General features: G+C 38.7%; 3 protein-coding genes and 1 long non-coding RNA gene across 8 annotated transcripts in view; 3 read left to right on the top strand and 1 right to left on the bottom strand.

The window, feature by feature from the left end:
* The window catches only part of LOC116181967 (fatty acid synthase-like), an 11,354-nt gene extending 11,148 nt beyond the window's left edge, over nucleotides 1-206 (top strand). Inside the window, exon 23 of the mRNA XM_031502419.1 lies at nucleotides 1-206. This exon is cut by the window's left edge and continues 270 nt beyond it. The gene's annotated coding sequence lies outside the window, so the exon portion shown is untranslated.
* A 119-nt stretch (nucleotides 207-325) lies between these two features.
* LOC116181966 (fatty acid synthase-like) lies at nucleotides 326-11,700 on the top strand. 2 transcript variants are annotated; one of them, XM_031502417.1, is made up of 22 exons: nucleotides 326-1,446; nucleotides 1,498-1,817; nucleotides 2,247-2,384; nucleotides 2,433-2,606; nucleotides 2,657-2,861; nucleotides 2,907-3,110; nucleotides 3,154-3,283; nucleotides 3,332-3,972; nucleotides 4,016-4,192; nucleotides 4,241-4,561; nucleotides 4,608-4,825; nucleotides 4,871-5,058; nucleotides 5,108-5,265; nucleotides 8,313-8,555; nucleotides 8,602-9,532; nucleotides 9,580-9,858; nucleotides 9,904-10,069; nucleotides 10,115-10,520; nucleotides 10,565-10,972; nucleotides 11,018-11,171; nucleotides 11,217-11,415; nucleotides 11,463-11,700. In XM_031502417.1, exons 2-22 carry the CDS (start codon nucleotides 1,727-1,729, stop codon nucleotides 11,657-11,659), a joined length of 5,628 nt encoding a protein of 1,875 aa, XP_031358277.1. In that variant the 5' UTR covers nucleotides 326-1,446; nucleotides 1,498-1,726; the 3' UTR covers nucleotides 11,660-11,700. The 2 variants fall into 2 exon arrangements, with proteins under 2 accessions (XP_031358277.1, XP_031358278.1); XM_031502418.1 differs by lacking the exon at nucleotides 326-1,446 and adding an exon at nucleotides 1,923-2,024 and having other exon boundaries at nucleotides 1,718-1,817; nucleotides 2,079-2,384; nucleotides 3,154-3,972.
* A 9,359-nt stretch (nucleotides 11,701-21,059) lies between these two features.
* On the top strand, nucleotides 21,060-51,167 carry LOC116181982 (segmentation protein paired-like). Its single transcript, XM_031502439.1, has 6 exons — nucleotides 21,060-21,232; nucleotides 33,999-34,171; nucleotides 37,032-37,254; nucleotides 50,051-50,416; nucleotides 50,467-50,670; nucleotides 50,718-51,167. The coding sequence occupies exons 1-6, from the start codon at nucleotides 21,169-21,171 to the stop codon at nucleotides 50,921-50,923; spliced, it is 1,236 nt and encodes a 411-aa protein (XP_031358299.1). The 5' UTR covers nucleotides 21,060-21,168; the 3' UTR covers nucleotides 50,924-51,167.
* A 5,052-nt stretch (nucleotides 51,168-56,219) lies between these two features.
* LOC116181969 lies at nucleotides 56,220-61,833 on the bottom strand. 4 transcript variants are annotated; one of them, XR_004147394.1, is made up of 3 exons: nucleotides 61,761-61,833; nucleotides 61,317-61,694; nucleotides 56,220-57,921 (listed from the first exon to the last, which is right to left on the bottom strand). It is a non-coding gene; the product is annotated as an uncharacterized LOC116181969 (long non-coding RNA). The 4 variants fall into 4 exon arrangements; XR_004147393.1 differs by having other exon boundaries at nucleotides 61,317-61,728; nucleotides 61,791-61,806; XR_004147391.1 differs by lacking the exon at nucleotides 61,761-61,833 and having other exon boundaries at nucleotides 61,317-61,754.
* Between the last annotated feature and the right edge of the window lie 10,256 nt (nucleotides 61,834-72,089).

Below are 72,089 nucleotides of genomic sequence, written 5' to 3'. Positions count from 1 at the left end.
TCCGCCTGTTCTGCGATCCTGCTGAAATACACAAACGCACTTCATTCATCCAGGAGACGCATCCCACCCCGATTTCTTACAATGAGAATCAAAATCCACCCAACCCAGAACATGTAATCTTAAAAAATTCCCCATCCAGAAAAGTACAAAAGTACAGCGAACCTACCCCAAAAATAAAATAGGTAATAAAGAGCTCTGATCTTCGAGCAGGTAATTGTATCTGAAAAAGAAAAGCAAGACCGTCGGACGTCCCCAGCCAACCAACCCGAAAATAAAAAGGGCTCGCTAATCTGGGCAAACTCCTTTGCAAGCCATGTGTCCCTGAACCGACCGTCCATATCTTGCAGTTAGAACATCCACGGGGAAACTTTTTGAAAGATAACAAATGGTCCAACATAATTTGGCGCTAACTTAGCCGAGAATTGTTCCGTTGCATCTGGCTGAGGGAAATTCCTTCGAAAGACCTTGTCACCCACATCTTAAGTAACAGAACGGCGTCTTAGGGTGGAATTCATAGATATTACTTAAGTTAGACTTACACTTTGCTAATTGCATAAATATGCATACTTAGTTTAGTTTAAGTGGAACTTATATTTACTGCTAGTATTCCTACTTAACTGTCCGTATTTGGTGCATTACTATAGCACTAATGTCATGCGTCACTTTAGCAAATATTTCTTTGAATACCAAAATGTTGCTAAGTACCCGTTAAGTATGAGTAAATTGTAACTTAAGTAATATCTATGAATCCATAGATCATATTGACGTTTAGTCCAAAAGTTCGGAATAAACCGACGGTACCACGATGCAGTTCCTATCAAACCTCGGACCTCAGAAACCTTAGTTGGTGTAGATAGATTAAGAATGGCGGAGGTCTTCACCTGATCGACTTGGAGTCCCTATTCATTGACGACGTACCCCAGGTATTTTAGGTCATTCCGACAAAATTGGCACTTCTCCCTATTCAGGATTAGAGTAAGAGCTGTCAACGGTCTAGAATCGTCGGCTAGAGGGATCTGCCAGTAAGTCGACCTTACGTTCAAACAAGTTAGAAATCCGGCATATCGTCGAGGATCTAAAGTGTTCGAAATGAACAGCAAAGGATAGGCGTCGCGCCTAGCAACTTTATTGAGCTGACGAAAGTCGACACAGAATCTTCATGGTCCATCCTTTCTTTTGGTCATTACAATCGGGCTACTCCAAGGACCAGTCGAGGGTTCGACATATTTGACACAATTCCCATGAAGAAATCCACCCCCCTAGTATTAAAGAATGGCCCAAGGTTGGGACAACTAACAAATCGATTATCTTAAACGTCTCCTTCAGTTTAATCTGAACTCGCAGAACCTCCACACGCGCACACGACTGACCAATTGCAACAGTAATATTTGAGAATTCGGACTTTAATAATGACAACCCTGCAATTCTTAAAAATTTCCAGCATGGGTAAAACCCTGTCACGCCACCTGAATCGAGTAACTCAATTTTTTTAACTAGATCGGAAGCGAGAACAGTCACGAAGTGTAACATCAAGATTACCACACTTAAAGCAGTGGTTTGCCGCAGACTCGAGACATCGGGCAATTCCAGCAATTAACCCCATTAGGGTTAGACCCAGTCCTCGAATTCAACGCACTCGCACAGGAACTGCGACGAGATGGCGCTTGATAATTATCGAACCGATATTTGATCAACTGTAATCTACCTCGGTACGATATCCAGTTGAATGTTAGCAGATACGTCCTCATATCGAAAGAATGTATTCATACAAGAGAAATGTTCTATAAACGGATCGTTGGGACCTAGGACCCTAGCAGGTAAAAAATGTTTACACAATAATGATGATAGCCCGGTTCAATTATGACACCTAGTAAATCTAATGCAGATCGAAAAGTAAAAATACAATCCCCTAAACGTTTTAGAAACGCTGGTTTAAGATGACCGTAAATTGCAAGAAAGGTGTGCGGATCCTCGCGCAATTGACAGTGATCCATGACGAAATGTGAGCCTTAAAGATAGATAGGGTGAATAAGTACAGAAATTACCTAGAATCTTCTGACTAGAACGAAAACGTTTAGATCCAAGCGTAATTGAAGTAAAATTTGTGCCTCGTAACGAAAGGTCGGGAATAAACATCAACAACACTGCGAGTGGCGCACCATGTACTGTGAACAGGGCTTTAGTTTTTCAATTAACTTTCCGGTACAATTCTAATATTTGCATACAAAGAACAATTTGCATTTTAGGTATGTCATTGCGCGGATGTTTTTTCTGGCGATATGTAATTTGCATACTATTCGGATTTCAAAAGTTACTTGGAATGGAATACAACACGGAAATTGACCTCGCTCATCCTCCTCTCGGCGAAGAGATTGTCATTACCGGTAAGTGTCTCGGTGCGATCACCCCGCCTGACCTTTAACCACCAAAAGGGATGGCGGGATGCTTTCCGGAATCGAGTAACGTGTACGAGTTTGCCGCTAATCTCTACAACAAGGTCGATATGGTTACCGCCGATGAACGACGCGGACGGCGAACGTGTGCGGACGTCCCCGAACGTCTTGGAAAAATTCCCATCATTAACCAATTTGACGCCGGCTACTTCGGTTTGGCCACACCAATAACGGGGAAGGAGCCTCTGAACGTAATTTTATAGGGGTGTGCCACGAAGAGGCCGATCAGATGGACCCGAAGCTTCGAATAATGTTTGAGAAAACCTACGAGGCGATCGCCGACTCCGGGTACGACGTTCGAGAGTTAGCCCACAAGAGGGTGGCGGTTTTGGTGGCCAACTCCGACTCGGATACTGAGGATAGGGCGCTCTTGTTCCCTTGGAGGCGGCCGAACTTTGCCGTGACAGGGTAAACGCGGGTAAATTGATCGAATGATCGCGGAGTTTTTTTTAGGTGCTGTCGTTCAATGTTTGCGCAACGAATCAGTTATCGTTTTCAGTTTGCGGGGCCCTCGTACAGTCTCGACACAGGGTGCAGTAGCGCGTTGCACGCTTTGGAACACGCGTATCGCGCCATGAGGGAGCAGAGGTGCGACCATGCGATTGTCGTCGGCGGACAGTTGTGCTTAAACGACATCACGACCCTTAGCTTCGTCAGGTAGGGAGGCACCGAGATTGTCACTGGCTCACCAGCGTTTTAGGCTCAAGATGGTCGGTGCGCGGGGTACCTGCAGGGTTTTCGATGAGAAAGCCGACGGATACGTGCGTTCGGAGGCGCTTGCGGCCATTCACGTGCAAAAGGCCAGAGATGCGCGACGAATTTACGCACAAGTTAGTCCATTCGCAGTGGCGACCTTTCCATTAAACCGCCCCTTCCAGGTGGTCCACGTCAAAACCAATTGCGACGGATATAAGGAGCAAGGACTCATCGCGCCTTCAACAGAAATGCAACGGGAACTGTTTGAAGATCTCTACAGTGATTGTAAGATTAATCCAGCTTCCATCGATTTTGTGGAGGCCCACGGTACGGGAACTCAGATTGGAGATGAACTGGAATCGTTAGCCGTCGAGGCAGTGTTTTGCAAGAACCAAAAGAAACCGCTGCTGATTGGTTCGGTTAAGTCAGCTGCTGGTCACACGGAACCGGCCAGTTTTTTAACCTCGCTTGTCAAAGTCCTTTTGGCAATGGAACGCGATCAGATTTCCCCAAATATTCACTTGGAAACTGCGAGGATTTGCATCGAAGCCCTGGCTAGAGGGAGGTTTAAAGTTCCTATTGAGGTGACGTCTTGGCCGGAAAACGGCACGGGACTGGTCGCGATTAATAGCTTCGGATTCGGAGGCTCAAACGCGCATATTCTCCTTAAACGGTTCGAAAAACGCAAGTCAGAGGGGGATAGTCTACCTCGCATAGTGTGCGTGAGCGGTCGCACGGAGCAGGCCGTTGGAGAGGTTCTCCACGATATTAGGAGTCGTAAGCTTGACGCTGAGTTTTGCGGATTAGTCCAGCGCGCGCTTAAGTGAGTGCTCTAATCTGGAGGGCGGTTGTGTAAGTGGTTTTAGGGACGCCCATCACCACCGGGGGTTTATTATTCACTCGCAACTGGGCGAAATCCAAAGCGCCATGGGTGTGCGCCAAAGACGCGAGTACTGCCTGATCTTTTCGGATGCGCCCGCTGAAATCGTGGAGATTGGGAAGAAGTTATACGAACTGAAAGCCTTTGGGGACGCCATACGAAGGTGAAACGACACGCTGGAGGGCGTTTCAAAAATATCGTCGTGTTTCAGGGTGGATGCATCGCTGGAAGAGCTTGTCGCAGGAGGGCGCGTGCCAGGTCCCAAATTGGCGCGTGTAAGCTTAACGATTCAGCTGTCATTCGTAGATTTGCTGAAGGAGGTTCATCTTCCGATCAAGGGACGTGCTGTTGCCTACGCAAACGGGGAGCTCACTTTAGAACAGGCCGTTTCAAATAGAAGCGGAGAAGCCCGTCTTAAAAATCCCCAAGACCTTATCGTGATCTCTTTCGGATCAACAGCAATGACTTTTGCTTCCCAAGTGAATATTTCCGTTGACCGCCCAGTTGTCGCCCTCTTGGAGTTATTGGGAGAGTATGTACGATACATGTCGCTTAAATAAGGACGCTGATGTTCTTAGTGCTTACCTGATGGGGTATACTGTACATCCCGACCGTCTGTACCCTCCTATGAGTTGGCCAGTCGGCAAAGGCACGCCGATGATTTCGCCCTTAATCAAATGGAATCACGACACCGATTGGTATACAGTTTTACAAACCCCGCGACCGTCCGAGCACAAAGTGAGCGTTCAGATTAAAGATACGGTCTGGTCTTGTTTGCCCGGCTACAAAATTGATGGTAAGTGGCATGAAAAGGGCGCTCATTTCCTAATCTCCTGTCCAGGGTTGCCTTCGTTCCCGATGACCGGCTACCTCTACATAATATGGGAGAGGTTCACGAAAATGAGGAACATTCCACTCGAGAACTCGTGCGTCTCCTTTCAAAATGTCAAGTTTCGTAATGCTGCCCATATTTCCAAAACCTTTGGTGACGTCTACGTCCAAATTTCGAAAATAACTCACAAATTTGAGGTGATAAAAATTTAAGGCCCAACGCGCTCATTCACACTCACCGTTACAGCTTTACGACTCGGGTACGCTTAGCGTTACGGGAAGCATCTCCACGGTGGAGAACTGGCGTGGAGGGGTTCCAGGTGATTTTCAATTGGGAAACGTAGACGATCGCTTGTATACACAGGACATTTATAAAAAGCTACGTTTACGTGGCTATAATTACTCGTAAGTATATTAGCAGTATATGAAACACAGGTTCTAGAAGATATAGTATAGAACTAGCAGCCTTGGCTGAAATCCCGCCCACTCAAAAATAAAGGCACAAATATTCGGTCACCTTTTCGCAAAGACTACCATGAGAGTGGTAGGGGTAATAGATGAGACTTTCTTTGCCGAAGGTGCTCTCTCAGCTGGGGGGTATTCCATACCCCCCATACCCCCCGGTCAGAAGTTCGTCCCTAAAAATGTTTAGTGTTAGCACTCACACGCTCATTTTCGAAACCAGACCATGATCCCATGCAAAACGGAATATTCCTCCAGGACTGTCCTTGACCAAAAAGTATCATGAGAGTGTGGAGGCTGAGCGATATTTTGGGAGAACGTAGTACCGGGGGGTCTGGGGGGTATGGAATACCCCCCAGTATACAACTATTCGATCACCTTTTCGCAAATACTACCATGAGAGTGCTAGGGGTAATAGATGAGCCTTTCTTTGCCGAAGGTGCTCTCTCAGCTGGGGGGTATTCCATACCCCCCATACCCCCCGGTCAGAAGTTCGTCCCTAAAAATGTTTAGTGTTAGCACTCACACGCGATCATTTTCGAAACCAGACCATGATCCCATGCAAAACGGAATATTCCTCCAGGACTGTCCTTGACCAAAAAGTATCATGAGAGTGTGGAAGGCTGAGCGATATTTTGGGAGAACGTAGTACCGGGGGGTCTGGGGGGTATGGAATACCCCCCAGTATACAACTATTCGATCACCTTTTCGCAAATACTACCATGAGAGTGCTAGGGGTAATAGATGAGCCTTTCTTTGCCGAAGGTGCTCTCTCAGCTGGGGGGTATTCCATACCCCCCATACCCCCCGGTCAGAAGTTCGTCCCTAAAAATGTTTAGTGTTAGCACTCACACGCTCATTTTCGAAACCAGACCATGATCCCATGCAAAACGGAATATTCCTCCAGGACTGTCCTTTACCAAAAAGTATCATGAGAGTGTGGAAGTCTGAGCGATATTTTGGGAGAACGTAGTACCGGGGGCTAAACGTTTTTAGGGCTCTCCCGAAATGTTGCAACACTTTATTTTTGTTTAACCCCTCAGGAGAATATGTGAAGAGATGTTTCAACTCGTAGAAAATATGTATTCGGACTACCAGGAGCGCATAATTCATGAGAAGGTCATTTTTTATGCTCACGAAACATTTTATATTGGCGTATACTTTCGCATTAGGAGAGTGTAGCGTGCTATGGAGTGAATCTGATCCAAATTCTCTCTGACCACCAGGAAAACATACTGTATAAGGAGGTTATATCATTCTATGCTCACGACAATCGTTCAAACACTTTATTTTCGCTATTTGTGTATGGAGAATATGTTGTGCGAAGCGGTGTTTCTGTTCGTAACTCACTGAATGAATGTTGCAAATTTTCTCAGACCACCAGGAGAATATCATCAATGAGGAAGTAGTTTTTTGAGCTCAAAAGAAATGCTCCATCGTCTTGTTTTCATTTAAACTTTTGTACCAGGAAAATATTAGTGACCGACACAGAGCATCGCTTACGAAAATATGAAAATGTTCTGTGTCTAATAGGGGAACATAATCTATAAAGAGGTCTTCATCTAAACTCCAGAGAAGCGTTCTAACGCTTAATGTTCGTTGCAACTTCAATATCAGGAGAATATGTTATGCGAGGGGTCAATTCTTAATTCACTGACCGATTAGCACGGAAGGAGACCTCCTCATTGATCATGCTCTCTTTGTTTTCGTAATAGATACTCCGTAAGTTAGAAACAGAAACACCACTTCTCACAACATATTCTCCTAATATAAGGTTTAGATGAAAATAAGGTATGGTATTAGAATGGTTTTCTAGTGCTTTCCAGAGTTCATGTTTTCCTGATGAAATTCTGCAACATTTTCCTAACTGACAGTGAGCGATTAGGAGCAGAAACACCTTCTCTCGCGACATTTTCCTGGTACAACCGTTTAAACAAAAAAAGTGCGTTGCCACTTTCTAGATTATGATTTCCTGGTGACCAGAAAAAGTTTCAAACATTTTCCTAATGAGTCAGTGCTGATCTATTAACAAAATGTTTGAAACTTTTTCTGGTCACCAGGATATCATAATCTAGTAGGACGTATTTTTCTAAGCTGAAGAGAACATTTTTAGCACATTATTACTGTTGTACCAGGAGAATATCGTGGGAGGTGTTTCTGCTCCTAATTCACACAGTAACTACTGCAAATTATCTCTGGGTAGCAAGAAAACATGAACTACGAGAAGGTTTTTTCACACATAATTCATATTTTTCAAGAGAAATACTCCAACATTTTGTATTCCTCCAATTTTGTATAAGGAGAATATAAATTAAAGTTATGTATCGAGAGAATGTTCATCCCTAAAAACGTTCAGTGTTAGCATTCACACGATAATTTTCGAAACAAGACCATGATCCTCTTAAATGGAATATTCATCAGGACTATCCGTTACCTAGTGCGAAAATCTGAGCGATGTTGCGAGAGAACGTAGTATCGAGTGGTCTGAGAGGTATGGAATACCCCCCAGCAAACAGAGGGGAAATTAATGAACCCCCAGTATACAAAGATCCGGTCACCTTTCGCAAAGATTGCCATGACAGTGCTAGGAGTAAAAAATGGAAAACTATCGAGGCCTCCGACCCCCACCGAGTATCTAAGCGATATCAACAAATCGAGTTCCAGTGTTTCTCTAACCCCTTCTATCACCTGCGAACCCAGTTGAACGAAGGAATAGGGATCTGAAGACACAGTTACCGTGTTACGGAAAAACAATCATCGGCACTGTGCGCGACAGTTTCCGGCAATCCATGAAAACAATATTGTATTCTGCAATTCATTTTATATCGTGCTCCACGTCCCATTTTTAATAAGAATAACAGATGCCACAACTATTTGTTTCACTTTATCTATCCTTGAGCCATTTCTATACAGGGTGTCTCAGAGCCAGTTACCCATTCGACTTAATCTGGCCCATACTGTATGTCCATTGAGAGACTAGTCGTTTTCAGTGGGGCGTTCTGTGGATTGGTAGAGTCTGACATCTTCGGCGGTGTAACCAAACTGAAATGGGGGTCCAACTGGGTGACCTTTGTCGACGGATTGTTGCAAGCGAAGCTTCTTCACGAAGACACGCGAGAGCTTCACTTGCCAACCGTAATCGACGATCTGACAGTCGACGCATCGAAGTTATCGGATTATCCGGCAGGTGCAGACCACGCGCTGGTTCACTGTCGCACTGCCGGTATTATCGGGTAAGTAAATTTCGGGTCCGCTTTAAAATGAGGGCTCTCCTAACAGCTCTCAGTGCGTCGACCTGCGTGGACTTTCCACAATGGCGGTTCCAAGGCGAAAGTGCCCCAAACCGGTTATCGAGACCTACACGTTCGTGCCTTTACAAGTTGAGCTACCGACGGAGGTGACCGTGCGCGTTTTTGTGCAAATATACCTCGAAAGCTCCCACACGCTTCATGTGAAAGTTGTTGAGGTCGGCGAGGGAGACCTGGCGCCCTTCTTCGAGCAGGCGCTCGACCATCACTCGCTCGTGACGAGCACGATTGCCAAATCGAGCAACCTGGAGAACCATAACCAGTGCGGCATTATTGTGGTGAGCGAAGCATCGACGAATCCCACCATACTTCGCAGCGCTTTGGATTCGCTTAGGCCCGGTGGCGTTGTCATCACCAGGGAGAAGCCGAGTTTCCGCACGTCTACTCTACCAGGTGTTACCATCGTATCAGTGGCGAAAACCGGATCGGAAACGCTAGTCTTGCTGAAAAGAACCGAACATATTTCTACGTCAAAACTTATCACAGTGACCAACAAACTGGACTGGCTCGCCGACGTTCAGGAGACCGTGAAAGATGGCGAAGAAGCGCTGCTCTTGGTTTACAGTGAACCGCTCTGCGGGATTTTGGGTTTGATCAAGTGTTTAAGGTGCGAACCCGGCGGTGCTCACCTGAGGTGCATTTTCATCATGGACCACGGGGTGCGATTTAACCTCGGTGATAAGTTCTTCGCCGAACAACTACAGCTCGGGCTCGCGATTAACGTGCTCAAGAACGGCGTTTGGGGCACGTATCGTCACCTTTTGCTCGAACAAGGAGGAAAGGTTGAGCGACAGCACATTTTCGGCGAGTTCTCCACTCCAGAAAACCGGTCCTCTTTCAAATGGGTCGAGGGGCCGTTAACCATCCACGATCAAGTTGAGCCTAATATGGTAATGGTCCAGGTAAGTACTGCCGAGAACCTTCGACGTTTTCAGGTAAAAAGTCTTAGGTACACTGCGCGGCGATTGACTTTGATACTCGCGGGACCCCCGCCTCCAGGGACAGGTTTCCTCAAAGCAACGCGTTGGGTTTCGAGTTTTCCGGGATAGTGCACGAAAGTGTTGATAATCGAGGTCGAAGAGTGATGGGGATGGCAGCCAACGGTGCACTTTCAACCTTGGTACTGGCAGACCGTCGGCTACTATGGGAGATCCCACAGGAATGGAGTTTTGAAGAAGCCGCTTCTGTGCCATTCACCTACGGAACCGCTTTATACGGAATTGTTCACGTAAGTTTAGCACAGTAACAGGCGGTGTCTCCATTTGAGCCCTAGTTAGCAAAAGTGACTTGTGGAGAAAGTATCCTAATCCATCCAGGTGAGAGCGAAATTGGTCACGCCGTCCTCCACGTGGCTCGCTATTACAAATGTGACATTTATACCACGGCAGACAGCTGGAGACAAAGACAATTAATCAGGGGGACCTTTCCGGAAATACCAGGTATTAACCCACAGCTCGAAGTTGTACCATATAGCCTTATTGTAGACAACCACATCGGTGGCTCAGGTGATGGCTCGTTTGAAGAAATAGTTTTAAAACACACGCAAGGAAGAGGGGTCGATATTGTGCTCAACTCGTGGTCAACCAATCGGGAAGCTTCCCTACGTTGCTTATCACGCAAAGGGCGTTTTATTGAAATCGGTAAATGCGAATCCGGGATTGAGATGTCATTCCTATCACATGGTCGGACAATTAGCACGCTGCCTGACCTATTCTCCGCCCGTTGTCCTAGCTTGGACGTGGTGAACGGTCTTCTTAAGGATGCCTTGGTTAAGGGACTAGTAATACCCTCTCGTGTAAAAACTTGCGCACCGGACGACCTGTACCGAAACGTGGCGACCGGAAAGCTAATCGTACAAATACGTCCAGCACCATTGCAAGCGTTTCCAAGGTACGAACACTCCACGATCTTTCAGGCACTAGCTCATCTCGTAGGTTTTGGTGCGATTCTCAGATGACGTACGTCGTCATTGGAGGTTTGGGAGGGGTCGGCCTAGAGTTAGTCGACTGGCTGGTTTTGAGAGGGGGTCAGAAGTTCGTCCTGGTTTCGCGTAGTGGAATCGTGAAGGGATACGCATCGCTTCGTGTGAAGCTGTGGAGAAGTTACGGGGTAGTCGTCCGCGTTTTGACCGACGACACGACCTGTCGAGAGGGCTGTTCGTCTCTCCTACGGAACGCGGCGACTCTCGGCCCCATCGCCGGAATATTCAACTTGGCGTCCGTAGTCACGGACCATTGCTTTGAAGACCAAACAGAGGAGGGATTCATAACGGCCTTCACTCCGAAAGCTTACATAACTCGTAACCTGGATCTTGTCAGTCGTGAATTGTGCCCCAGCTTACGGTAAAGTAGCTCTCGATAGATTTTCCATTCACAATCACCTCGTAGACACTTTGTGGTGTTTTCCACGATAGCGTGTGGAAGAGGCAACATCGGTCAGGAAGCGTACGGAATGGCTAACTCCATAGCTGAACGAATCTGTGAATCTAGAAGAAAGGATGGGTTACCAGGGTTGGCCATACAGTGGGGGCCAATCATCGAAGTACCCACGAGCTTAACTAACATTCTTCTTTAAAAGCCCTTTTAGGTGGGAACAGAGGTCGGAAACCAAAGTAGAGCCGAACTTCTCTTGGGAGTCGGACAGCAAAGCATGTCATCCTGCCTGAGTCGCCTGGATACATTCCTACTGCAGCCCGAGCCGGTTGTCGCGAGCACAGTCATTTCCAAAAAGCGCAAGGGCACGGAGGCGCCGACAACATTGGCCACAGCAATAAAACGGGCCCTAGGTTGGCTATTCCTGTGGTAATCATCTTCGACGAATTTCATTTTCTAGGTATAACGAGTCTAAAAACTGTCAGCGAAAATGCAACCTTATCAGAGCTAGGAATGGACTCGCTTAGCTTTGTGGAGGTCAAGCAAATACTGGAAAAGGAATTGGATCTGTTCTTAACAGCGCGTGAAGTCCGCGAATTCACTTTTCACAAACTAAAGGAATTGGTACCAGAAGCTAATCTACATCTTCCGAAGTGAAAGAGGAGCAATTTATGTAAATTTCAGGGAGTACTTCATGAATAAAGAGATAATGATACTTTTCGGTACCACATTTCATTCTTTCAGGACCCCCCCCCCCCAATTCATTCAAGTTTGTACCCCAGACCGACGGAGAACCAAGGCCTCAAACTGTTCTAGCCACCACCGTGCCAGTAACGCGCACTCTTCTTGGAGCAGATTTCATCAGAGACCAGAAACCCAATGGAGATTTAGCAACGAACCAGAACTATACACCTTCGCTCCTGAACCCGCCGCAATTTTCTTCGCAGATAGTTCCAAGATTGGGGTACTAGTTGAAAAGTTACAGCCCTTTGAATTTTTTTTCGAAATTGGTTTCTAGTCTATAACTTTGGATTGAGAAGTCTGATCGAAAAAGTACGAATTGATTTGGATTCTACGTACCCAAGTTAATAAGAAAAAGTGTTTTCCCGAGAAATTTTGGTGTAGTCGATTTTTGGTAAAAAAAGGAAGGTTGTACACTGCCTTTTTTTGAGCCCCGAAAAAAAAATTGTCTCAGATCGACCCGGAAAAACAATTTTCTTATAGAATGTGGCCTGTAGAATCCATAATTTCAAACAGTTCCAAGATTGGGCTACTAGTTCAAAAGTTACAGCCCTTTGAATTTTTTTTCGAAATTGGTTTCTAGTCTATAACTTTTTATTGAGAAGTCTGATCGAAAAAGTACGAATTGTTTTGGATTCTACGCACCAAAATTAATAAGAAAAAGTGTTTTCCGAGAAATTTTGGTGCAGTCGATTTTTGGTAAAAAAGGAAGGTTATACACTGCCTTTTTTGAGCCCCGAAAAAAAATTGTCTCAGATCGACCCGGAAAAAAATTTTCTTATAGAATGTGGCCTGTAGAATCCATAATTTCAAACAGTTCCAAGATTGGGCTACTAGTTCAAAAGTTACAGCCCTTTGAATTTTTTTTCGAAATTGGTTTCTAGTCTATAACTTTTGATTGAGAAGTCTGATCGAAAAAGTACGAATTGATTTGGATTCTACGCACCCAAATTAATAAGAAAAAGTGTTTTCCCGAGAAATTTTGGTGTAGTCGATTTTTGGTAAAAAAGGAAGGTTATACACTGCCTTTTTTTGAGCCCCGAAAAAAAATTGTCTCAGATCGACCCGGAAAAAAAATTTTCTTATAGAATGTGGCCTGTAGAATCCATAATTTCAAACAGTTCCAAGATTGGGCTACTAGTTCAAAAGTTACAGCCCTTTGAATTTTCTTTCGAAATTGGTTTCTAGTCTATAACTTTTGATTGAGAAGTCTGATCGAAAAAGTACGAATTGTTTTGGATTCTACGCACCAAAATTAATAAGAAAAAGTGTTTTCCCGAGAAATTTTGGTGTAGTCGATTTTTGGTAAAAAAGGAAGGTTATACACTGCCTTTTTTTGAGCCCCGAAAAAAAAATTGTCTCAGATCGACCGGGGAAAAAAATTTTCTTATAGGATGTGGCCTATAGAATCCATAACTTCAAACAGTTCAAGATTGGGCTACTAGTTCAAAAGTTACAGCCCTTTTGAATTTTTTTTCGAAATTGGTTTCTAGTCTATAACTTTTGATTGAGAAGTCTGATCGAAAAAGTACGAATTGTTTTGGATTCTACGCACCAAAATTAATCAGAAAAAGTGTTTTCCCGAGAAATTTTGGTGTAGTCGATTTTTGGTAAAAAAGGAAGGTTATACACTGCCTTTTTTTTAGCCCCGAAAAAAAAATTGTCTCAGATCGACCCGGAAAAAAATTTTCTTATAGAATGTGGCCTGTAGAATCCATAATTTCAAACAGTTCCAAGAATCGACCCGGAAAAAAATTTCTTATAGAATGTGGCCTGTAGAATCCATAATTTCAAACAGTTCCAAGATTGGGCTAATTTCAAACAGTTCCAAGATTGGGCTACTAGTTCAAAAGTTACAGCCCTTTGAATGTTCTTTAGAAATTGGTTTCTAGTCTATAACTTTTGGTTGAGAAGTCTGATCGAAAAAGTATGAATTGTTTTGGATTCTACGCACCAAAATTAATAAGAAAAAGTTTTTTCCCGAGAAATTTTGTTGTAGTCGATTTTTGGTAAAAAGGAAGCCTTTTTTTGAGGCCCGCAAAAAAAATTGTCTCAGATCGACCCGGAAAAAAAATTTTCTTATAGAATGTGGCCTGTAGAATCCATATTTCAAACAGTTCCAAGATTGAGCTACTAGTTCAAAAGTTACAGCCCTTTGAATTTTTTTCTAGTCTATAACTTTTGATTGAGAAGTCTGATCGAAAAAGTAAACCTTCACAACCATCAATACTCGTGGTAATCATTTTCGAGGAAAAGTCATCGAAGCTCCTTTTCCTCCAGGAAATTCCATGTGTTGAAGGAAATACTTAACACCGGGGTATTCCATATCCCTCCCCCTCCCCCCAGGTACCTTCTCTCAAAACTTTTAGAACCATCCATACTTGTGGTGGGAGGCGAGGAATAGCCATCGATTATCCTTCTGCGGAGTATACCATGTTTTAAACGGTGCACACTTCACCGGGGGGAGGGGTCTAGGGCAAAGGAGGAATACTCCCCAGTGAAAAAAGTTTCTATGGCTCTCCTTGAGACTGTATGATAATAACTGAGAACTCTAAATGTTTTGAGGGGAGAATGCATCGAAGCTCGTTTTACTTTCGAGAGTATATTCCATACCTTGCTAGCTCCAGGAGGTTGGGTTGGGGGAGGGTATTGGGGTAACTCCACAGTGTATACGAAGATTCTATAACGAAGGTGCGGCTGCCTTTTCTAAGAAAATTTCATAAGAGTTTTGTAGGATTAGCTCTTGAATATCCCCAGTGGGTACAAAAATTCGATTCCCTTTCCGAAAGACTACCGAGGGTGTTCCGCTAATTTTCAAGATATTCCATACCCCCCCCCCCCCTTCCTCAAGGGATGCATTTCAGTAAGATTTAGATAATTCTCCTTTCTCGAATATATTACTTATCGAACAGATCAGCCTGTTCTGCAATCCTGCTGAAATATTTTGGAGCCCTTAGAAAGAATTTCAGACAGAGATGCATGAGAACTTTCATCCCCCCCCCCCGGAGCCACCGGTACTACCTTCTTCCCTAAACATGCTTAGGGGTGTTTTATATGACATTTTTGGAAACGTAGATGCGGTTGTCCTTTTCTAAAAATTACCATAAAAGTTTTAAAGGCTATAAGCTCTTGTGTGGGAGAACGTAGCATACGTACAATACATCCAGTGTGTACGAAGATTTGGTGATCTTTTCCGAAAGACTACCGTATAGAAGTGCTAGTGATAATAGAGAAAGAATTATCCAGTTCTCTATACAGTGATATTTATTAAGAAGTAGACATAGGGATTTACATGTATTGTTTTTACCTATGTCTACTTTAAATTTTGTTCGTATGCGATGTATTCAACTGAAGAAGAAGTTAATATTGTCAATTGGACAATTATTTTCTGTGAAGCCAAAGCAACAATATTCAAATTAATTAATATGTATTATGACAACCAGATCGTTATTTTGGATGCAGCCCTTCAGGAGAGATTTTGTCATTAAAAGTAGAGTATGGCACAAGATCGTTGCAATACAAACTGAACAAGATAGGGCCTAGTATTGATCCCTGTGGTACACCCGACAGGCTAGTTGTGGCCATACCACGATGACCTTGGGGCAATTCCACTTGTTTGAGACTATTGCATAAGTACGATTTAAATAAATCTCTGCTCTAATGCCAATTTGAAATTGTGAATAAGCTTATTGTGATGATGAAGATTTTAATGATCTAATTGTAGAGACTATATCACTAGTAATGACTTAATGAGTGGCGCAGCAAACATTGAATGAGGTGACTGAAACGTTCATATTACAAGGTAAATTATTTGTGAGGTTATGAAAACGTGAAAAGTGCAGTAAAGAAAACATATCGATTACCTACCTCTGAACACTGCAAATTAAAAGTAAACTTCCATTCTTCACAATTTAGCTCAAAAATCGATTAGGGGCAACAAAAAAGTGTTGACAACGTTTTTTAATTACACCTAAATTACTGTTCTGGCCATTTTTAGTTGCGGTTGAACGAAAAACGCACTCAATATCCGGTCGATCTAAATTAGAAATAAATTATTTCCGTCGATTTCCCCATTTTACGGTTCGCTCGACGAAGACGAGAAATAGAATATCGTGTATATAATACTTTTAGGGCGCGCACTGATGTTTTTACAATACGAATACGGGGGCAGTAAATATTTATGGCGTTTTTCGAGCGCAAAATCCCCGAGCCGCAATAAACTAATAAAACTTTCCTTAGTCGACAATTTCAAGGGTATTTTCAACGCTTCTGATTTATTCTTTCGGGGACACCGTTACTTTTTACGTAAATATTTGAATTTCGTAATGACTATAATTTTCATCCCCTGGGCGTCTCTCGCACGTCGAAACGGACCACTTTCTATACATGGGACAACTTGAAAAAGAGAAATGGTTTTATGGTTGGCTTAAATTAGGGGGGTTCAATATATCAAATCGGTATAAGTTGTCAACGTTTATGTAGCCTACCGTATTTATCATGCTGCGTTTAGTGATGTCTAAATAATGTCCATCTCTTAAAAGGGGACACTTTTAACACAAATCATCGTCAATCTTGCCATACAATAAAAACGGACTGCTTACTTGGAAATGTAAATTACCACGAAATTGCTTAAATTATGTGACTAATCGGGTGACTTTATTATAATTGACTTTAATCTCCAATGGAGCCTTAATCCGTCATTTTTATTAATGGACGCTAGTGTTGACAAGAATTATCAAGGCAAGTTAACATACTAAGTGTCCAAATCAGATGAGATTTCATGTAAAAAATTACAATTTTTCAATTAAAAACACAAAAAAAAAATTAATTTAACGTCTGGGCCTAAGATTTTGAAAATCTGCTTTTTTGTAACAGAAAATCTCGAATGCTTAAGTAAACCCAATCCCCAAATACACCTCCATTTCAATTTGTAGAAAATTAAGTGCGATTAGGTCCCAATCTGTCAGTAAAGTTACGTGGATTCACATGCTTATCAATAATTTCATTGATAATTGAATTAATTAAGACACAAATTGATCAGAAAGCCTCAAACATGTTTAGTGTTGACTTAATTTCAATTTGTAGAAAATTAAGTGCGATTAGGCCCCAATTTTGTCACAATCTGTCAGTAGAGCTACGTGCGTTCACTTGCTAATTAATAATTTAATTGAGAATTAACTTAATTAAGACACAAATTGATCAGAAAACCTCAAACATGTTTAGTGTTGACTTAACTTCAATTTGTAGAAAATTAAGTGCGATTAGGCCCCAATTCTGTCACAATCTGTCAGTAGAGCTACGTGAATTCACATGCTAATCAATAATTTAATTGATAATTGAATTAATTAAGACACAAATTGATCGGAAAGCCTCAAACATGTTTAGTGTTGACTTAATTTCAATTTGTAGAAAATTAAGTGCGATTAGTCCCCAATTTTGTCACAATCTGTCAGTAGAGCTACGGGCATTCACTTGCTAATTAATAATTTCATTGAGAATTAACTTAAATTAAGACACAAATTGATCAAAAAGACTCAAACATGTTTAATGTTGACTTAATTTCAATTTGTGAATTAAGTGCGATTAGCCCCAATTTTGTCACAATCTGTCAGTAGAGCTACGTGAATTCACTTGCTAATCAATAATTTCATTGAGAATTAACTTAATTAAGACACAAATTGATCAGAAAGACTCAAACATGTTTAGTGTTGACTTAATTTCAATTTGTAGAAAATTAAGTGCGATTAGTCCCCAATTTTGTCACAATCTGTCAGTAGAGCTACGGGCATTCACTTGCTAATTAATAATTTCATTGAGAATTAACTTAAATTAAGACACAAATTGATCAAAAAGACTCAAACATGTTTAGTGTTGACTTAATATCAATTTGTAGAAAATTAAGTGCGATTAGTCCCCAATTTTGTCACAATCTGTCAGTAGAGCTACGTGAATTCACTTGCTAATCAATAATTTCATTGAGAATTAACTTAATTAAGACACAAATTGATCAGAAAGACTCAAACATGTTTAGTGTTGACTTAATTCAATTTGTAGAAAATTAAGTGCGATTAGGTCCCAATTTTGTCACAGTCTGTTGTAAAGCTACGGACATTCACTTGGTAATTCATAATTTCATTGAGAATTAACTTAATTAAGACACAAATTGATAAAAAGACTCAAACATGTTTAGTGTTGACTTAATTTCAATTTGTAGAAAATTAAGTGCGATTAGGCCCCAATTCTGTCACAATCTGTCAGTAGAGCTACGTGAATTCACATGCTAATCAATAATTTCATTGGGAATTAACTTAATTAAGACACAAATTGATCAGAAAGACTCAAACATGTTTAGTGTTGACTTAATTTCAATTTGTAGAAAATTAAGTGCGATTAGTCCTCAATTTTGTCACAATCTGTCAGTGCATTCACTTGCTAATCAATAATTTTATTGAGAATTAACTTAATTAAGACACCAATTGATCAGAAAGACTCAAACATGTTTAGTGTTGCCTTAATTTCAATTTGTAGAAAATAAAGTGCGATTAGTCCTCAATTTTGTCACAATCTGTCAGTAGAGCTACGCGCATTCACTTGATACTTCATAATTTCATTGAGAATTAACTTAATTAAGACACAAATTGACCAGAAAGCCTCAAACATGTTTAGTTTTGACTTAATTTCAATTGGTAGAAAATTAAGTGCGATTAGGCCCCAATTTTGCCACAATCTGTCAGTAGAGCTAATTGCATTCACTTGATAATTAATCATTTCATTGAGAATTAGCTTAATATGCTATCGGAAGTACCACCAGATGATCTGGGGGGTATTCCAACGAGTGATCCGAGACGTGGAACAGCCCCCCCCCCACATTTTCGGAATGAAAGATCTCCAGTGTTACTGTTACGAAGGGTCTAACCCGAAGATTCATCGACCTTTTCTTCTTTTCCTCCTGCGAATTACTCCCCGGTGAAATCTATTGTCCTTTTTTTTTAAGGTATTCCACCCCCCCCCCCCCAATATTAATGCCTCCGCCACATAATGACCATTTCCGAGAAAGGTTTATAAAATTATTCTTTCTAAGATCTTCGTATTCGCTAAATCTAAATTTGGCATTAGGGTGATATGGCCTCTACACATTCTGGGAGAGAGGATACCACCGGGGAATTGGGGAGGGGGGGGGCACGTTTGAGAAATGAAAGATCTCCGAAAATTACTATTAGTGTTCTAATCTAAACGGGAGATTCCTGGAATTTGTTCCATACCCCTCCTGGTACACCCTGGTGCTATAATCTCCCCCCAAATGATATAAACCTTCAGGACTCTTATGACCATTTATCAGGGAGAGTAGATAATCGATTTCTCTCTTCTGAAAATATTTCATAACTCCCTCCCCCTTTCCACTACTGCGATTCTCCCTCGAAAGTTGCCATTAAGGTGCTAGAGGCTCTAAACGCTTTTGAAGACCTAGCACCTGGGGCCTAGGGGTATGGAATACCTCCTCATTACAGAAACGAAAATGTTGCCTCTCTCACCCGACAATTACTACTAGTTCTCTGAATGCTCTCAATGGTATATTCATCGAATCTTTCTTACCTGTAATGTGTATCCCCACATTTTGGTTTAAAGAATCAGGAATGCGTCTGCGCTCCTGATAACAGTCCGAAAAATCCCGTACATCAAACCGAGTTGTAATTAATTAAAATGTGATCTGATTGTAACGTACATTTCGAGTCCTGATTCATTTGTGCGAAGATGTGTAGTATCAGGAGGCAATGTCTCTGGTATCAGGGGAGGGCGAAACCTGTTTCTTGCATGTTTATTTGTTCGCAATAATTATTTGTTTCTGGATGTGTTTTGGTCTAAAAAGAGGCGAGCGGTTACCGTTTTCCCACGAACTGATTGCTCTATGTACTCCTGATACAATCGAAAAGTTGTGAAAATCTGCTTTTTTACAACTGAAAACCTTGGATGCTTAAAGTAATAGGTAACCCAATCCCCAAACACCCCCCAGTAAAGGTAAAGTTTTCGATAACATCCCACCGGGGGTATAGAATACCCCCCACTATATGAAGAGTATTTTCTATGAGTAGGTATACGAATGGTATATTACGGTAATAATATAGTGATTGTAGGGAAATGGTCATCAAATTTTCCTTAACCGGGGGAGGGGGGGGGGGTTATATAATTCTCATAGGTGCAGTGTTTTTAACCCTTGATTTGTTTTTGGAAGTGTCAAAACTCCTTAGCGCCTTTTTTCCAGAGATACCTACGTGAGCTTGACTAGCATCATAAAGGGCATAGAAATAGGGGTCAGAAAGTTCTAGAAAAGAGGCGTAGAAAGAAAGCTCTTGGGAAACTGTCAATTCCCTAGGATTATTATAAGCCGCTTCCAGAGAGTTCATATATATATATGTTTTTTAAAAGGACCTCGAAAGATCTAGGTGTTCGGAAAGACCGAAGCCGAAAGGTTTAAGGGCCCCCAAAAATGGGTCATGCACGCCCACAACTTTTAAGATTTTCCCCGAAGGACGTGATATCACATCTGTAAACGCGCCTTTTGGGGACGTTTCCGGAAAACACTTCAGCATTTAAGTAATGTCCACATACTCAAAAATCAAAACCTTTATTAAACCCCCAAATGTTGGGGACATTTTTGAAGTTATGAGGGTCAGACATATGTCATGTTTTAATTTGGGATACTCATAAAGATCTCGGAAAATTTCCGAAAATCCTCTCCAAAATCAATTCAAAAACTGTAAACACATAAAGATGTCAAAAAGCGATTTCGTATCTGACGGTGAAGAATATAACAAATTAGATTGTCCCAAAATACAGTTGCCTACGTCAGTAAACATTTGCAATAATCCGATGCGGAAATGAGACGATTACCTTTCACTTGGCCAAATAATTTCTGTAGCCCCTACGGAACAAATCGCCTTTGAGAAAAATTCAATTGACATTCCCCTACACAATTACACTCGAAATCGAGCAAGCCATCAGAGGAGAAGGAAAGAAGGCGCGACGCACGTCATTGGTGAAGCGCCCGCCAATCAGACGCGCGCGCGGTTCCCGCATTAGGGCACTACACCCTTTCTTTTCCAACCCCTATAATTACCCAATTTCACTTAATGACCAGTTCGGTTGACCTCCCGCCCGGATGAAGGGTTGCTATATACAAAAAAAATCGCGTGGCGCGAAACGACTCCCGCGCCGCGCACACATAGGCGTAGAAAGTGGGCGGGTTACAGGCGCGGGGGCGGAGGTGGCCCGAGAAGGTGGCCGAAAATTGGATTAGTCTTAGAGATTGTGCGGAGAAGTTCGCGCGCCCGTTTCGAAATTTTTCACTTCGCGCGCGCGATTGACATGGGCCGGCGCGTTTGAAGGCGAGTGAATTGGTATCAGTGTTTTGTGCTTCCAGTTTCGAAATGACTGTAACCGGAAATCTAGGAATTATGCACAGACCATGTTTTTCAGGATATCCGTTTCAAGGTGAGCACGCGAGTTAAGGGTAATTAAGAAGCGATTAAGGCACTACCCCCCCCCCCCCTCCCCTATGAATTTTGATTTATGTGAGAAACGGTCTCATTGATTAATTTCATAGACTTTGAACAACAAAGAAAAGAAACTTAATTAATTTGCTTATTGAATCTATCCAAACATTGATTAACTTTAATTGAATTAGTATTCAACTTAGCCAATTAATTATAAATTGGTTTGTCGTTTGTAATTGTTTCAATTTTTCAACAATGAATTTGTAGATTTTTTAAAAGCTTTTTGTGTTCAACACGTACCTACACACATTTTTGGCGCAGCTCTATCGACAAATTCTGGCAAATTTGTAGCCTAATCTCACTTAATTTTCGAAAGATTGAAATTAAGACAGCTTTAAATATGATTTAGTGTTATCAATCAGAGTTTGTGCCTTAATTATTTAAGTTAATTTCAAATGAAATAATTAATTAGCAAACGAATTCACGCAGTGTGGCAAATTTAGAGCCTAATCGCACTTAATTTTCTACAAAATGAAATTAAGACAGCACTAAACATGCTGTAGTGTTATCAGTCAGAATTTGTGCCTTAATTATTTAAATTAATTTGCAATGAAGTAATCAATTAAGCTAATGTGCAATGAAATAATTAATTAGCAAACGAATTCGCTCAGAGAGTGGCTAATTTGTGGCCTTATCGCACTTTATTTTCAACAAATTGAAATTATGACAGCACTAAACATGTGTCTGCCTTAACTATTTAATTTGCAATCAAGTAATTAATTAGCAAACGAATTCATACAGAATGCGGCTGATTTGTTAGCCCAATCGCAGTGAATTTTGTACACATTAACACATTGAAATTAAGACAGCAATAAACAAACATGTTTTAGTGTTCAATCAGAGTTTGCGCCTTAATTATTTAAATTAATTTTCAATGAAGTAATTAATTAGCAAACGAATTCATGCAGAGAGTGGCTAATTTGTTGCCTTATCGCACTCGATTTTCTACCAATTGCAATTAAGAGCACTAAACATGTTTCAGTGTTCTCAATCAGAGTTTCTGCCTTAATTATTTAAGTTAATTTGCAATGAAATAATTAATTAGCAAACGAATTCACGCAGAGTGTGGCAAATATATAGCCTAATCGCACTTAATTTTCTGCAAATTGAAATTAAGACAGCACTAAACATGTTTTAATGTTATCAATTAGAGTTTGCGGCTTAATTCTTTAAATTAATTGTCAATGAAATAATTAATTAACAAACGAATTCACGTAGTGTGGCTAATTTGTAGCCTTATCGCACTCGATTTTCTACCAATTGCAATTAAGAGCACTAAACATGTTTTAGTGTTCTCAGTCAGAGTTGCTGCCTTAATTATTTAAGTTAATTTGCAATAAAATAATTAACTAGCAAACTCATTCACGCAGATTCTAGCAAATTTGTAGCCTACTCGCACTTACATGTCTACAAATTGAAATTAAGACAGCACTAAACATGCTGCATTGTTATCAGTGAGAGTTTGTGCCTTAATTATTTAAATTAATTTGCAATGAAGTAATCAATTAGCAAACGAATTCATGCAGAGTGTGACAAATTTGTAGCCTAATCGCACTTAATTTTTTACACATTGAAATTAAGACAGCACTAAACATGTTTTAGTTTTTAGTTTTAGTGTTCAATCAGAGTTTGCGCCTTAATTATTTAAATTTATTTCAATGAAGTAATTAATTAGCAAACGAATTCATGCAGAGAGTGGCTAATTTGTTGCCTTATCGCACTCGATTTTCTACCAATTGCAATTAAGAACACTAAACATGTTTCAGTGTTCTCAATCAGAGTTTCTGCCTTAATTATTTAAGTTAATTTGCAATGAAATAATTAATTAGCAAACGCATTCACGCAGAGTCTAGCAAAATTTGTAGCCTAATATCGCACTTACATGTCTACAAATTGAAATTAAGGCAGCACTAAACATGTTGTAGTGTTATCAGTCAGAGTTTGTGCCTTAATTATTTAAATTAATTTGCAATGAAGTAATCAATTAAGCTAACTTGCAATGAAATAATTATTTAGCAAACGAATTCGCTCAGAGTGTGGCTAATTTGTGGCCTTATCGCACTTTATTTTCTACAAATTGAAATTAAGACAGCACTAAACACGATTTAGTGTTAGGTATCAATCAGAGTTTGTACGTTCATTATTTAAGTTAATTTGCAATAAAATAATTAATTAGTAAACTCATTCACGCAGAGTCTAGCAAATTTGTAGCCTAATCAATCAGAGTTTGTACATTATTTAAGTTAATTTGCAATAAAATAATTAATTAGTAAACTCATTCACGCAGAGTCTAGCAAATTTGTAGCCTAATCGCACTTACATGTCGACAAATGAAACGAAGACAGCACTAAACATGCTGTAGTGTTATCAGTCAGAATTTGTGCCTTAATTATTTAAATTAATTTGCAATGAAGTAATCAATTAAGCTAATGTGCAATGAAATAATTAATTAGCAAACGAATTCGCTGAGAGTGTGGCTAATTTGTGGCCTTATCGCACTTTATTTTCAACAAATTGAAATTATGACAGCACTAAACATGTTTCTGCCTTAACTATTTAAGTTAATTTGCAATCAAGTAATTAATTAGCAAACGAATTCATACAGAATGCGGCTGATTTGTATACCCCAATCGCAGTGAATTTTGTACACATTAACACATTGAAATTAAGACAGCACTAAACAAACATGTTTTAGTGTTCAATCAGAGTTTGCGCCTTAATTATTTAAATTAATTTGAAATGAAATAATTAACTAGCAAACGAATTCACGCAGTGTGGCAAATTTGGAGCCTAATCGCACTTAATTTTCTACAAATTGAAATTAAGACAACACTAAACATGTTGTAGTGTTATCAGTCAGAGTTTGTGCCTTAATTATTTAAATTAATTTGCAATGAAATAATTAATTAGCAAACGAATCCGCTCAGAGTGTGGCTAATTTGTGGCCTTATCGCACTTTATTTTGTACAAATTGAAATGAACTTAGGACTAAACACGATTTAGTGTTATCAATCAGAGTTTGTGCCTTAATTATTTCAGTTAATTTGCAATGAAATAATTAATTAGAAAACGAATTCACACAGAGTGTGGCTAATTTGTAACCTAATCGCACTTAATTTTCTACAAATTAGAATTAGAACAGCACTTAACGTGTTTTAGTGCTATCAATCAGAGTGTCTGTCTTAATTATTTAAGTTAACTTGCAGTGAAATAATTAATTAGCAAACGGATTCGCAAAGAGTGTGGCTAATTTGTGGCCTTATCGCACTTACTTTTCTGCAAAATGAAATTAAGGCAGCATAAACATGCTGCAGTGTTATCAATCAGAGTATGTGCCTTAATTATTTAAGTTAATTTGCAATGAAATAGTTATTTAGCAAAAAAATTCACAGAGTGAGGCTAATTTGTAACCTAATCGCACTTAATTTTCTACAATAAATTAAGACAGCACTAAACATGTTTTAATGTTATCAATCAGAGTTTCTGCCTTATTATTTAAGTTAATTTGCAATGAAATAATTAATCAGAAAATGAATTCACGCAGTGTGGCAAATTTGTAGCCTTATCGCAATTAATTTTCTACAACTTGAAATTAAGACAGCACTAAACGTGTATTAGTGGTATCATTCAGAGTTTGTGCACTAATTATTTAGGTTAATTTCCAATGAAATAATTAATTAGCAAACGAATCCGCTCAGAGTGTGGCTAATTTGTGGCCTTATCGCACTTTATTTTGTACAAATTGAAATGAACTTAGGACTAAACACGATTTAGTGTTATCAATCAGAGTTTGTGCCTTAATTATTTCAGTTAATTTGCAATGAAATAATTAATTAGAAAACGAATTCACACAGAGTGTGGCTAATTTGTAACCTAATCGCACTTAATTTTCTACAAATTAGAATTAGAACAGCACTTAACGTGTTTTAGCGCTCTCAGTCAGAGTTTCTGCCTTAACTATTGGAGTTAATTACCTATAAAATAATTAATTGGCAAACGAATTCACGCAATCCGGCAAATTTGTAACCTAACCGCACTTAAATTTCTACAAATTGAAATTAACACAGCACTAAACGTGTTTTAGTGCTATCAATCAGAGTGTCTGCCTTAATTATTTAAGTTAACTTGCAATGAAATAATTAATTAGCAAACGGATTCGCGAAGAGTGTGGCTAATTTGTGGCCTTATTGCACTTCTTTTATACAAATTGAAATTATGACAGCACTAAACATGTTTCTGCCTTAACTATTTATGTTAATTTGCAATGCAATAATTAATTAGCAAACGAATTCACGCAGAGGGTGGCAAATAGGTAGCCTAATCGCACTTAATTTTCTACAAATTGAAATTAAGACAGCACTAAACACGATTTAGTGTTAGGTATCAATCAGAATTTGTGCGTTCATTATTTAAGTTAATTTGCAATTACATTAATTAGCAAACAAATTCGTGCAGAGTGTGACAAATTTGTAGCCTAATCGCACTTAATTTTTTACACATTGAAATTAAGACAGCACTTAACATGTTTTAGTGTTCAATCAGAGTTTGCGCCTTAATTATTTAACTTAATTTTCAATGAAATAATTAATTAGAAAACGAATTCATGCAGAGTCTAGCAAATTTGTAGCCTAATATCGCACTTACATGTCTACAAATTGAAATTAAGACAGTACTAAACATGTTGTAGTGTTATCAGTCAGAGTTTGTGTCTTAATTATTTAAATTAATTTGCAATGACATAATCAATTAAACTAACTTGCAATGAAATAATTATTTAGAAAACGAATTCACTCAGAGTGTGGCTAATTTGTGGCCTTATCGCACTTTATTTTCTACAAATTGAAATTATAACAGCACTAAACATGTTTCTACCTTAAATATTTATGTTAATTTGCAATGCAATAATTAATTAGCAAACGAATTCACGCAGAGGGTGGCAAATAGGTAGCCTAATCGCACTTAATTTTCTACAAATTGAAATTAAGACAGCACTAAACACGATTTAGTGTTAGGTATCAATCAGAGTTTGTACGTTCATTATTTAAGTTAATTTGCAATAAAATAATTAATTAGTAAACTCATTCACGCAGAGTCTAGCAAATTTGTAGCCTAATCGCACTTACATGTCGACAAAGTGAAACGAAGACAGCACTAAACATGCTGTAATGTTATCAGTCAGAATTTGTGCCTTAATTATTTAAATTAATTTGCAATGAAGTAATCAATTAAGCTAATGTGCAATGAAATAATTAATTAGCAAACGAATTCGCTCAGAGTGTGGCTAATTTGTGGCCTTATCGCACTTTATTTTCAACAAATTGAAATTATGACAGCACTAAACATGTGTCTGCCTTAACTATTTAAGTTAATTTGCAATCAAGTAATTAATTAGCAAACGAATTCATACAGAATGCGGCTGATTTGTATAGCCCAATCGCAGTGAATTTTGTACACATTAACACATTGAAATTAAGACAGCACTAAACAAACATGTTTTAGTGTTCAATCAGAGTTTGCGCCTTAATAAATAATTAATTTTCAATGAAATAATTAATTAACAAACGAATTCACGTAGTGTGGCTAATTTGTAGCCTTATCGCACTCGATTTTCTACCAATTGCAATTAAGAGCACTAAACATGTTTTAGTGTTCTCAGTCAGAGTTGCTGCCTTAATTATTTAAGTTAATTTGCAATAAAATAATTAACTAGCAAACTCATTCACGCAGATTCTAGCAAATTTGTAGCCTACTCGCACTTACATGTCTACAAATTGAAATTAAGACAGCACTAAACATGCTGCATTGTTATCAGTGAGAGTTTGTGCCTTAATTATTTAAATTAATTTGCAATGAAGTAATCAATTAAGCTAATTTGCAATGAAATAATTAATTATCAAACGAATTCGCCCAGAGTGTGGCTAATTTGTGGCCTTATCGCACTTTATTTTCTACAAATTGAAATTAAGACAGCACCAAACACGATTTAGTGTTAGGTATCAATCAGAGTTTGTGCGTTCATTATTTAAGTTAATTTGCAATGACATTAATTAGCAAACAAATTCGTGCAGAGTGTGACAAATTTGTAGCCTAATCGCACTTAATTTTTTACACATTGAAATTAAGACAGCACTAAACATGTTTTAGTTTTTAGTTTTAGTTTTAGTGTTCAATCAGAGTTTGCGCCTTAATTATTTAAATTAATTTTCAATGAAGTAATTAATTAGCAAACGAATTCATGCAGAGAGTGGCTAATTTGTTACCTTATCGCACTCGGTTTTCTACCAATTGCAATTAAGGGCACTAAACATGTTTCAGTGTTCTCAATCAGAGTTTCTGCCTTAATTATCTAAGTTAATTTGCAATGAAATAATTAATTAGCCAAACGAATTCATGCAGAGCCTAGCAAATTTGTAGCCTAATATCGCACTTACATGTCTACAAATTGAAATTAAGACATTACTAAACATGTTGTAGTGTTATCAGTCAGAGTTTGTGTCTTTATTATTTAAATTCATTTGCAATGAAGTAATCAATTAAGCTAACTTGCAATGAAATAATTAATTAGCAAACGAATTCGCTCAGAGTGTGGCTAATTTGTGGCCTTATCGCACTTTATTTTCTACAAAATGAAATTAAAACAGCACTAAACACGATTTAGTGTTATCAATCGGAGTTTCTGCCTTAATTATTTAAGTTAATTTGCAATGAAATAATTAATTAGCAAACGAATTCACGCAGAGTCTGGCTAATTTGTAGCCTAATCACAGCACAGTTAATTTTCTACAACTTGAAGTTAAGACAGCACCAAACATGTTTTAGTGTTCTCAATCAGTTTCTGCCTTAGTTATTTAAGTTAATTTGCAATCAAGTAATTAATTAGCAAACGAATTCATACAGAATGCGACTGATTTGTATAGCACAATCGCACTTAATTTTGTGCACATTATCACATTGAAATTAAGACCTCACTAAACATGATAATAGTGTTCTCAATCAGAGTTTCTGCCTGAATTATTTTGGTTAATTTGCAATGAAATAATTAATTAGCAAACGAATTCACGCAGTGTGGCAAACTTGGAGCCTAATCGCACTTAAATTTCTACAAATTAAAATTAAGACAGCACTAAACATGATTTAGTGTTCTCAATCAGAGTTTCTGCCTTAATTATTTGGGTTAATTTGCAATGAAATAATTAATTAGCAAACGAATTCACGCAGCATGTGGCTAATTTGTAACCTTATTGCACTCGATTTTCTACAAACTGCAATTAAGAGCACTACACATGCGATTTAGCGTTGTCAGTGAGAGTTTCAGCCTTATTTATTTAAGTTAATTTGAAATGAAATAATTAATTAACAAACGAATTCAAGCAGCTTGGAATATGTAACTTAATCGCACTTAATTTTCTACAAATTGAAATTAAGACAGCACCAAACACGAATCGAAATTAAACTCAAAACCGTTAGAAAAGGTTTCCTTGTGGCATTTTTCAAAAATGACGTGCAAATGGCAGCCAGGACCTTAGTACGCATTTGACACAAATGTCACTTCGAAAACGCCGCAATTATCAAACTCAAAATGCTCGTTAAAATATCCATTTTGTTAGTCAGTTTTCCGATTTCGTTTAAATTGTGCGAGTACTTCGCGGAGGATCTCGATTTTGAGTTATTCTGCAAGGAGGTTTGCACGTTCCTGGTAGCCCACGAGGTCCTACAGGCGGTTGCAAACATTTTGTAAATGTAGACAAGACCGAACACGAAGAAGAGGTCAGATCAAAATCAAAAAACTAGATTAAATTACCAGGAATAAGAAAAACATGAAAACTTAACGAGTGTACTACCGAATTTCCTCAATACAAAGAAAAGTCTCAAAAAAACAAGGTAAAAAGTAGACTTCAACCATTTTTGATGTGGCAAATCAGTAGCTTTCAAATCATTGAGTAATTTTCTGTTGATTGCTTCCGTGGTGATTTTTATTCCCGAATGTTCAATGGCCATTACTATCGGATCATAACGTTCTGGCAAACCGTGCCCGTGCCCACCAAAAAAATCCTAAATCGCCCGCATTTCAAGAATATTCATAAATTAACAGCTTCAGGAATGGATTTTAGCTTTCAGACTAAGCGATGCAGAAATAACACAATAGTACGAATATGTTGCCGAAAACCCGAATGTCCTAAGATATTCCGTTTTCATAAAAGCTCCTCTTTGAGAATCAAAAAAGCGCTAAAAATCCATTCAGAGAGAACCATGGGAAAGTTTTAGGTACTAACTGAACGTATTTCATAAGGATCACATAAGTAAGTGTAATTAACTAAGATAAATTCTTTCTGTCCTATTATGATCTCCTGATATGTTTCTTTTTTTAAAAAAAACATGTAAAACAATTTATAAACAGACACTGTCTCACGTATTAAGTGTTTCGTATACCATAGTTTTAAATCTTAAGTGTAATTAACTAAGATAAATTCTTTCTGTCCTATTATGATCTCCTGATATGTTTCTTTTTTTAAAAAAAACATGTAAAACAATTTATAAACAGACACTGTCTCACGTATTAAGTGTTTCGTATACCATAGTTTTAAATCTTATCATGTTTAAAAGCTGTAGCAGGATCTCATAAACCACACCAGCTTTTCTAATAAAATCTTTCTGCACATTGGCGCTCCCGTTTAGTTTGATTTTGGGAATGGTGCTAGGAGATCATAAGACGTAAATTGGAGCCCTTTAATTCATTTTGCTCAAAATACACTGTTTGTGTACGTCGGAGCTAGGAAAGAGTTGCTTTAAGCCGATTCTACCCCTTCTGGCATTTCTGTATTCCTGACATGCAACTTGTAAATACATAGATTGTGATAAAACAGAGAAGTTATTTTGATTCTTATAAACCAATTTTTAAAAGATATACTTGTGTTAGGAGATCATAAGGAGTTGTCTGTTCTTAATACTGGGGCACAAAACGACAAAGAGCATAAAGGATAGCTTCCACATCTTCCAGCGATCCTGTCATCGCGACACAATAATATAATAGCAACTTGCATTAGAATAACAACCTGTGAACACTTTCTTGCACTTCCGTGATCTTTTTACAATGATTTTTAAATTAAAAACGTGTCTGTTCCATTTCGAAAAAAAAGTGTTCAAAATCTTATCAGGATCGCAAAAACGCAAGAAGTAGTAAAATTTATTCAGAGGCTCACGTGTTGTGCTCTCCGGAAGCAAACTTGGCCTCTAAAATTTTATCAGGATCTCATAAACCACACCCATTTTTCTAACAAAATCTTTCTGCACATTGGAGCTCCCGTTTTGTTAGGAGATCATAAGACGTAAATTGGAGCTCTTTAATTCAGTTTGCACCAAATATACGTCGGAAGAAGTTCTAGTAGGAAAGCATTCAATGTGAAAAAGTTGATAAGCCGATTCTACACCTTCTGGCATTTCTGTATTCCTGACATGCAACTTGCAATAATACATACATTGTGCTAAATGAGCATAAATCAGAGAAGTGATTTTGATTCTTGCAAACTAATTTTTAAAAGATAAACTTGTATTAGGAGATCATAAGAAGTAGTCTGTTCATATTTTTGGCGCACAAAACGTGTAAACCCTTCTTTTCCCATGCGCTCCTGGTACAATCAAGAAAGTCATCCTTTATTTTGATCCCTAGTCTTCTGATGTAAATAACCCGTTGTTCTGGAAGTGTGTACTGACCAATTTTCTATGCGTTCCTAATACAATCTAGAGGTTTCTGGTCATCAGCATGGATAATCTGATTTTAACGTCAAGTTTCTCATTTCTCTTCTTCTTCGCGTGTTTGTGATTTTTGTGGGTCAAGGGAGGATCTATTGGGAAATGCACTCGGGATGCTTTTTTGTGGTATCAGGAGGACATGAAGACAAACTTTCTGTATTCCATTCCTATTGTTATGAAACGAGTCAATTATGATCATGTTGTTTGGTGTCGTATACTCCTGATACAATCGAGGAGTTTCTGTATATCGCCAACCTGTATGACGTTCTCTCTTTTATAAATTGAATCAGGAATACAAAAACATAAAAGGTGTAAAATTCGGTGACTTACACCTTCTGGCGCTTTACATTCTGCTTATACCAGTTTCCATTTCGAAAAAGTATTCAAAATCTTATCAGGATCGCAAAAACGCAAGAAGTAGTAAAATTTATTCAGAGGCTCACGTATTGTGCTCTCCTGAGGCAAATTCTGCCTTTTAAAACTTCTATCAGGATCTCATAAACCACACCCATTTTTCTAATAAAATCTTTCACCTTCTTAAAAGATCAACTAAATGTATTAGGAGATCATAAGAAGTAGTCTGTTCTTATCTTTTGGCGCACAAAACGTGTAAACCAATTCTTCTTTTCTCATGCGCTCCTGGTACAATCAAGAAAGTCATCCTTTTTATCCCTAGTCTTCTGATGTAAATAATCCGTTGTTCTGGAAGTGTGTACTGACCAATTTTCTATGCGTTGCTAATACAATTTAGAAGTTTCTGGTCATCAGCATGGATAATGTGATTGTAACGTACAAGTTTCTCGTTGCTCTTCTTCTCGTCTAATGCGTGTTTGTGATTTTTTTTGGTCAAGGGAGGATCTATTGGGAAATCCACTCGGGATGCCTTCTTGTGGTATCAGGAAGACATGAAGCCAAACGTTCGGTTTTGAATTCCTATTGATATGAAACGAGTCAATTATGACCATGTTGGTTGGTGTTGTATGCTCCTGATACAATCGAGGAGTTTCTGTATATCGCCAACCTGTATGACGCGCTCTCTTTTATAAATTGAATCAGGAATACAGAAACATAAAAGGTGTGACATATACCTGCTGGTGCTCTACATTCTGCTTATACCAGTTTCCATTTCGAAAAAGTGTTCAAAATTCTATCAGGGTCTCATAAACCACACCCATTTTTCTAATAAAATCTTTCTGCACATTGGGGCTCCCGATACACTGCGCAAATGGCTTACGGTTGTGCCCGTCAACTTACTGGCCCCTACACCAGAGATTCCTGGTGTTTCCGTGGATGGTCCCTTTCCAAAAATTATAGTGTAAGTACCTGCCAGAGCCACAGGTATATACGTTATCCCAGAAAACGTACACTCCTCTTTTATAAATTGTAGCAGGATTACAAAATCTCAAATAGGTGTAAAATTCGGTAACATACACTTTCCGGTGCCTTACATTCTGTATTATGAGCTCCTTTCTTTTAAAAAAAGTGTGTATCATGATCACAGAAGAGGAAGAAGACTTAATTTACTTATTTACACATTCTCAGGCATTGTGTCCTTCTGCTTACTTGTCACTATGTCAGTTTTTGTATCGGGATCGCAGAAATATAAATGTTACGATTTTTTTTAAATCTTCACGTTCTTATACAGTGTTTTCTCCTGATGCAAGTTTTTCTTTTAGAAATTGCATCAGGATGGCAGAAGCACAAATTCGGTGGCATAAACCTTCTGACATTCTGCTTATACCAGCTTCCATTTTCGGATCACGTAAGTGCAACTTCGCATTATGAGCTCCTTATATCCGTCAACTCTTCAACTTTATCATGTTTTGCTGATACAATTGTATCATTTTATTGAAATTACAGAAGTGCAAAAATGTGTACAATTTATTAACAAGCATTTTATCACCTTATTGTTCTCCGTATACCATTTTTAAACTCTTATCGGGATCGCAGAAACGCAAAAATGTGTATGATTTATTCACGAATATGTGTAGAATCTATCTACTGATGCAATTTCTCGTTATTAGTTGACCCGCCCCCATTTTGCTGATTTAATAATTGTATCAGGATCTCATAAGTGCACTTCTGCGCGTTGGAGCTCCCGTTTATTTTGATTTTAGGAAGTTTTTGGTGTTAAGAGAATACAACACGTAAAGCGACGCCCGTTCGCTCATCTCAAGATTCATGTTCTCCTGTTGCCCTAGCCCAAATCATCCATTTTGACAATTTACTTAATTTGCTTTTGCCTTGATGACAATTAATTTGATCTCAGGAAGCTCTTGGGGATTTTAAAAAGTTTAAATTCTCTAAAATTTCTTGAAGACGATGAAACACACTAGAAAAGCCTCTATTAAAGGGTGATAGACTCGCATACCTTTAGAGACTCTTGGAAGTTGGCTCTAGAACAACAGTTTTGAAGGTGCTATAAGACTGGCTTTTTAAAAGCACGATAGCTTAAAACCTCCTTGCCTGAAGTAGGTACCAACACAGAAATTTTAAAACTGATTTTTTTTTAAGAGCTTTATTCACAAGATGAGGCATGGCGGAATAAACCGCTAAGTTACACGGTGAGTATAGTGCGTCGGATTTGTCTAAGCCTACCATAGGTTAACTTACAATGAGCGTAAAGTAATTGCTCAAATCGCCTTGTTGGAACTCCATGAATTAGAGATACTGTCAAAACCTTCAAAAAAAATTGGCGGCACGCTTGAATTCGGCCCAGGTTCGCGTTTTCGATTAAGCGCAAGTAAAATTAAGTAGTTTAAATACGCTTCAAGCGCGTGTCCATGTCCTGTCCAAACAGACGACACGACAAGGATTTATCTCCGTAATTTAATACCGTTACCTGCTACCTGAACTGACAGGTAAAATATGATACCCAAACATCCCCGAGGGGACGATGCTACCGATCTTCGCGACGAGCCTAATTTATCCTCTTGTTTTTTTTCTTCTTTCAGGACAAGGTCGAGTCAATCAATTAGGTGGCGTCTTTATCAATGGGAGACCGTTGCCGAATCACATCCGATTGAAAATCGTCGAAATGGCCGCGGCCGGAGTGCGTCCCTGCGTCATCTCGCGACAACTGCGCGTCTCCCACGGATGCGTGAGCAAAATCCTGAACAGATACCAGGTAAGCGAGCGAACGCGACCAATAATCCGTTTTTTTTCTGATTGCGACCGAAACGTAAAGCTCTTGAGAATTTCTATAATTAAAAGCAAACGAAGCGTGGCGAAACGTCGAAGCAATAAAACCGATCTTACACACACACACAATGCAAGAAGGAGTTTGTTTTAGAAAAAAAAAGGAAGCAGTTATTCTATTCCGATTTTCATTATCGTTTTCTAGGACACGATAATTTTTAGAGCTTGAACGGGACGGTACATTTCTTCTTGTGATTGGTAATTATAAACGCGCGAACCCTGCTTAAGTGGGCGATTGAATGCGGCCACTAAAAGTTTTATGGCGATCCGAGTTTAATTGAATGCGACTTGTATTTATTTAAATCAATCCGGTATGATTAACGCTCGGTTTATTCTGTAAACGAGTTGCACTCACACGAGTGATCTTTCGATTTGCACCACGCGAGATGTTTCATACTCGCCTGCTACATTGCCTTCCAAAAATCCGATTGTAGCAGGAGCGCAGACAAAGGCAATGAGTACTAGCTAAATGGTTACAATTCACGTCTTGATATCAAAACCAATCCGGAAACTATTTCGCAAAAGGAAAGAGTCTGAAACAGATTCGCCCCATGTTCTCCTGATACCAATGCAAGCGCCCCGAGTACATTGCACTACACGTTCAATACATAAATTACCTAAACCCCAAGTGCTTGTAGACACTAACACAAACGAACAAAGTGGATTATTTACTCGGGTGGAACAGGAGCACATCAAGAAGTGCAAAGAAAATTAAGCAGTCCGGAGCATGTATCAAATACGTGCGTCGAAAACTTAAATAGTTCTCAGCCCTGGTCGCCTGATGAACACCAAACAGGGGCAAGTGAAGATCGAATCGGATTAACGGGCGTCAATTCGCTTTTAAGACCTCCTCACGTAAAAACCTTCAAGGGACCAACTTAGTTACTATCGTTTCATGTCTGTATGAAGTAAAATAATGGTGTCAGATCACAAGCTTAAAAAAAACTATAAGGTGTAGTGGATTGATGGGCACTAAAAGAGGTCAAATCAACATAATTGTTATCAAGATAACAGAAGTGCAAGGGCAAATTCAGTAAAATGATTCAGACGGACAGGAGAACATGACGCTCGAAACTAATGAACCGCCGTAACCTCAACAACTTCCCAAAGTAAATTAATGTATCAACACAACAGAAGTGCAAAGAGAATAGGCATTACTTACCACCGATTTATGTTCTCCTTATATCAAACATTTACATGACATTAAATGACAAAAAAAACTTTAATGGCTCCAACGTGCAGAGTTTTATTTAAAAAAAGGGTAGGCTTATGAAATCCTAATACAAGTGCGTCAATAAGCGTCTATGCGATTAGGGATGTATGTTTTGTGAGATAACGTAGCACCAGGAGGTTTGGGGGGTATAGAAAACCCCCCCGCAATACCTCTTATGGAAAAAAAAAGATTCTATGCTTTTTTCTCTACACCTATCATCAAAATGTTAGGATGCCTACTACTATACTTGCCTGGGGGGTATTTTTCACCTTTTATGTTTCTGCGATCCTGATCCAATTTATAAAAAAAGAACGTCATACAGGTTGACGATATCAGTAACTCTTCGATTGTGCCAGGAGCATAAAACACCAACCAACATGATCATAATTGACGCGTTTCATTAAATACGAATACGAGAACATTGGATTCACGTCCTCCTGATACGAGAAAAAAGCATCCTAAGTACAAGAGCTATTTATACGAGATCGTATTCAAAAACAATTTCTACGCAAAACTGCAAAATATAATAGTTTCGACAAATACTTAAAACCTTCATACTCTCCTGATACAACGCACACATTACCCCTAGATGCTACAAATCTTCACAAAAAGAAATTATTTGTCGTGTTCACAGACACTTCACCTTTTTGTTTCACCAATTGTTAAAATTGTCACATTTCATGCTCTCCTAATACAAATTTCCATGATATTATTGCGTCAGGATGACAGGATCGCTAGAAGCCATCCTTAATGCTCTTGTCGTTCTAAAAGCATCATGTAGAAAAAAACGTAGAATTGATTCACACGTGTTATGCGTCAGAAATACAAACAGACAACTTCTAATGATCTCCTAATACAATCCTCTTTCAAAAATGATTTCATAAGAATTAAAAAACTGATCCGTACACAATTCCTCAGTTTTATGCTATTCTAACACAAGTATTTCTTTTGGATGGCTGGAATACAGAAATGCCAGAGGGTACAGAATCGGTTTTTCCCATTGCATAACTTCCTCTCACGTACAAGAGCTCCAACTTACGCCTTATGATTTCCCAACACCCAAAATTCTCCCAAAATCAAAGTAAACTGGAGTCCCAATGTGCGGAAAGATTTTAGTAGAAAAACGGGTGTGCTTATGAGATCCTGATACAATTTTTAAACGCCAAGTTTGCATCAGGAGAACACAATACATGAGTCCGTGAACAAATTGTACATCTTCTTGCGTTTTTGCGATCCTGATAAGATTTAAAAGCATTTTTTTTTAATGGAAACTGAGAAATTAAGGCGTCAGGAGAACATAATATACCTACAGGTTGACGAATAAACAAACTTGTTCCATACTCCTCGGGTACAATTCCATAAAGGAGGCGGCTAACTTCTCTATTGTATCAGGAGCAGAAAATCATTATCATAATCGAATTGTTTCGGAAAAATAGAAAAGCATACCGGTTGCTCTCATGTCCTCCTGATACCAGAAAGTTCACACATTCCTCTCTGTCTATTTTATGCTCTTGCAACGCCAATGTCTTTTTAAGCGTCATTTAGCACAAATGGTTATTTTTGTTTATTATTTCAGGAGACCGGTTCGATCCGTCCGGGAGTAATCGGCGGCTCCAAGCCGCGACTGGCGACACCGGAAATCGAGACCCGCATTGAACAGTACAAAAAGGAGAATCCTTCGATCTTCAGTTGGGAGATACGCGATCGCTTGGTGAAGGAGGGCATCTGTGATAGGAGTACGGCGCCAAGCGTTTCGGCGATTTCTAGACTGCTTAGGGGAAAAGGAAATGACTGCGACGGTAAGACCTCACTTTTTACAATTTAAATTCGTCCTTCGGTTCTAATCCCCCTGATACTAAAATCTGTCGTAAAAAAAACAGGTTGTATTAGGAGAGCAGAATGGAAAAATGACTACGTTTGATGATTTACTTTTTGAAGACTTCAGGCAGTGTTTCCTTTCATTAATCCTACCTATGAGGATCACTGAAGCATAACGAGATTAAAATTTATAGGTAAAATCATATGTACCGCCCGAAGTTAATTCTACCAGGATCCAAGAATCGCAAAAGGGTGTAAAATTGATAACAGTCACTTTCTAACGTATTATGTCGTCCTAATCAACATCTCCTTACTAAACATGTTGTGTCGCGAGTTTTCACAAAAACCGTAATGTATCAGGAGACTAAAACATTATAGTCTGTTACACAATGATTTCCAACTAAAAATACGAGGTTTCCCGCTCCAGACCCGTCATAGAATGTAAAAATGCGTGTTAGCTTCATTTTCTGCGGGTCCTTCTCTAACTACCCCTCAGAAATGAAGTCTTATTCTTGACAATTGTGCCGTAAAGACGGGGCGAGGCGAGGCGGCGTAGCCGCCGGAGCCGAAGCCATGCTCCTATTATATAAATGGACAAGGAGAGGCGAGGTTGCTGCAGAAGCCGAAGTTTCATCCCCTATTGTAGTCAAAGAAATACCATAAGAGAAATAGCCTCGGCTTCGGCCCTGTTACTACCCTTCCGGATGACGTTTCGGTTTCTTCAGATTTCCCGCCTCACCCCCACGTCATACAATATAATTAGCTTCATTTTCTGCGGCTCGTTCTCTAACTACCCCTCAGAAATGAAGTTTTATTTTTGACAATTGTACCGTAGAGATGGGGCGAGGCGAGGCGGCGTAGCCGCCGGAGCCGAAGCCATGCTCCTATTATATAAATGGACAAGGAGAGGCGAGGTTGCTGCAGAAGCCGAAGTTTCATCTCCTATTGTAGTCAAAGAAATACCATAAGAGAAATAGCCTCGGCTTCGGCCCTGTTACTACCCTTCTGGATGACGTTTCGGTTTCTTCAGATTTCCCGCCTCACCCCCACGTCATACAATATAATTAGCTTCATTTTCTGGGGCTCGTTCTCTAACTACCCCTCAGAAATGAAGTTTTATTTTTGACAATTGTGCCGTAAAGACGGGGCGAGGCGAGGCGGCGTAGCCGCCGGAGCCGAAGCTATGCTCCTATTATATAAATGGACAAGGAGAGGCGAGGTTGCTGCAGAAGCCGAAGTTTCATCCCCTATTGTAGTCAAAGAAATACCATAAGAGAAATAGTCTAGGCTTCGGCCCTGTTACTACCCTTCCGGATGAAGTTTCGGTTTCTTCAGCCTTCCCGCCTTACCCCCATGTCATACAATACAATTAGCTTCATTTTCTGCGGCTCGTTCTCTAACTACCCCTCAGAAATGAAGTTTTATTTTTGACAATAATTGTGCCGTAAAGACGGGGCGAGGCGAGGCGGCGTAGCCGCCGGAGCCGAAGCCATGCTCCTATTATATAAATGGACAAGGAGAGGCGAGGTTGCTGCAGAAGCCGAAGTTTCATCCCCTATTGTAGTCAAAGAAATACCATAAGAGAAATAGCCTCGGCTTCGGCCCTGTTACTACCCTTCCGGATGAAGTTTCGGTTTCTTCAGCCTTCCCGCCTTACCCCCATGTCATACAATACAATTAGCTTCATTTTCTGCGGCTCGTTCTCTAACTACCCCTCAGAAATGAAGTTTTATTTTTGACAATAATTGTGCCGTAAAGACGGGGCGAGGCGAGGCGGCGTAGCCGCCGGAGCCGAAGCCATGCTCCTATTATATAAATGGACAAGGAGAGGCGAGGGTGCTGCAGAAGCCGAAGTTTCATCCCCTATTGTAGTCAAAGAAATACCATAAGAGAAATAGCCTCGGCTTCGGCCCTGTTACTACCCTTCCGGATGACGTTTCGGTTTCTTCAGATTTCCCGCCTCACCCCCACGTCATACAATATAATTAGCTTCATTTTCTGCGGCTCGTTCTCTAACTACCCCTCAGAAATGAAGTTTTATTTTTGACAATTGTACCGTAGAGAGGGGGCGAGGCGAGGCGGCGTAGCCGCCGAAGCCGAAGCTATGCTTCTTTTGTATAAATGGACAAGTGGAGGCGAGACGGTTGCAGAAGCCGAAGTTACATCCCCAATTTTAATCAAAGAAACGCCACAATAGAAATAGTCTCGGCTTCGGCCCTGTTACTACCCTTCCGGATGATGTTTCGGTTTCTTCAGCTTTTCCGCCTCACCCCCATGTCATACAATATAATTAGCTTCATTTTCTGCGGCTCGTTCTCTAACTACCCCTCAGAAATGAAGTTTTATTTTTGACAATTGTACCGTAGAGATGGGGCGAGGCGAGGCGGCGTAGCAGCCGAAGCCGAAGCTATGCTCCTATTGTATAAATGCACAAGGAGAGGCGAGGCGGCTGCAGAAGCCGAAGTTACATCCCCTATTGTAGTCAAAGAAATACCATAAGAGAAATAGCCTTGGCTTCGGCCCTGTTACTACCCTTCCGGATGACGTTTCGGTTTCTTCAGATTTCCCGCCTCACCCCCACGTCATACAATATAATTAGCTTCATTTTCTGGGGCTCCTTCTCTAACTACCTCTCAGAAATGAAGTTTTATTTTCGACAATTGTGCCGTAGAGACGGGGCGAGGCGAGGCGGCGGAGCCGCCGAAGCCGAAGCTATGCTTCTTTTGTATAAATGGACAAGTGGAGGCGAGACGGTTGCAGAAGCCGAAGTTTCATCCCCTATTGTAGTCAAAGAAATACCATAAGAGAAATAGCCGTCGGCCTTCGGACCGCTGTACTGATGCTTCGCGCGGGATGACGTTTTCCGGTTTCTTCAAGATTCTCCCGCAGTCACCGCCCAAGTCATACAATGACTAGATTAGCTTCAATTCTGGGGTTCCTTCTGTAACTACCGTCTCAGAAATGAAAGTTTTATTTCGACGAGAGTTTGTGCCGTAGAGACGGGGAGCGGAGGGCGAGGGCGGCGTAAGCGCCGAAGCCGAAGCTATCTTCTTTGTGGTATAAATGGACAGAGTGGAGCGAGACGGTTGCAAGAAGCCGAAGTTGTCAGGTCCCGTATTTAGTCAAAGAGAATGAGCTACTAAGAGAAATAAGGGGGGGGTTTTTATGTACTTCGGCCCTGTTACTACCTGTGCGGGAGCGTTTGGTTCTTCAGATTCCCGCCTCACCCCGCACGTCATACAATATAATTAGCTTCATTTTCTGGGGCTCGTTCTCTAACTACCCCTCAGAAATGAAGTTTTATTTTTGACAATTGTACCGTAGATGGGGCGAGGCGAGGCGGCGTAGCAGCCGAAGCTATGCTTCTTTTGTATAAATGGACAAGTGGAGGCGAGACGGTTGCAGAAGCCGAAGTTACATCCCCAATTTTAATCAAAGAAACGCCACAATAGAAATAGTCTCGGCTTCGGCCCTGTTACTACCCTTCCGGATGATGTTTCGGTTTCTTCAGCTTTTCCGCCTCACCCCCATGTCATACAATATAATTAGCTTCATTTTCTGCGACTCGTTCTCTAACTACCCCTCAGAAATGAAGTTTTATTTTTGACAATTGTACCGTAGAGATGGGGCGAGGCGAGGCGGCGTAGCAGCCGAAGCCGAAGCTATGCTCCTATTGTATAAATGGACAAGGAGAGGCGAGGCGGCTGCAGAAGCCGAAGTTACATCCCCAATTGTAGTCAAAGAAATACCATAAGAGAAATAGCCTCGGCTTCGGCCCTGTTACTACTCTTCCGGATGACGTTTCGGTTTCTTCAGCTTTCCCGCCTCACCCCCACGTCATACAATATAATTAGCTTCATTTTCTGTGGCTCGTTCTCTAACTACCCCTCAGAAATGAAGTTTTGTTTTTGTCAATTGTGCCGTAGAGACGGGGCGAGGCGAGACGGCGTAGCCGCCGAAGCCGAAGCTATGCGCTTATTGTATAAATGGACAAGGAGAGGCGAGTCGGCTTCAGAAGCCGAAGTTACATCACCAATTTTAATCAAAGAAACACCATAAGAGAAATAGTCTAGGCTTCGGCCCTGTTACTACCCTTCCGGATGAAGTTTCGGTTTCTTCAGCCTTCCCGCCTTACCCCCATGTCATACAATACAATTAGCTTCATTTTCTGCGGCTCGTTCTCTAACTACCCCTCAGAAATGAAGTTTTATTTTTGACAATAATTGTGCCGTAAAGACGGGGCGAGGCGAGGCGGCGTAGCCGCCGGAGCCGAAGCCATGCTCCTATTATATAAATGGACAAGGAGAGGCGAGGTTGCTGCAGAAGCCGAAGTTTCATCCCCTATTGTAGTCAAAGAAATACCATAAGAGAAATAGCCTCGGCTTCGGCCCTGTTACTACCCTTCCGGATGAAGTTTCGGTTTCTTCAGCCTTCCCGCCTTACCCCCATGTCATACAATACAATTAGCTTCATTTTCTGCGGCTCGTTCTCTAACTACCCCTCAGAAATGAAGTTTTATTTTTGACAATTGTTCCGTAAAGACGGGGCGAGGCGAGGCGGCGTAGCCGCCGGAGCCGAAGCTATGCTCCTATTATATAAATGGACAAGGAGAGGCGAGGTTGCTGCAGAAGCCGAAGTTTCATCCCCTATTGTAGTCAAAGAAATACCATAAGAGAAATAGCCTCGGCTTCGGCCCTGTTACTACCCTTCCGGATGACGTTTCGGTTTCTTCAGATTTCCCGCCTCACCCCCACGTCATACAATATAATTAGCTTCATTTTCTGGGGCTCGTTCTCTAACTACCCCTCAGAAATGAAGTTTTATTTTTGACAATTGTTCCGTAAAGACGGGGCGAGGCGAGGCGGCGTAGCCGCCGGAGCCGAAGCTATGCTCCTATTATATAAATGGACAAGGAGAGGCGAGGTTGCTGCAGAAGCCGAAGTTTCATCTCCTATTGTAGTCAAAGAAATACCATAAGAGAAATAGCCTCGGCTTCGGCCCTGTTACTACCCTTCTGGATGACGTTTCGGTTTCTTCAGATTTCCCGCCTCACCCCCACGTCATACAATATAATTAGCTTCATTTTCTGGGGCTCGTTCTCTAACTACCCCTCAGAAATGAAGTTTTATTTTTGACAATTGTACCGTAGATGGGGCGAGGCGAGGCGGCGTAGCAGCCGAAGCTATGCTTCTTTTGTATAAATGGACAAGTGGAGGCGAGACGGTTGCAGAAGCCGAAGTTACATCCCCAATTTTAATCAAAGAAACGCCACAATAGAAATAGTCTCGGCTTCGGCCCTGTTACTACCCTTCCGGATGATGTTTCGGTTTCTTCTCTAACTACCTCTCAGAAATGAAGTTTTATTTTCGACAATTGTGCCGTAGAGACGGGGCGAGGCGAGACGGCGTAGCCGCCGAAGCCGAAGGTATGCTCCTATTGTATAAATGGACAAGGAGAGGCGAGGCAGCTGCAGAAGCCGAAGTTACATCCCCAATTGTAATCAAAGAAACACCATAAGAGAAATAGTCTAGGCTTCGGCCCTGTTACTACCCTTCCGGATGACGTTTCGGTTTCTTCAGCTTTCCCGCCTCACCCCCACGTCATACAATATAATTAGCTTCATTTTCTGGGGCTCCTTCTCTAACTACCTCTCAGAAATGAAGTTTTATTTTCGACAATTGTGCCGTAGAGACGGGGCGAGGCGAGACGGCGTAGCCGCCGAAGCCGAAGGTATGCTCCTATTGTATAAATGGACAAGGAGAGGCGAGGCAGCTGCAGAAGCCGAAGTTACATCCCCAATTGTAATCAAAGAAACACCATAAGAGAAATAGTCTAGGCTTCGGCCCTGTTACTACCCTTCCGGATGACGTTTCGGTTTCTTCAGCTTTCCCGCCTCACCCTCATGTCATACAATATAATTAGCTTCATTTTCTGTGGCTCGTTCTCTAACTACCCCTCAGAAATGAAGTTTTGTTTTTGTCAATTGTGCCGTAGAGACGGGGCGAGGCGAGACGGCGTAGCCGCCGAAGCCGAAGCTATGCGCTTATTGTATAAATGGACAAGGAGAGGCGAGTCGGCTTCAGAAGCCGAAGTTACATCACCAATTTTAATCAAAGAAACACCATAAGAGAAATAGTCTAGGCTTCGGCCCTGTTACTACCCTTCCGGATGAAGTTTCGGTTTCTTCAGCCTTCCCGCCTTACCCCCATGTCATACAATACAATTAGCTTCATTTTCTGCGGCTCGTTCTCTAACTACCCCTCAGAAATGAAGTTTTATTTTTGACAATAATTGTGCCGTAAAGACGGGGCGAGGCGAGGCGGCGTAGCCGCCGGAGCCGAAGCCATGCTCCTATTATATAAATGGACAAGGAGAGGCGAGGTTGCTGCAGAAGCCGAAGTTTCATCCCCTATTGTAGTCAAAGAAATACCATAAGAGAAATAGCCTCGGCTTCGGCCCTGTTACTACCCTTCCGGATGAAGTTTCGGTTTCTTCAGCCTTCCCGCCTTACCCCCATGTCATACAATACAATTAGCTTCATTTTCTGCGGCTCGTTCTCTAACTACCCCTCAGAAATGAAGTTTTATTTTTGACAATAATTGTGCCGTAAAGACGGGGCGAGGCGAGGCGGCGTAGCCGCCGGAGCCGAAGCCATGCTCCTATTATATAAATGGACAAGGAGAGGCGAGGGTGCTGCAGAAGCCGAAGTTTCATCCCTATTGTAGTCAAAGAAATACCATAAGAGAAATAGCCTCGGCTTCGGCCCTGTTACTACCCTTCTGGATGACGTTTCGGTTTCTTCAGATTTCCCGCCTCACCCCCACGTCATACAATATAATTAGCTTCATTTTCTGGGGCTCGTTCTCTAACTACCCCTCAGAAATGAAGTTTTATTTTTGACAATTGTACCGTAGATGGGGCGAGGCGAGGCGGCGTAGCAGCCGAAGCTATGCTTCTTTTGTATAAATGGACAAGTGGAGGCGAGACGGTTGCAGAAGCCGAAGTTACATCCCCAATTTTAATCAAAGAAACGCCACAATAGAAATAGTCTCGGCTTCGGCCCTGTTACTACCCTTCCGGATGATGTTTCGGTTTCTTCAGCTTTTCCGCCTCACCCCCATGTCATACAATATAATTAGCTTCATTTTCTGCGGCTCGTTCTCTAACTACCCCTCAGAAATAATGTTTTATTTTCGACAATTGTGCTGTAGAGATGGGGCGAGGCGAGGCGGCGTAGTCGCCGAAGCCGAAGCTATGCTCTTGTTGTATAAATGGACAAGGAGAGGCGAGGCGGCTGCAGAAGCCGAAGGTACATCCCCAATTGTAATCAAAGAAATACCAGTTTTCCCGCCTCACCTCGGTGTAATTTAATATGGGCATAACGTCGACTTTGGCGACTACGCCGCATCACTTCACTCTGTAGCTACCCTTTCCTACAACTTTGCCGTTTGTCCTCGCTTTAACATGGGTACAAGGTACCCCCCTACGCCAACTTCGGCGATTTTGGCTTTAATTTTTCTGCAGATTCACCCTCTCACGCTTACCTACCCTTAGGAAATGACGCTTCCCTTTATACAGCATCATCTCGCTTTGATACAGTATGGGGCACAGATCCGGAGGCTGCGCCGCCTCGGCTCAACCTATGACTGACCTACGGCCTACAGTTTTCAAAGTATTTACTTCGCGTCTTTTGCATTCAACATTTCTCCCGGTATAGGCCATAATAAAGCAGTATATCCCAAAAAGATTGTAACAATGTAGCCATAAGCGTGAGATCTAATTTTTCTTTTTAGTGCGCCTTCGAATATTGAAATTCCTGGCGAATGACCAACATTGAGCCGTTTTTTTAACTTGCCAGAAATAGCATTAGGTGAATTTAGTGATGCGTTTTACTGTACAAGAGATTGTACAGTGAGAGCCTGATGCCAGTCACAACTTTGCTCTTTTCGCATGAACGCTATTCCTATTTCTTAAAAAAAATAGCCTAAAAGATACGGAAATTGCCTACTTGCTTACCTAAATTAAGTAGGTCCGTGCAACTGAAAAAAAGAACCTTCGCAAAGCTCCCAAAAGTAACCGTACGGCATCTCCTTCCTTTCTACCCGCAATTACCACTAGGTACCTACTTCATGATTGAGTGCGGACGTTTACGCACTTGGAATTTTGTAACGAGACAGTTATTTAAGATGGCCGCCGCGCATAAAATGGCGGGCGCGTTTTGATTCACTTAAAACCTAATCGGCCGACCTTGTCTGAGTCATGTAGTACATTGTGCAAACTAAACTCAATTAGCCTTATCAAGGAAGTCATTTCCAGAACAATCGCTCGAAGTTAACTGTAAAACGTACATGAAACGGTTCAACGTTATTTATTGCCCAATAAAATTGCCAAATGAAAAATTGAAAAGTTAATCAATATAAAAGTAGATTCCGCGATCGTTACTCACCCATACGCCGGATGTTTAATGGCGTCGATTACTTTCAACAACAGAAATTTCGTAATTTTCTATGCTAATAAAACATATGCGGACGCGGTTTAATGAATTAGTCTTCTGGCCTCCTCCGATCTCCCCCTCGTAAACCCTATCGTTTTCAATCTTCTAACGACGTTTATTAATGTACTTTCGCAGCCATTGCTACCGATTCGGACACGCTTCGTTTCGTTTACACCTTTTTAATTCAATTTTTAGACGGAGTCATTGTTCCAAACAATGAACCATGGAAATCGACTCGTGTTTATACCTACTTACCTGTACTGTATTTACTTTACAATCGCACGTCCTGATTATCTTTACTAAGTAAATCGAAAACTTCTGGATTGTATCAGGAGCATATAAGTACCTAAATGTAAGGAGCAAGAGAAAATACCTACTCTCCTAATACAAAATGCGACAAGAAATGATTATAGTCTCCTGATATCTAAGTACAACACGAAAGCAGGAGTGAAAAAGAACGACATCGAGGAAAGAAATAATTATGATATGATTATGGTCTCCTAATATTTTGGTGTGCCAATAGTGTAAGGGTTAAAGTGGCAAAAATTCTCATTAAACCTGCCACTCCCTCAATTATGCTCTCCTAATATACGTAACAGCACCTGCAGGAAAGGGTTGGGAAATAAGAAAACCGCAAACATATATAATCCCTCAGTTCTGCAATCCCTATACATTTTTAAATTTTAAAGTTCCAATCGTGAATTCATGACGAAAAGTTTCCAGATGTTATTAGGAGCGCATAGAAAAACAATCAGTAAAGGTAGGTATGTGCATAAACGATCGCCATTCGCGTCTCTTTATACCACAAGTTGTACAACAACAAATTAATTAATGAATAGAACACACGCATTTACTCCTGATAGCACATACATCCAGAAAGACTGTTATTTGCATCAGGAGTACCACAGATTATCTTATTCACACCAAAGTCCATTGTATCAGGAGGGCAGAGAACAATGAGTGCGTGAAAAAACCCATCCAAAAACAAATTATTTATTATTACGGACAAATTAACGTGCAAAAGACAGGTTTGGCCCTCGCCCGATACCAGACACATCGACTCCTGATCCCACACATCTTCATAAACATGAATTGTTTGTAACAGAAGACACGAAATCGGGACTCGAAATGTATGTACAATCAGATCAACCCAGTTTGATGTACGTGATTTTTTCGATTGTATCAGGAGCGCAGACGCATTCGTGTCTCTTTAAAACAAAACGTGACTAAGAACAAAACCTCTGATTGTAGATTTAACAGATACTAACAAAACCTGATTCCACGACATACAAAAAACGAGATTTTTGCATCGGAAGATTTGAAATATAAAGAGATAAAATGCGTATTACAATCAGATCAACTTTATTTGCCGATTGTACCAGGAGCGCATGTAATAATAATCGACAGCACGTGGATAAACGCTTGTATACCAAACCGCATACAAAAAAAACATAATTATTACGCTAAAAGGAAGAAAAAGACAGACAGATTTGATAGATACTTGCTCAACCTTCATTATCGACTGACAAGACAATTTCCCCCCAATTTTACACACCTACATCAAAATGAATTATTTGATATCCGAAGAGAGAAGCTCAAATGTTATACCTTCCAGGAAAAAAATCAGTAGTTCTCCCAGATAAGTGATAATAATTGCTCAAGATTTTGACCTTTTTGGGGGACAGTATGGCACCGGGGGGGGGGGGGGCACAGGAAGCAATCACAGGAAGAAGAGTCTCCCGTTTAAAGCCTACAGAACACTAATACTAATTTTCGAATATCTATCATACTTAAAACGCGAATTCATGGGGGGGGGGGGATACCGTTTAAAAAAATAGATTGCTCTCCCTCATACATGAGTATAAGAATGCTAAAGTTTTTTTTTACTTTTTGGAGGAAGAATCGTCATTACAATGTAGCAAATCTTTGTGGTAGACATTAATGGAAAAGGGGAGGGGTGGTATGGAACACCTTCCAAAGAAAAAGAAAATTCGATGACGCCCTGATAAGAGTGATTTTTTAACATTGTGGGGGAGAGCGTAACACCGGAGGATCTGGGGGTAGCCTTTAGAACACTAATACTAATTTTCTAAGATCTTTCATACTTGAAATATGTTCCGGGGGGGGGGGGGGTTTTTCAAAACCCCCGGGGCCCCCGGTTTTTTTTCCCATCTTCCAAAACGTTCAGCGAAGATTTTAGAATAAAAGATTCGATAAACCTCTCTCGAGAATGGTCATATTATTGTAGTGTTATTGTGGGCATTCATGGGAGGGGGAGGGGATTGCTCTTTCTGATAAATTATTATCTGATTATTAGCTAATGTTTTTTAACATTTTCGGGAGAGCTGGGAGGTATGGAATACCCTCAGGAACAAAATCTGGAATCTCCTGTTTAGTGCCTTCAGTACATTCATATTAATTTTTGAAGATCTTAATAATAATAATAATAGCCCCGCATTAGAACGTCTGACGACGTGAATTCCAGGGCAAGCACTATACGCTCCAAAACCGCCTATTATTGCCCCACGTGCTCATTTTTAACGAGGCTGAGTCGACCCCCAAAACGAAAAACGCCGAAGGCTGTTTGTTGACGGGCCGGGGAATCGAACTCGGAACCTTCGTGTTTGTAAGCTACCTAGTTTCCATACCACTAACCTACCGCCTCCCCCACCTTAAAGTCCTTCGATTGTATCAGGGATGCAGAAAAAAACCACCAAGATGATGGGGCACAGTAAACATTCCCCACTCCCTATAGAAAAACGCATCTAGAAACAAAAAAATTATTAAACAAAATAAAAAATAAAAAATTAAGATACCTCCAAAACCGTCATAACCGCCTAATACCACACACATTGCGCCCTGTTTTCATGGACCACCAGAAAACTAGTTATTTGTATCAGAAAATAGAAACGCGTTACACACAAGTAATTTTTATTAGTTCGATCACCAAAAACTTCTCAATTTTATTAGGAACTACAAACATAAAAATGGGACAATATTTATTAAATCTTCATACTCGTTGATACCATACAAAAATCGAGAGGTGAAATGCATATTACAATAAGATCAACTTTGATAATTACAACGGAACTCGATGTCCAGAAACTGGCTGATTGTATCAGGAGTAACAGAGTTACCTGCCAATTCATGTTTCCCTTCCATGCGCTGCTGTGTTCCTGATACAGCAATATATGAGAAACTAGGATAAAGAGAGACCGTAATACGTCAGGGAATGTCCACCAATAAATTGTAAGTCTGGTTACAATTGACAATTTGACACATTTTTACGTTTATGTGACCTTGATACAAAAATTTGCACTAGGACAACATAATAAGCGAGTAAGTTGTCAGAGAATTAGGTATTTTTTGTCTGATTCTGATACAACTTTCTAAACAACACTTGCTCTGTAGTCCTGATAGAAAGGGGATTATGCTGATACAATAATCTATAAAAAAGAAATTCGAACGATCCATCAATCTTCCCTTCTAAGATCCTAATACAAGTACGTATAAGAGAGACGTTTACCAAAGACGTCAATAAATTGTACACATTTTTATGTTTCTCTGATCCTGATGCTACAATTTATAAAAGGGAAATCTGTGTAAGGAGAACATAATACGGGAGGGTCAATTATTGACCATTATTTGTAAATTGTACACTTTTTCACGTGTCTTTTATGCTGTTCAAATGATATGTAATAGAGAAACTGGATCAGGAGAACATGATCAGGGACCAGGTGTTTCCTTTTCTGACGCTTCTGAAATCCTCATACAATAAAATGAGGAATTTGTGTAAAGAAAACATATTTATCTGATAATACGCGTCCTTACTCTTCTGTGATCCTGACACCTATAAAAGAGAAACTAATGTAAGAACACAATACACCAGTGTTGAGGATTTTCTGGGATCCGTTTTTAATAGTGTACCAGGAGTAACCTTATTAGACGTGTCAGGAGCGCAGAAATAGAGAAGGAAAGAGATAATCAGTTTATTTCGGTGAATTTGGACGACTTGTAAACTCCTGTAATTGGGTGCGGATATTGTGTATGTCTTGTATAAATAGAATGAAATAGATGCGGTCAAGGCTCGGAAGGCACGTTGTTGATGAATTTTTTTGGTCGGCTGTCAACTGTACATTCTTTCGTAATTTAAAGCACAAACTTGTTACGTCATGTCGAATCTATTAGCGCTCCCTTTGTTGTCGCCGCGTAGAAATTTGATACATTCGCCAAATTTTCACGGCGTAAATTACTTTCGCAATAAAAAAAATAATTGGTTCCAGATAAGTCGACCGATAACGAGAACGGATCCGATTGCGAAAGCGAGCCCGGAATACCGTTAAAGCGGAAACAGAGACGGTCGCGGACAACCTTCACGGCGCATCAGCTGGACGAGCTGGAGAAGGCCTTTGAGCGCACCCAGTACCCGGACATTTACACGCGCGAGGAGCTCGCCCAGCGCACCAAGCTGACCGAGGCGAGGATACAGGTGTGGTTCAGCAATCGAAGGGCGAGGTTGCGCAAACAGCTGGCGTCGACATCCTCCTCGGGTTCCTACGCGCCCCTGAGCAACCCATACACTGCGACCTCCTCCCCATACTCGGTTAGTGAGGCCACCTTCTCGACTGCTCCGGTGGCACCTAACCAAAGTAAGTCGATGCCAACGCCATCTGTCGGGAGACTAATAATCTAATTGCAGTGACTGAGCTGTACTCCCACGGCCACGCCTCCCCCAACCTCCCGCTGACGACACAGTCACACGCGCCGTACCCCACGCAGCCACTCTACTCGCCTCCCTCCCTGATGCCGCACGCTAACGACCTGAACCAAAACGGAGTTTTCAAGGACGACGCCCCCTACACGACGAACAACAACCTCAACTTACTCAGCGCCGCCACAGCAGGTAAGTGCCTCCGATCTCCAAGAAACAGCGCTAAGCGCTCATTGCAGTATCTCCGAACGGTAACGACTCGCCCTGCCGAGGCGACTGGATCACGCCCAACGCCACCTCCGTCGACCAGGTCCTCACTTTGGGACAGCCGCTCGGCGTACCCTCCCAGGGGTTCGGCGCCAACGGCCTGCATCCCGCCGCCGGCTACACGCCGCACAACGCGAAGAGCTTCACCCACCAGCCCTTCTACAGTTGGTACTCCTAGATTCGGGGAGAGATGGGAAGTTCGCGACCAGTGATGTACAGTATTTTTGTTACCTAACGGGAATAGTTAGTTCTTAATCTGAGATGTATCGGACGAACGCCGACGGGTGCTTTTGTGATACACGCGCGAGAAACGAACTGAAATGTACTAAATAAAAGCCAAACGATCTGTAATTTAATTTAGTGGGTTAAGATAATTTTTTAGTTGTAAAATGCACAAATAAATGACAATTCCTAGCATTTTATTACGATTTTTGGCCTCTGCCCCCTCCCCCGTGCTACTTTCACTGTAGTACGGAGGAAAAGATATGATACCCCCCCCCCCCCGCACCAACAAATCCTTCAGCCCTGAAGACAACGGTTTGCAGAAGGTCGGGGGGAGGGGGGGGGGTCAGGAGGTATGGGATACTCCCCCACCGCAGACACCACCTTCATTGCAATTTCTTTTATAAGGGAAGGATTATCGACTACTTCTTTCAGCCCCCGTCGCTTTAACATCATTTTCCCGAAATGACCACCGACATTTTCGTCGAATACCTCCCAGACCCCCTGTGCAACGTTCCCGGCAGTACGGATGAAAGGATCTGATAAACCCTCCGCAATAACCCCTTAAGCGAGTCCTGAAGACTAAACCGTTTGTAGAAGGTGTACCGAAGGGTCTGGGGGTAGACAGCAGCCATCATTTCCATCTACAGAGAATACCACCAGATCGGCGTCTGTTGATAGAATCACCCCCCCCCCCCGGCCGTGCTGCGTTGCCTATAGTACGGAGGAAAGGATCTGATAAACCTTCCCCCAACAACCCTCAAGCGAGTCCCCAGGATCCCCACCGCTGTAACATAATTTTCCCGAGATGGTCAACAAAATTTTCATATCCGGGGGGGGGGGGATTCCATACCCACCAAATATATATATAATATACAAAATATAATATATTGTATATACAGTCCAATCTTGGAACTGTTTGAAATTATGGATTCTACGGGCCAAACTCTATAAGAAAGTGTTTTTTCTCGGTCGATCTCAGACAATTTTTTTTTCGGGGCTGTTTGAAATTGTGGATTCTACGGGCCAAACTCTATAAGAAAGTGTTTTTTCTCGGTCGATCTCAGACAATTTTTTTTTCGGGGCTCAAAAAAAGGCAGTGTATAACCTTCCTTTTTTACCAAAAATCGACTACAACAAAATTTCTCGGGAAAACACTTTTTCTTATTAATTTGGGTGCGTAGAATCCAAATCAATTCGTACTTTTTCGATCAGACTTCTCAATCAAAAGTTATAGACTAGAAACCAATTTCGAAAGAAAATTCAAAGGGCTGTAACTTTTGAACTAGTAGCCCAATCTTGGAACTGTTTGAAATTATGGATTCTACGGCCAAACTCTATAAGAAAATGTTTTTTCTCGGTCGATCTGAGACAATTTTTTTTTCGGGGCTCAAAAAAAGGCAGTGTATAACCTTCCTTTTTTTTACCAAAAATCGACTACAACAAAATTTCTCGGGAAAACACTTTTTCTTATTAATTTGGGTGCGTAGAATCCAAATCAATTCGTACTTTTTCGATCAGACTTCTCAATCAAAAGTTATAGACTAGAAACCAATTTCGAAAAAAAATTCAAAGGGCTGTAACTTTTGAACTAGTAGCCCAATCTTGGAACTGTTTGAAATTATGGATTCTACAGGCCACATTCTATAAGAAAATGTTTTTTTCCGGTCGATCTGAGACAATTTTTTTTTCGGGCTCAAAAAAAGGCAGTATAACCTTCCTTTTTTACCAAAAATCGACTGCACCAAAATTTCTCGGGAAAACACTTTTTCTTATTAATTTTGGTGCGTAGAATCCAAAACGATTCGTACTTTTTCGATCAGACCTCTCAATCAAAAGTTATGGACTAAATAAAAATTTCGACTATATATATAATGTATTCCAACCGTCATTAAACAAATGTAAGTGCCTTGCCACAATAACATGCTATAAATTATTATTATTATTATAAAACAGGAGAATGTACCAAAGTTTTAAAAGAATAACTTTAGGGGCGAATATCCTCAATTTGGTGTCAAAAAGTCCAAGTCCGTGATGTAAATATAGAAAACCTAATGTGATTTTGTTTACGCAACATTCTAAAGTCCACGGCATTTTTTTTCAAGAAGTCAGGTTCTTAAAAAGATAATTTTGAAAAAAGCTTAGTTTCAGACCTTCCAAAAATGCATCTAATCTCCATACAATTTTCATAGATGCCCGCTGCCCAACATTGTAAGGTCCAAGGGTCCGAGTGGAAAGTTAGTATTAGAAAATCAAAGTGTACAATTGCAGAAAAAGTGTAATCATAAGTGAGTTTATTAATGACTTAAGTCCACACTTTTTTCCATACCAAGTAGTGGAAAACTGTTTTCCTATTGAATAGTACGTCTAAAGATAAATTAATCATAGTTTGGTTTTTTTATTTGTCCGTGTAAACATAGTTTTTCGAAATCCGAGGTACCACCAACCCTAATTACCTCGGATTAACGAGACTCTACTGTACTTACAACAGTTGGCAACTCTGGAGAAAAATAATATAATAATAATATATTTTTTATGCACAGATAAGTTACCTACCTTATTTAGAATAGAATATAAGCGTTGTATTGGGACGTTTGATATATTCGGGACGGGAATTGAATAAAATGCAGCATCTTGAGTGCAAGAAAAGGCGAGAACATGTAAAATATATTAGGCATACAATAAGCCAGGAAAAAGCCTTCTTTGTTAGACTAAAAACCTGGCATAACATACACAAATACAAAAAAAATTAATCAACTGCAACAAAAGGCATAAGAGCAAAATATGCAAACGACTCATACAGACAAACATCAAATTAGAAGACCCCTCTTCTCGTATATGCTAAGGCACAAGAGCTGCAGTCCTTATGAGATGCAGGAGCAACATATGCAGCGGGGAATCGACCTGCATATGCGGTACTCGCTCAAAGGAATAGTACAGAACAACAACATACTGATAATTAACTTGCGAGTTAACTTGTATCGTGAATACGTAAATAAATAAATACTTAATAAACAATATAAAGGGACAATCACCTGTAGGAACAGTATAACAAACAAACATGATTTCGAGAACGGTACTCAGAAAATGTTCGCTACTAACTCTAGAGGGGACAACACTTGGGATATAGTTAATTATCAATAATAACTAATTATTTTTCTGTAAATTAAGTAATTGCATCTACTTACCTGTGGACCCAATTAATCCGGATAATCGACAATCTACCTACCGTGTTTATGTGTATTTGTTGATCTTAAGCTATTATTATTATTAAGTGCAAATCTACGTAAACAGGACAAGTACATTTTCACCTCGATCAAATGACGTAAAAAATACAATTAAGAATGCATTGTGTACTAAAGTACTGCCCGACAGCGAGGGGTAAAACGACCCAAATACATCTTAGCATAAAACGAGCCTATAAAACCCGCACAGATACAAACATCGAGCCTGCCTTTTGAAACACTATACCTCAATAATATGACAATCAAAATGCATGGGATTTACGTACCCATGAGCACACATAATTCAGAAATACCTTATTAGTACCAATGGGCGTTATGGGATGATATCCACCAAGAAACTATCAATCGTAGTTTATACATACGTGCTGTGTAAACCTCTGGGAGTACTAATACCCGGGAAATCAACGTCTAAGAATGAGAAGGTGTAATGGATTGAGTGGAATGTCATCGGACGCACGAAATCATTCTTCTGCCAAATCTACAACGAAACTATCAGTGACAGCTCTTAAATATCACATACCATTACTTGTTAGATAAGTGGTCATTAAAAGAAAGGATGACAAGTAAATTGTCAGGCTTATTTGATGATTTTATATGGCTAACATTTTCAAATAAAAGTTAGGTTAGAAAAGTAAACAACCGGGCACAAACGCGCGATGCATTGGAACTACGTAGTGCGCATTTGAACTAATTTGATACGTTCAAAATGTACATGGTAATTAAAAATGTTTGCAATTCACTTCGGGGACATCCACGAAAAGCCTGTGGACACTTTTCAATTTTTTATCATTGTTTAGGTAGATAAAGATCATATCTTGCACCACCGAATGCAAGAAGCTGGAAGAAAATACTTTAAAAGTTAAACGGTCTGAACTTTGGAGCCAAGATTCCAAATAAGTCTTGAGCGGTATTATAAATCCCTTTGTAAGTTTATGAGGATTTAATAGTTTTTTAGGGTGTTTAATTCACAGCATAAACGCGTTTACTTAAATGCCCATGGAAACGGCCGAAGAGGATCTCGTAATCCTTCCCTAACATTTGTTATGAGACCTGAATCCTAAACGGTTTTTAAAGGTGTTGCCGGGGGGTATTCGATACCCCCCCAGTAAACAACAGTTCCATTACCATTTCCATAATTTTTCGGAAATAGTCCTCGGTTCTATCGTTGGCTGGGGGTATTCCATACTATATAGTAACGGAAATATGATGCATCTTAGAGAATGTCGGAAGTGGATACTCCTCAAAGAGCTCAAGTAGAAATCTAGGTTTTTGCAAGATTTATAATCAATTCAGCCACTCAGCTCCAGGAAAGCCTTATAAACGCCCCGAAAAAGTGTTTCGCACCTTTCTTGCGAATCTTATTCCCCTCACACCTTCCCGTACTAGAAGACCAATCCAGTTCCCTCCCAAGCCTTTCTATCATTCCCTACCTGTGGAGGATCCAAACAACTGATAGAGTTCATAAAGACCTACAAGATATATACGATCTCGCTAAAGGTATTTATACGATTTATGAACCATAGCTAGTCTCGAAAGACTTTGACAAGTTTTCATGGGTCTTATACAGCTATTTTAGTTAGCAATCTCCTAAAAGTTCTCGACATTCCTTGGAGCACGCTTTAGAGTATTTAGAAGAAGATCCATCAACAACACTTAATAGGTAATCTACGAGAGTATTTCAATATCCGAATCTAGAAGGTCCTATAAGAGTATTTAATAATCGAGCCCCTTTGATTCCCCAAAAGTCCCTAGAGAATTTATTTCACCTTCCTTTTAGAGGCTTTTTTAGAAGCATTTATAGATATTGGAGACATCCTCAAGTGCAGTAAAAGGTCATAGACCTTTCCAAAATTCGGATATTGAATATTCCACTTGGATAAGACCAATGAAAACCATCAGACATTAGTGATTACAAATAAAAACAGACTTTAAAGGACCTAATAAATTCATCAAAGGCTCTAAAAAGAAGACTACAGGCTGCTCTTAATTTAAAGCAAACTCCTCAGGCATGAGGATAACAATAATTTTTATTACACAGAAAAACGTAACAGATTATACAGGATAAAACTATAAACGTTTGTACTTTGTATAACGACCGTGTAGCATCAAATTCCATTACTCTTCAAGACTTTGTGGTTCTTGGTAGCCCATATTAAGGTCTCGTAAAGGTTCTTCAACACTCTTAGAGCGAATTAAGGATTTTTAAAAGCATTGCTGTGAAGTCTTTAAGAGAGCCCTTACCAATCCCAGAAGAGGCTTTTACGGGCTGCAAGAATTTTTACTGCACTTAAAGAGTCGCCAAAAGAAAAAAATTCTTCAGTATTCTGCCTGTCCACTTTGGTCCGGTGCCCAAGTTTTATGGCGCATGCAGTGGATCTGGTTAGTCAGCGGTAACATTAATTGACAAAGGTCTTTAAGAGAAGCATATCAAAAATTGAGCACGCAGTATAAAATGCAGCCAAAAGTTAGACTTGGCAACAGCGTCCAAGATATCTTTTTCTACAAAAATGGCGGTTGCGTTTCAAGCTGTTCAAACTGCAACTGTAAGTGCCAGATAAAGCGCCTCATCGCATTTTAAAGGTAGGTAATCCATTTCATTTTGTTTATCTCTCATTAACAACAATCAACTCTGTAACCGAAACCTTAAACGTCTCGGCTCTCTTTGAATCTGCGCATGCATGAAACGGAGCGCAGTAGTTACGACACGAAAGGGCCCTCCACTTGAAAGCCGGCGCAAATATTCTTGCAGAGCATTCTAATTAGTGATAACGCGTTAATCCCGTGCCAGTTTACAAAATTCAATTGCTAAAAACATTAAAATATTAACGATGAGTAGTTCAAATGTAGCAAATCCACTTGGCAACAAAGCCCTTACAACCAAGCTCTCTTGCAAAGTTTTTGAAGAAGAGAGTGCCTGTTTGGGAGCTCCACTCCATCAAAAAGAGGTACGTAATTCATTCTATTGCATCCATTCTGTAAAAAACAACTCCCTAAACGTGTTCCAAGCGTGTTTGAATTCGGCGAGTCTGTAACAAAAAAAACTCATGAAATATTAACGTAGTAGGCGCTTGCTATCAAAAATGAGTCATCGGCGAGTCACCTTTGGAAATTTTGTTTAAATGAGATTTCGTACTTCACTTGAACTTCCAAAGGCAACTTGAGAGCAACGCATTTTTGATCGCCCGATACTAAGCTGTGCGAGCATGTATCCCACCCCCCTCTTTTCGTACAACAAGGTGATCTACTTATGAAGTGCAAATTATGATGCCGGTTGTGCATTGTGATCGTACCTAACTCAATCGGCACCAAACGATTATACTACCTACTGTGCGATCAAAACTGAATTGCTGTCGAGTCACCTTTAGAATTTTTGTTTACATAGGAAATCGTACTTAACTTGAACTTCCAACGGTGACTCGCAGCAACTCATTTTTGATCCCCGTTATCTTTCGTGTTATTGAGCGATTTTAAGCACCAGAGTCGCACGTCTACCACGGTCACACCACTCCTACTGTGGACGGTCAGTGTGATGGGGAATGTGTACCGCAATTTTACATTATAGTTGCGTCTCTTTACTATTTGTCACTCGACGACTAAATGGACAACGCCTCTATGTCTTTGACCTCCTAATACGCCAGCTCTGTTTTTAATACAATAATTTGTGTGCACCCCTCCCCCGTCCTGTATTATCCTTGTAGTAGGTAGGTACCTAACAACATAAAATAAAATAAACAAATTGTACAAGGTTTTTTCGTGAAGTTTTAAAGCAGTTCTTTAATAACTATTTCAGTTTCTATGGTGTAAGTTAAACTATATAGTCACTTTTTATACCCACCCAGTCCCGTAGCTACCAGTGTGAGACCTAGACCCCTAGTGGATTTGGATTTGTGTCGACAATACAAAATTTTTTAAAATATTACAAAAATACTCCAAAAATTGTTGAGATATTCTAAAAAATATATAAAAAATCTTTGAATTGTTTTAAAAAACATGTTGGTAGATTTCTGAAATGCTCTTCACCAATCAAATGTCGAAATTTCAACAAACTAAAAAATATACCAAAATCCATTACAACCATTTTAGAGTGCATGACTTTTTTAAAATCATTGATCATGATAGCTATTCCAAAAGTGTACTGGGTGTCCAATTTTCGACACTTTTATAGGGTACTACCGTCATTGTTAGTACTAAACTTAAAATGGTAAATTCAAAATTTTAAAAAAATATGTGCTCGCTTGCGAGATACGGGAGCGACACCCTGTATATCTGAATCTAAGAACATAGTATATTAAATTCTCTTTTCTAAAACATAAGACACAAAGGATTTAAAAAAATATATAAAAAAATTTCAAGAAAATTTTTGAATTTTTTTAAAACTTTTTTGAATCAATATTGAATTTTTTTGTTATATCTTTGAAAAGAGAATTTAATATACTAAAACCAAGAAATTATAGGATCACTCTAAAGTTTCATTTTTTTAAATTTTCCCCCATATCTCTTAATTGAACGGATATTTTCAAATTTGGTTTTTCGGAAATAAGTAAGAAATCTTCAAGTTTTTGGAAACGTTAAAAAAGTGTACAGGGTGTTCCATATTCCAAAAATTGTTGAGATATTCTAAAAAATGTAAAAAAATATTTCAATTGTTTTAAAAAAACATGTTGGTAGATTTCTGAAATGCTCTTCACCAATCAAATGTCGAAATTTCAACAAACTAAAAAATATACCAAAATCCATTACAACCATTTTAGAGTGCATGACTTTTTTAAAATCATTGATCATGATAGCTATTCCAAAAGTGTACTGGGTGTCCGATTTTCGACACTTTTATAGGGTACTACCGTCATTGTTAGTGCTATCAAAAAAGTAATGTAGGCTTTTAGGTCAAACTTAAAATGGTAAATTCAAAATTTTAAAAAAATATGCGCTCGCTTGCGAGATACGGGAGCGACACCCTGTATATATGAATCTAAGAACATAGTACCTATATTAAATTCTCTTTTCTAAAACATAAGACACAAAGGATTAAAAAAAAATTTCAAGAAAATTTTTCAATTTTTTTAAAACTTTTTTGAATCAATATTGCATTTTTTGTTATATCTTTGGAAAGAGAATTTAGTATGCTATAACCAAGAAATTATAGGATCACTCTAGTTTCATTTTTTTAAATTTTCCCCCGTATCTCTTAATTGAGCGAATATTTTCAAATTTGATTTTTCGGAAATAAGTAAGAAATCTTCAAGTTTTTGGAAACGTTAAAAAAGTGTACAGGGTGTGCCATTTTCGACCCTTTTATAGGATACTTCCGTAATTGTAAGTGCTATCAAAAAAGTAATATAGGCGTCGTGTGCTCTTCTTGGGTCAATCTTAAAATGGTTAAAATTTGAAAACATTCCCTCGCTTAAGAAATACGGGGAGAAAAAAAATTGTCAATTTCAGAATGACATGTTTGTTGCATTAGTTTCTTTGTGATTGTTGGGGCCCTCTATTGTATTATTTTTAATAATACAACAGGGGACATAGCTTTGGCTTCGGCGGCTGCGCCGCCTCGCCTCACCCTATTGCTACCCATCCGAGTAACAGTTGAAATTCGGCAGCCTTGCCGTAGTAAGCCGGCGCCGCGAGGCGACACAACCGCCGTGGCCGAAGGTATGTTCCGAATACTGGACATTCCCTCCGCTTCGGCGGCTGCGCCAATTCTCCTCGCGCTGTTACATTTGAGATGCCGCTTAAGTAGGAAGTGATGAGGCGAGGCGGCGCGCCCCTATTCCATTCTTTTTAATACAATAGGTGACTCGGCTTCGGCGGCTGCGCCGTCTCGCCTCGCTCCTATTACTACCCATCCTAGTAATACAGCGAGGCTAGGCGACACAGCCGCCCTGGCCATGTTCCGTGTTGTATTCTTTTCGCCTTTGGCCCGCGCCGCTTCGTCTCTGTCTGTTATATTTGAGATAATTCTTCAGTTTTGGCAGCTTTACTGAAGTAAAAGGACGAGGCGAGGCCGCCGAAGCCAAAGCTATGCCCCCTATTGCATTCTTTTTAATACAATAAGGGACATAGCTTCGGCTTCGGCGGCTGCGCCGCCTCGCCTCGCCCTATTACTACCCATCCGAGTTAATGCTTCAGTTTCGGCAGCCCTGCCATAATAATACGGAGAGGCGAGGCGACGCCATAGCCGAAGGTCTGCCCCATATTGTATTCTCTTTAATACAATAGGGGACATAAAGGCGGCTGCGCCGCTTCCCCTCGCCCTGATACATTTGGGATGACGCTTTCGTTCCGGCAGCTTTGCTGAAGTAACAGGGTGAGGCGACGCGGCTAAGCCGAAGCTATGCCCCCTATTGCATTATTTTAATACAATAGGAGACATACCTGAGGCGACTGTGCCGCTTCCTCCCGCCCTCTTACTTTCCATTCGAGATAAATTTTTGGAAAATCTTCAAATTTTTGGAAATGTTACTAAAATGTACAGGGTGTCCCACTTGTGACAGGGTACTTCCGTAATATTTTGACTCTCAAAAAAGTAATATAGGCGCCATGTGCTCTTTTCGGCAATTTCAGAATGATCATGTTTTCCGAGTTGAAAGAGATACTTGCAGAAAAATGTTTATTACACCATGTACCTAATTGTTGAATAATTTTCATTTTACAAAATAAGAATACAGGATGAGGTAAAAAAGTGATGTGACCTAACCTCATTTTTTTAAATGGAACACTGTACATTTTAATCTAAAAAGATTAGTATATTAAATTGTCTTTGTGGTAGCAATGCAAAGCTGGCTGTGAATATGCCACAATTAAACTAATAAGGCTAGGGTCACACAACACTCCAAAATTGGAGTTTCATGTGACCTTAACCTAAACAAAGTTAACAATAAACAAATTCAGAGCTTTATTGTTTAACATTATCCCAAGAACTACAAAAATATCAGAATCAATAAACTGCATTGATTTGCATTTCACACTTCCAAGGATATTTTCGGTTGATCTAACCTGTATATTATGATAGTAATGGTCGTTTCAAACTGTTCGCTATCTTAAACTTTCATAGTGCAAAGCAGTAAGCGAATGATTACGTGCAGAGATCTTACGATACAGGCTCACCTGTTAATTAATACTTTTACCAATTTGTTAGGTAGATTTTAATTTGACAACTCGTGTTATGGAACTGCAAAAATATAAATTATAATCCATCCCATCAACCCCTAATAATTAATGTAAAACTTATCTGATATGAAGACATTTTGTATTCAGAGAAACAATGGCTACTGGCTACTACGATTCCAATTTGACCAAATCCTATTACAGTTTGGATCTCTTTAACGAATCCTTATTTTTCTACTCCCAGTCACTAAAATAACATCCTTAGGTAAGAGATTCTTTTAAAATCCTCCCAAATAGGAATCTGACTCATTGTATCTCCACGTGAATAGATTAATTGCACTACGCTACGTGCTCGATTTGCAATATTCCTCCATTTGGCTATACCCCAATATACGGAAATTCGACGTGATGCCTACAAAATTTCTCCGTTTATATTCAACTTACCAAATCTAAACACAACACAACACAACATACAACAGCCACATTAGTTGTTTGTAAAACAAGAACAACCGTGAACATAGCCGATTAATGACTACCATCACTTATACAAGTCTTAATTCATACAACATGTCAAAATACCTAAAACACGACGGCCAATAGGAATTTACGACATATAGAATGCTGGACCAAAATATTAGTCTCATTCGTCAAATAAATATTTACTTAAATTATATCAACAATGTGAATATATTCAATGAACTGGAGGTCTAAAATGATTCATTTGAGCTACTAACATTTCTTCTTTAATGCCTTAATGTTTAATTTGGAACAGGCAGCTGCGCCGCCTCACGTTACACTATCGTTGAATTTCAGATGCGATGCATCAAGACTGAACAAGTTTCTGTGGGCCAGGACCTTATCGATTTTATTGACTGCCTGGTGATGGCATCCACACTTTGAAAACACAAACTGTGAGTACTTTTGCTTCTGGTTCAGTATGTTTCTTATTGTAAAATTTGGTGATATCAATCACCTTGTGCCGGTTACTTGTGACAACATTCATATTTGTGAATCCGCCAAAACCATTTAGATTTATTTTTTTTATTAAAAAGGTAAATCATTCTTAAGTACTTAAATGAGCACAACCCTTTGATCAATGTAATGACAAAAGGCGGGTAAACTACAGGGATTTTTTCTAGGTTCTGTAATTAAAAAATAGTACGTATCCTTAAACACTTCATTGAGCACAACTCTTTGATCAGTGTATTGACAGAGGGGGGGTAAATTCTATTATTCTTTGTTGAGATATATGTTTTTTTTAAATTTTCAGTAATTGTTGTGAGTGAATTAAAGTGCGCTAGTGACATGTTACCTGCAGATCCTGAGCCTAATTGGAGGAATTGGTGAGGGTTTTTTTGAATTTATTAATTTTTAAGTTTTTGAATATTTATGCGCAACTCAAAAAGACACATGAGAAGTGTTTTAAAAATTAAAATACAGGTTTTTTAAACAATTGCACAATTTTTACCCAAACACTACACATTTTCACTGCTTTTCCACAAAATACAATTGTTTTTTGTTAAATGAATAAAAAATGGTAATTTTTTAAATAATTAAATGAGCCCAAGGACCCTTTGATCAGTATATTGACAGAGGGTGGGTAAATTCTAGTATTTTTTGTCGAGATAGATGTTTTTTTTAATTTTCAGTAATTGTTGTGAGTGAATTAAAGTGTAAAAGTGCGCTAGTGACGTGTTACCTGCAGATCCTGACCCTAATTGGAGGAATTGGTGAGGGTTTTTTGAATTTATTAATTTTTAAGTATTTGAATATTTATGTGCAAGTCAAAAAGACACATGAGAAGTGTATTAAGAATTAAAATTCAGGTTTTTGAAACAATTGCGCAATTTTTACCCAAACACTACACATTTTCATTGCTTTTCCACAAAATACACTTGTTTTTTTTTAAATAAATAAAAAATGGCAATTTTTTAAATACTTAAATGAGCCCAAAGACCCTTTGATCGGTATATTGGCAGAGGGTGGGTAAATTCTAGTATTTTTTGTTGAGATATATGTTTTTTTTTAATGTTCAGTAATTGTTGTGAGTGAATTAAAGTGTAAAAGTGCGCTAGTGACCTGTTACTTGCAGATCCTGAGCCTAATTGGAGCAATTGGTGGTGACTTAAAGTGGGAAAGTGCGCGAGTGAAGTGTGACCTATAGATCCTGACCCTAATTGGAGGAATTGGTGAGTGAATTACATTGTAAAAATGCGCGAGTGAAGTGTTACCTGCAGACCCTGAGTCTAATTGGAGCAATTGGTGAGGGTTTTTTGAATTTATTAATTTTTAAGTATTTGAATATTTATGCGCAAGTCAAAAAGACACATGAGAAGTGTATTAAGAATTAAAATTCAGGTTTTTTAAACAATTGCGCAATTTTTACCCAAACACTACACATTTTCACTGCTTTTCCACAAAATACACTTGTTTTTTTTAAATGAATAAAAAATGGCAATTTTTTAAATACTTAAATGAGCCCAAGGACCCTTTGATCAGTATATTGACAGAGGGTGGGTAAATTCTAGTATTTTTTGTTGAGATATATGTTTTTTTTAATTTTCAGTAATTGTTGTGAGTGAATTAAAGTGTAAAAGTGCGCTAGTGACGTGTTACCTGCAGATCCTGAGTCTAATTGGAGCAATTGGTAGTGACTTAAAGTGGGAAAGTGCGCGAGTGAAGTGTGACCTATAGATCCTGACCCTAATTGGAGGAATTGGTGAGTGAATTACATTGTAAAAGTGCGCGAGTGAAGTGTTACCTGCAGATCCTGAGTCTAATTGGAGCAATTGGTGAGGGTTTTTATGAATTTATTAATTTTTAAGTATTTGAATATTTATGTGCAAGTCAAAAAGACACATGAGAAGTGTATTAAGAATTAAAATTCAGGTTTTTGAAACAATTGCGCAATTTTTACCCAAACACTACACATTTTCATTGCTTTTCCACAAAATACACTTGTTTTTTTTTAAATAAATAAAAAATGGCAATTTTTTAAATACTTAAATGAGCCCAAAGACCCTTTGATCGGTATATTGGCAGAGGGTGGGTAAATTCTAGTATTTTTTGTTGAGATATATGTTTTTTTTTAATGTTCAGTAATTGTTGTGAGTGAATTAAAGTGTAAAAGTGCGCTAGTGACCTGTTACTTGCAGATCCTGAGCCTAATTGGAGCAATTGGTGGTGACTTAAAGTGGGAAAGTGCGCGAGTGAAGTGTGACCTATAGATCCTGACCCTAATTGGAGGAATTGGTGAGTGAATTACATTGTAAAAATGCGCGAGTGAAGTGTTACCTGCAGATCCTGAGTCTAATTGGAGCAATTGGTAGTGACTTAAAGTGGGAAAGTGCGCGAGTGAAGTGTGACCTATAGATCCTGACCCTAATTGGAGGAATTGGTGAGGGTTTTTTGAATTTATTAATTTTTAAGTATTTCAATATTTATGCGCAAATCAAAAAGACACATAAGAAGTGTATTAAGAATTAAAATTCAGGTTTTTTAAACAATTGCGCAATTTTTACCCAAACACTACACATTTTCACTGCTTTTCCACAAAATACACTTGTTTTTTTTTTAATGAATAAAAAATGGCAATTTTTTAAATACTTAAATGAGCCCAAAGACCCTTTGATCAGTATATTGACAGAGGGTGGGTAAATTCTAGTATTTTGTGTTGAGATATGTTTTTTTTAAATTTTCAGTAATTGTTGTGAGTGAATTAAAGTGTAAAAGTGCGCTAGTGACGTGTTACCTGCAGATCCTGAGTCTAATTGGAGCAATTGGTAGTGACTTAAAGTGGGAAAGTGCGCGAGTGAAGTGTGACCTATAGATCCTGACCCTAATTGGAGGAATTGGTGAGTGAATTACATTGTAAAAATGCGCGAGTGAAGTGTTACCTGCAGATCCTGAGTCTAATTGGAGCAATTGGTGAGGGTTTTTTGAATTTATTAATTTTTAAGTATTTCAATATTTATGCGCAAATCAAAAAGACACATAAGAAGTGTATTAAGAATTAAAATTCAGGTTTTTGAAACAATTGCGCAATTTTTACCCAAACACTACACATTTTCACTGCTTTTCCACAAAATACACTTGTTTTTTTTTAAATGAATAAAAAATGGCAATTTTTTAAATACTTAAATGAGCCCAAAGACCCTTTGATCAGTATATTGACAGAGGGTGGGTAAATTCTAGTATTTTTTGTTGAGATATATGTTTTTTTTTTAATTTTCAGTAATTGGTGTGAGTGAATTAAAGTGTAAAAGTGCGCTAGTGACGTGTTACCTGCAGATCCTGAGTCTAATTTGAGCAATTGGTGAGGGTTTTTTTGAATTTATTAATTTTTAAGTATTTAATATTTATGCGCAAGTCAAAAAGACACATGAGAAGTGTATTAAGAATTTAAATTGAAGTGTGTTTTTAATGTTTTTTAAACTGCGCAGATCCTGAGTCTAATTGGAGCAATTGGTGAGGGTTTTTTTGAATTTATTAATTTTTAAGTATTTCAATATTTATGAGTAAGTCAAAGACACATGAGAAGTGTATTAAGAATTAAAATTCAGGTTTTTTAAACAATTGCGCAATTTATACCCAAACACTACACATTTTCACTGCTTTTCCACAAAATACACTTGTTTTTTTTTTTAAATGAATAAAAAATGGCAATTTTTTAAATACTTAAATGAGCCCAAAGACCCTTTGATCAGTATATTGACAGAGGGTGGGTAAATTCTAGTATAATTTTTTTTGAGAATGATGTTTTTTTAATTTTCAGTAATTGTGAGCGAATTAAAGTGTAAAAGTGCGCTAGTGAAGTGTTACCTGCAGGTCCTGAGTCTAATTGGAGCAATTGGTGAGGGTTTTTTGAATTTATTAATTTTTAAGTATTTCAATATTTATGCGCAAGTCAAAAAGACACATGAGAAGTGTATTAAGAATTAAAATTCTTGTTTTTAATGTTTTTTAAACAATTGCGCAATTTTTACCCAAACACTACACATTTTCACTGCTTTTCCACAAAATACACTTGTTTTTTTTTAAATGAATAAAAAATGGCAATTTTTTAAATACTTAAATGAGCCCAAAGACCCTTTGATCAGTATATTGACAGAGGGTGGGTAAATTCTAGTATTTTTTGTTGAGATATATGTTTTTTTTTTAATTTTCAGTAATTGTTGTGAGTGAATTAAAGTGTAAAAGTGAGCTAGTGACGTGTTACCTGCAGATCCTGAGTCTAATTTGAGCAATTGGTGAGGGTTTTTTTGAATTTATTAATTTTTAAGTATTTGAATATTTATGCGCAAGTCAAAAAGACACATGAGAAGTGTATTAAGAATTAAAATTCTTGTTTTTAATGTTTTTTAAACAATTGCGCAATTTTTACCCAAACACTACACATTTTCACTGCTTTTCCACAAAATACACTTGTTTTTTTTAAATGAATAAAAAATGGCAATTTTTTAAATACTTAAATGAGCCCAAAGACCCTTTGATCAGTATATTGACAGAGGGTGGGTAAATTCTAGTATTTTTTGTTGAGATATATGTTTTTTTTTTAATTTTCAGTAATTGGTGTGAGTGAATTAAAGTGTAAAAGTGCGCTAGTGACGTGTTACCTGCAGATCCTGAGTCTAATTGGAGCAATTGGTGAGGGTTTTTTTGAATTTATTAATTTTTAAGTATTTAATATTTATGCGCAAGTCAAAAAGACACATGAGAAGTGTATTAAGAATTAAAATTCTTGTTTTTAATGTTTTTTAAACAATTGCGCAATTTTTACCCAAACACTACACATTTTCACTGCTTTTCCACAAAATACACTTGTTTTTTTTAAATGAATAAAAAATGGCAATTTTTTAAATACTTAAATGAGCCCAAGGACCCTTTGATCAGTATATTGACAGAGGGTGGGTAAATTCTAGTATTTTTTGTTGAGATATATGTTTTTTTTAATTTTCAGTAATTGTTGTGAGTGAATTAAAGTGTAAAAGTGAGCTAGTGACGTGTTACCTGCAGATCCTGAGTCTAATTGGAGCAATTGGTGAGGGTTTTTTGAATTTATTAATTTTTAAGTATTTCAATATTTATGCGCAAGTCAAAAAGACACATGAGAAGTGTATTAAGAATTAAAATTCAGGTTTTTTAAACAATTGCGCAATTTTTACCCAAACACTACACATTTTCACTGCTTTTCCACAAAATACACTTGTTTTTTTTTAAATGAATAAAAAATGGCAATTTTTTAAATACTTAAATGAGCCCAAAGACCCTTTGATCAGTATATTGACAGAGGGTGGGTAAATTCTAGTATTTTGTGTTGAGATATGTTTTTTTTTAAATTTTCAGTAATTGTTGTGAGTGAATTAAAGTGTAAAAGTGCGCTAGTGAAGTGTTACCTGCAGATCCTGAGTCTAATTGGAGCAATTGGTGAGGGTTTTTTTGAATTTATTAATTTTTAAGTATTTGAATATTTATGCGCAAGTCAAAAAGACACATGAGAAGTGTATTAAGAATTAAAATTCTTGTTTTTAATGTTTTTTAAACAATTGCGCAATTTTTACCCAAACACTACACATTTTCACTGCTTTTCCACAAAATACACTTGTTTTTTTTTAAATGAATAAAAAATGGCAATTTTTTAAATACTTAAATGAGCCCAAAGACCCTTTGATCAGTATATTGACAGAGGGTGGGTAAATTCTAGTATTTTTTGTTGAGATATATGTTTTTTTTTTAATTTTCAGTAATTGTTGTGAGTGAATTAAAGTGTAAAAGTGCGCTAGTGACGTGTTACCTGCAGATCCTGAGTCTAATTGGAGCAATTGGTGAGGGTTTTTTGAATTTATTAATTTTTAAGTATTTGAATATTTATGCGCAAGTCAAAAAGACACATGAGAAGTGTATTAAGAATTAAAATTCAGGTTTTTGAAACAATTGCGCAATTTTTACCCAAACACTACACATTTTCACTGCTTTTCCACAAAATACACTTGTTTTTTTTTAAATGAATAAAAAATGGCAATTTTTTAAATACTTAAATGAGCCCAAAGACCCTTTGATCAGTATATTGACAGAGCGTGGGTAAATTCTTGTATTTTTTGTTGAGATATATGTTTTTTTTAATTTTCAGTAATTGTTGTGAGTGAATTAAAGTGTAAAAGTGCGCTAGTGACGTGTTACCTGCAGATCCTGAGTCTAATTGGAGCAATTGGTGAGGGTTTTTTGAATTTATTAATTTTTAAGTATTTCAATATTTATGCGCAAGACAAAAAGACACATGAGAAGTGTATAAAGAATTAAAGTTCAGGTTTTTAATGTTTTTTAAACAATTGCCCAATTTTTACCCAAACACTACACATTTTCACTGCTTTTCCACAAAATACACTTGTTTTTTTTTAATGAATAAAAAATGTCAATTTTTTAAATACTTAAATGAGCCCAAAGACCCTTTGATCAGTATATTGACAGAGGGTGGGTAAATTCTAGTATTTTGTGTTGAGATATGTTTTTTTTAAATTTTCAGTAATTGTTGTGAGTGAATTAAAGTGTAAAAGTGAGCTAGTGACGTGTTACCTGCAGATCCTGAGTCTAATTGGAGCAATTGGTGAGGGTTTTTTGAATTTATTAATTTTTACGTATTTGAATATTTATGCGCAAGTCAAAAAGACACATGAGAAGTGTTTTAAAAATTAAAATACATGTTTTTTAAACAATTGCTGCAATTTTTATCCAAACACTACACATTTTCCCTGCTTTTCCACAAATTACACTTGTTTTTTTTAAATGAATAAAAAATGGCAATTTTTTAAATACTTAAATGAGCCCAAAGACCCTTTGATCAGTATATTGACAGAGGGTGGGTAAATTCTAGTATTTTTTGTTGAGATATATGTTTTTTTTTAATTTTCAGTAATTGTTGTGAGTGAATTAAAGTGTAAAAGTGCGCTAGTGACGTGTTACCTGCAGATCCTGAGTCTAATTGGAGCAATTGGTGAGGGTTTTTTTGAATTTATTAATTTTTAAGTATTTGAATATTTATGCGCAAGTCAAAAAGACACATGAGAAGTGTATTAAGAATTAAAATTCAGGTTTTTTGAAACAATTGCGCAATTTTTACCCAAACACTACACATTTTCACTGCTTTTCCACAAAATACACTTGTTTTTTTTTAAATGAATAAAAAATGGCAATTTTTTAAATACTTAAATGAGCCCAAAGACCCTTTGATCAGTATATTGACAGAGGGTGGGTAAATTCTAGTATTTTGTGTTGAGATATGTTTTTTTTTAAATTTTCAGTAATTGTTGTGAGTGAATTAAAGTGTAAAAGTGCGCTAGTGAAGTGTTACCTGCAGATCCTGAGTCTAATTGGAGCAATTGGTGAGGGTTTTTTGAATTTATTAATTTTTAAGTATTTCAATATTTATGCGCAAGTCAAAAAGACACATGAGAAGTGTATTAAGAATTAAAATTCAGGTTTTTTAAACAATTGCGCAATTTTTACCCAAACACTACACATTTTCACTGCTTTTCCACAAAATACACTTGTTTTTTTTTAAATGAATAAGAAATGGCAATTTTTTAAATACTTAAATGAGCCCAAAGACCCTTTGATCAGTATATTGACAGAGGGTGGGTAAATTCTAGTATTTTTTGTTGAGATATGTTTTTTTTTTAATTTTCAGTAATTGTTGTGAGTGAATTAAAGTGTAAAAGTGCGCTAATGACGTGTTACCTGCAGATCCTGAGTCTAATTGGAGCAACTGGTGAGGTCCTGATTGAATTTATTAATTTTTAAGTTGGAGCAGATCCTGTCTAATTGGAGCAATTGGTGAGGGTTTTTTGAATTTATTAATTTTTAAGTATTTCAATATTTATGCGCAAGTCAAAAAGACACATGAGAAGTGTATTAAGAATTAAAATTCAGGTTTTTTAAACAATTGCGCAATTTTTACCCAAACACTACACATTTTCACTGCTTTTCCACAAAATACACTTGTTTTTTTTTAATGAATAAAAAATGGCAATTTTTTAAATACTTAAATGAGCCCAAAGACCCTTTGATCAGTATATTGACAGAGGGTGGGTAAATTCTAGTATTTTTTGTTGAGATATATGTTTTTTTTTTAATTTTCAGTAATTGGTGTGAGTGAATTAAAGTGTAAAAGTGCGCTAGTGACGTGTTACCTGCAGATCCTGAGTCTAATTGGAGCAATTGGTAGTGACTTAAAAGTGGGAAAGTGCGCGAGTGAAGTGTGACCTATAGATCCTGACCCTAATTGGAGGAATTGGTGAGGGTTTTTTGAATTTATTAATTTTTAAGTATTTCAATATTTATGCGCAAGTCAAAAAGACACATAAGAAGTGTATTAAGAATTAAAATTCAGGTTTTTTAAACAATTGCGCAATTTTTACCCAAACACTACACATTTTCACTGCTTTTCCACAAAATACACTTGTTTTTTTTTAATGAATAAAATATGGCAATTTTTTAAATACTTAAATGAGCCCAAAGACCCTTTGATCAGTATATTGACAGAGGGTGGGTAAATTCTAGTATTTTGTGTTGAGATATGTTTTTTTTTTAATTTTCAGTAATTGTTGTGAGTGAATTAAAGTGTAAAAGTGCGATAGTGAAGTGTTACCTGCAGATCCTGTCTAATTGGAGCAACTAGTGAGGGTTTTTTGAATTTATTAATTTTTAAGTATTTGAATATTTATGCGCAAGTCAAAAAGACACATGAGAAGTGTATTAAGAATTAAAATTCTTGTTTTTAATGTTTTTTAAACAATTGCGCAATTTTTACCCAAACACTACACATTTTCACTGCTTTTCCACAAAATACACTTGTCTTTTATTAAATGAATAAAAAATGGCGATTTTTTAAATACTTAAATGAGCCCAAGGAACCTTTGATCAGTATATTGACAGAGGGTGGGTAAATTCTAGTATTTTTTGTTGAGATATATGTTTTTCTTTAATTTCCAGTAATTGTTGTGAGTGAATTAAAGTGTAAAAGTGAGCTAGTGACGTGTTACCTGCAGATCCTGAGTCTAATTGGAGCAATTGGTGAGGGTTTTTTTGAATTTATTTATTTTTAAGTATTTGAATATTTATGCGCAAGTCAAAAAGACACATGAGAAGTGTATTAAGAATTAAAATTCAGGTTTTTTAAACAATTGCGCAATTTTTACCCAAACTACACATTTTCACTGCTTTTCCACAAAATACACTTGTTTTTTTTTAAATGAATAAAAAATGGCAATTTTTTAAATACTTAAATGAGCCCAAAGACCCTTTGATCAGTATATTGACAGAGGGTGGGTAAAGTCTAGTATTTTTTGTTGAGATATATGTTTTTTTTTTAATTTTCAGTAATTGGTGTGAGTGAATTAAAGTGTAAAAGTGCGCTAGTGACGTGTTACCTGCAGATCCTGAGTCTAATTTGAGCAATTGGTGAGGGTTTTTTTGAATTTATTAATTTTTAAGTATTTAAATATTTATGCGCAAGTCAAAAAGACACATGAGAAGTGTATTAAGAATTTAAATTCTTGTTTTTAATGTTTTTTAAACAATTGCGCAATTTTTACCCAAACACTACACATTTTCACTGCTTTTCCACAAAATACACTTGTTTTTTTTTTAATGAATAAAAAATGGCAATTTTTTAAATACTTAAATGAGCCCAAAGACCCTTTGATCAGGATATTGACAGAGGGTGGGTAAATTCTAGTATTTTTTGTTGAGATATATGTTTTTTTTTAATTTTCAGTA

The sequence above is a fragment of the Photinus pyralis genome, unplaced genomic scaffold, assembly GCF_008802855.1.
Source record: "Photinus pyralis isolate 1611_PpyrPB1 unplaced genomic scaffold, Ppyr1.3 Ppyr1.4_unclustered_Scaffold3103, whole genome shotgun sequence".
Taxonomy (NCBI): Eukaryota; Metazoa; Arthropoda; class Insecta; order Coleoptera; family Lampyridae; genus Photinus; species Photinus pyralis.
This window is presented reverse-complemented; position numbering and strand designations above follow the sequence as displayed.

What these genes read in the sequence shown, in the direction of transcription:
- LOC116181966 (XM_031502417.1), top strand. Translation starts at nt 1,727, where the DNA reads ATGTTAGCAGATACGTCCTCATATCGAAAGAATGTATTCATACAAGAG. An exon ending in CGCACTGCCGGTATTATCGG is followed by an intron (nt 8,556 to 8,601) that starts GTAAGTAAATTT and finishes CTCTCCTAACAG; the next exon opens with CTCTCAGTGCGTCGACCTGC. An exon ending in AGTGGGGGCCAATCATCGAA is followed by an intron (nt 11,172 to 11,216) that starts GTACCCACGAGC and finishes AAGCCCTTTTAG; the next exon opens with GTGGGAACAGAGGTCGGAAA.
- LOC116181982 (XM_031502439.1), top strand. Translation starts at nt 21,169, where the DNA reads ATGACTGTAACCGGAAATCTAGGAATTATGCACAGACCATGTTTTTCA. An exon ending in AAAAGGAAATGACTGCGACG is followed by an intron (nt 37,255 to 50,050) that starts GTAAGACCTCAC and finishes AATTGGTTCCAG; the next exon opens with ATAAGTCGACCGATAACGAG. An exon ending in ACTCAGCGCCGCCACAGCAG is followed by an intron (nt 50,671 to 50,717) that starts GTAAGTGCCTCC and finishes CGCTCATTGCAG; the next exon opens with TATCTCCGAACGGTAACGAC.